The sequence below is a fragment of the Schistocerca nitens genome, chromosome 4 (assembly GCF_023898315.1).
Source record: "Schistocerca nitens isolate TAMUIC-IGC-003100 chromosome 4, iqSchNite1.1, whole genome shotgun sequence".
Classification (NCBI taxonomy): Eukaryota; Metazoa; Arthropoda; class Insecta; order Orthoptera; family Acrididae; genus Schistocerca; species Schistocerca nitens.
In genome coordinates this window covers 376,864,596-376,936,684 of record NC_064617.1, presented here as the reverse complement: position 1 = coordinate 376,936,684, position 72,089 = coordinate 376,864,596, and the positions used below count along the sequence as shown (strand labels likewise).

Genomic DNA, 72,089 nt, shown 5'->3' with positions numbered 1-72,089 from the left:
TAGCATAAAAACGCAGTAAGCAGTCACGATCAGAATCAGCTGAGGTACCTTGGTAAATAAATGTTTGCTTTGGTAAGATAAGTAAGGTTGTAAATGGCATTAATTTAGTTGACGCAGGATCAACTACAGTGGAAGTTGGTGGTAACTGAGTGCAGGCAGTAAGGCCTGTGGCTGATGTTTTTTTGGGAGGTGATGTACACGAGGATGTATGATACCAGTTGTAAGGTTCTGGTTAATTGCGTACAAGCAATGGAGCCTGTGTCACGTATTTTAGATGATGATATTTCTGTTGTACGGGATGTAGCAAAATATTATGTTTTACTATAGTAGTAGACGTTGTGAAGGAAACGCTGAAGGCCCATAATGTGAATTATGTTGCTACTGATGTGAATGAAGAGGTTGTGCAGGGACACTTATTTATTAATGATCATCAGCAGTTGAGTGTTGATAATGACATATGTGACGAGAATATAAATTTAAATTTTTTGGGGGGAGAACATGGATATATGATGGGTAAAGATTATATAGGAGGTAGTATATGTGATGCTAGTGAGGTTAATGATAACGTTGATAATACTGTAAATAGCGAGGAGAATGACGAGATTCAAATTTTCTTGGTTGTTAATGGTCAACATCAGATGTCCATGAGTAGCAATGACTTGAGCAGGGGTTTTGTGGAAGTGATGAAAGCAAAGGTGGCAGTAAAGGAAGGAGTAATGGAAAGTGATCAGTAATGTGTATTTGTCTATATAATAAATTGTTAATTTATTTTAGTGTTTGAACTTTATTATTTAAGTCTATATAAATGCAAATTGTTACTGAAGCAGTGAAGGATTGAATTCGGTGTAGGAACATGCAAGCAGGAGATGCATATTGTCGGTGTGGTAGTAATTTCAGATACAGATGTTAAGTGCATGATTTCCTTGTGATTAGGTTAATATTTTTGGGGTCATTTTAATGTGGGCGCGAGTACAAGTGATGTTTAGTATCTTTTTAGGGGGACATTTAAATGTGGGTTGTTGTCAGATTTAAGAATTTTGGAAGAGCTAAATGTACTGTATCCTGTTATGTGCAATTCTGTCCAACTTGTGGACAACAGTAAATTGTTAATAACACGTACCTGAGAGTTAGTTTTGTTGTTCAGTGGACTGCAACAGCTGTGATTACATTAAAGTATTGGAGTATAAAGTATGAAAAATTTACATTTGTTCATCTGTTCCTGCAAGGTGTGTTAGCTGTAGTTGATTTTAAATGGTATTGATTTTGTGTTGATTACTCACCAAAAGCTTTGGTACCTGTGGATCAGGTGGTAGCAGATAGGTAATGAGCTGATATTGACGTATGTGAGGAAGATTGAAGTTCTGACATGTGAGTAGCATAAGATATTGGTGTAGATTTGTTTATTCGTAGACTTATTGTTGTATGATATTTTATTCATTGGGTGTTGATTAAATTTCAGTGCAGTTTCATTTAATGTTTTTTCATTTATTGTGTTGAATTTGTGGTTAATGAAGAGGTTGTTATCATTTCTCTGGTTTTAAAATTTCTAATTAGTTTGTCTTAGCGATACGTGTTCAAGATACCAATTATATATATCTACATTTTCTGAAAGTTACTTACATCACATCTTGATTTCATTTTGTCTGGCGAAGCTTTATCTTCATGCTACATATTTCCAATGACTTGGTCCTTGTGTATTTGAATGGCACTAGCTGTTGCTACCGAAACGAGAAGCCTGTACCAGAGGGTACATATTTTTTTGTTCTTAGGACTTTTGTGTATTTGGGACTTTTTCCCTCTGGAGTTATAGGTGGAAAGTTTTCAGTACTATCTTTGTCGTATATAAATGAGTGATCGTGTTGTTTATTAATATTATGAGGAAGGGAATGTTTCAAATGACACAAAGATCAACATTTTTATGTGTGATATTGTATGTTATCACGAATAACTGTTTGTATTGTATTGTCATTTGTTTGAGATACGCCTCGGGTGGCGTGTGGCAGTCGGAGTTCGACAACAGAAGCTTGTACATCACAACAAGTATGCTATTGTTTACAGATGTGCACTTGCTTTTTGGTTTATAAAGCAACATTCAGATATTTAAATTCGTTGTAGTGTGGTGATTAGGGTAGGAAACATGCTGCCGCATATGAAGTTTTCCAATGAAATTTTGTGACTGGGTGTAAGAATATTTGTGGAGCATGAAATGAGTTAGTTGATACTGTGTTTGGTGCAACTTGTGAAATCAGCCATTAGGTTCATAGTGTAGTAGGTAGGGGCTGTAGTGAGGTAGCATTCAGATATGGCTGTATGGCAGTGCTTTTAAAAACAGATGCTACTGAACACGCATTGTGTTTGACAGCTGAGGGGGCCTATTGACCGCACTAGGCTGGACCCAGAGGCAGCCCGAGTGAGGGTTGCTGCATTCGCTAGGAGGTGGCAACGAGACTTGAGTCACTCAACTCAGCAGATGGCAGATTTCAGACTCTTTGGCAGGCGGAAGCTAAAGTATGAGAAATATCATGGCTGCAGGAAGGCAGCAGGTAAACTGGTGCTTTGACATGGTGGATGGAAATACCCAATGCACCTGGCCGTTGGAGAGGTGATTGCTCTGGCTTCAGTGTGTACAAAGCAGACCAAAATTCAGTAAAACCCAATCCAAAACAGCTATAAAATAAACAAGCTCATCTGAAAGAATGGAAAAATAAAATGAGTGCGTAAATGTGCCCTTAATTCGACAAGTAGTTTTAAATTACTGATTATCGAAGTTTTGTAAGTAAAATAATTTTTAAAAATTTCATATCTCTTCAACGCCTCGGGAGATTTTGATAAACTATGTGTCAGTGTATAGAGATTGAGAAACTGCATCAGAACGTAGTAATAGAATTTTTACATACTATACAATATGAGCTATAATACTGAATATGTATTACGACGTATAAAAAGCTCGTATTCACACTGAATAAATATTAATTGAAAAATATAGCGGCAGAATTGTAATTTAGATTAAGGTACCTATCTGTAAGTGTATTTATTTCTTCATATTCGTAATTTTTCAGCAGAAAAATATATTAAACTAACTAATGCACTGTCGAAAACTGTAATTATTGTCTAAATGAAGAGGGTCGGCAAAAAACTAAAGACACCAGCAGAAACTTGATTTTTTTGTATACATTAAATACAACATTAAAGTATATTAACATGCCTAGGAAAAAAATGTATGAGAATTTCGAAACAGACAAACTGAGTGCATAAATAATCAGTGGCCATCTTGCTCAGGTAGTTGATTTGGAGACTTGAGGTAGGGCAGACGTATGTACCGGTGATCGACACGTGAGTTATGACGTTGATATATTTCTAAGTACGAATTCGGGTACTTGTGAACGTCTTGCACGTCGGTAGCGAAAGCCTGGAAGTTGTACGGGGAAAAGTTCAGGAACCTGTTATATATCCTCGAATTAGCTAGTGTTTGGATCTATGATACTTTTGGTAGTTGATTGGAACTACTTTTTATCACTGTGTATTCAATACCGTCTGCATTTTTTATGAGTTACTGTAGCGACGAATGTGTTGATTGGCCCCTATACAATAACCCAGAACATATGTTTTTTCGTACGTCGCAATAGACAGGGTAGGCCTTGTACTCACCGAAGAACCTCTTCGATAGTAACGTGGCTTTCCACAGCGTTTTGAGCATTTGGGATTTAGGATCACATCTTAAGCTAGGTTTCCAGAACGAATGGAATCAAAAGGCAACCGTCACCTTTAATATCCGCTTAGCTTTCAATGTTCTTCTTCGAAACCGATTTTCTCAAACTTCGCGGGACTGTTTGAACCAAAGCGCTTTAGCAATACAATGAATTTCATACAGGATTTTTTTAACGTAAATATCTGTTTCATTAATGCGTTGTCTCCATATGTAACCTATTCATTTGTTTTCTCATTGTATTGTATGGAATATTTTCTGTGTTGATACAAAATTGGAAATTAACGGTAAAATTTTTGTACTGAATATTGTCTATATTCGAGTAAATTTCTTTCGTGCTTCTATGTTACGTATGATGCACAAACATCTACTCAGTATTTAATGTAACGCGATGGCCCAATTGGCCTCACATATAAATGGCACCTGCAGGATTTTGCTTGAGTGAAGAACTCCTTTGTTAAATCAAAAGACTGTATATGGATAGCAGTGCTGGGGTGTGAAAGCGAGAGTGAAACAGCGCGTCCTCATTTCGAAAACTATAATCCAGTTGTCGGAACTCTGAAGTCAAGACTTAATACGAACCTAGAACTATACTGAAAGATATGAAAGAGAAGAGCTGGGATGCGTTTAATTGAACACAGTCGATTTGGAGACTGCGTACATGCGAGTCACTGTGATGAATCGTTAATCAAATGCTGGATTGTTTCCGTATTAAAGGAGACCGACATAGGTGATTTAGATTGCGGACCTGGGCCTGTGTGAGAGGAAGAAAACCAGTTAGTAGGAGCACCAGGTGAAAAGTGTGCATTTTGATATAGCTGAACTGAACCGTGTCCACCTATAAAATGTGACCATCAGAACTGAGGTGTAGGAGAACGGAAAACGCAAACGTTTAGCCATTATGAACACGGTAACAGCACACCAACTTTATAAACTGTAATGCTTGTGACGGCACGTCACATAAATATTGACAATTTTGTCGGTTGTAAGCAGTGAACAATATTGCGAAGTGTTAAGGGAGAACTAAAAATTATTTGTAAACACTTAACGTATTTTATGAACATTAGTATAAAAGATACAGTTAATGTTCTTGAAAAAAAAACTGATATGCAGCGATAATTTAAAAGTAGTATCTTTTTTTAAAACATCTCTATGAAAATAAAAAAGGATCGCTAAGAGACGTGATTGTAGGGCCAAGGAGGACGGACGTACTTTATGGTACACACGCTGTTTCGTTTCGCGATACAGAAGGCAGCCATTGAGCGGCTACACATATTTTATGTAAGTTATTCTGTATTCTGCTAAAATAAACTAATTGTTGTTACCACAAAATGAATTTGTTTGTAATAGTTGTCACCTCAAATGGTCGCAGTTGCTAATTATTTTTAATAAGTATTTTTTTCAGTAATTTGCGCTCCGGGAAAGTCATCTTCCGATGCCGCCTCTGGTCGGCCATTACGCGCCGAAGTATTAATTTATTTTTCAAAATGTTAACAGCAACTGTAAATGCGAGATATTTCGTTGTAAGAACCTTTCTAAATTGCAACAGATAATTAATTTAACGTTAAAGTTCATTTTTTAAATTATACAGATTCCATGAGCTCAGTAAGTTTTATCTTACCCGCTCCACGGCAACAATCGAAATTCTCTCGAGCCTTGCTTTGCAATCAACAAATAGAAATTAACAAAATTACATTCAGTTCAGTTAACGGCAACTATATTTTAGTCATCACGTTCAAAATCTAAAGTTGATACATGAATACTTATGCACGTAAGTAAAAATGATAAGAAAATATCCCTGAGAGAAAGCACCATGCTCTAAAAAAACCACTCAGCTGATAAATTAAAAATAAAATATAAATATATAATTTTTTAAATATACAGGGTGTTTCAAAATGAACATCCCGGTTTTAAGTCGTTTTAGCATTTATTACGTTCAACTTACAATTGTAAATAATACACCAAATGAAAGAGCAACTCAGTTTTGTTTGTATATCTGTGCGCAATGAGAAGAGTATGGAATGACAGAGTGAGACTGAAGAACGTGTTGAACGAGTGCGAGTCTTTCACGCTTAGCTCCAATAAATATCCCCGCGGAAAGTTTATGTGCCTTTCTTTTTCGGTGGATCAACTGTGACTGATGTTTCTTATCTTGATATGCTACAGCTATGGCCCGTGCCTCAATGGAAAGAAGCAGAACAACACATTTTTATTTGGGAGCAAGACGGTGCGCCGCCCCGCCTCACTGGCATAACTCAGTACGCGACTGGTTAAACAACGTTGTATCCGACCGGTGGATTAGGCGCAAGGGGCCGGTTGACACAGCATTTTATGCATGACCTCCACGTTCACACACGATATGACGCGATCCTGTGTATGTGCCTCAGATACCAGCTGATGTATCTGACTTTAGAAACAGTGTTATTGCAACAGTTACTCCTGACACATTGATCAAGGTTTCGGAACAACTCGCCTATCGACCAGATGTGTGATCGTTGTTCACACTGATTAACTGTAAGAAAAACTGTTTGTGTTTCTCTTTCATTTGGTGTATTATTTAAAATTGTAAGGGGAATGTAATATGTGCTACAAAGCCTACAAACCCGTATATTCATTTTGAAACACCCTGTATATAACGTAACAGGCTCATTCCCGAGATCTACTGTTATTAGTGGAAACCTTGAATAATCGTGCTAAGGCTCATTCGCGGGATTTACTGTTACTAGTGGAAATCTTGAATAATCGTGCACGCTCCGCAATAATGTACTTAACGTGTGTGTACATTTGGTCAGGTATACAGTGTTTCACTTAACGTTTTAGCCTATAAATCCCATCTTGACGTTTCCCATGACTGCAGGAAACTTAAATATGCTCGGAGGAGACTCAGTGTCACCTTTTACGTCACTAATTTATCGTGAACTGATTTTTAACAAGTAATTAAATTTAATACAGCAAGAAGCAGTGCGCCATTGCTGTTGACTGTTGTAAAGTTGATGCATTAAGTTGTTCTGAAAGCGGTGATGATATTCAAAATAATAAAAGTGGATTAAAAGCTGTGAGCTATCTGGGGAAGTTAGCCTTGCATTACTGAGCAACTGTTTCACCAGGTATCCAGTCTAGCTTACCAAATTCCCAACCAGAATAACATTAATTATAATCTTTTAATAGTCATCTTACGACAACCGGTGATATATATATAAAGAGAATTTAAATAAAAAGAAATAAATCAGTTAATATTTGGACATTTATTTTAACATTGATCATTGTTCTGTTAAAATTTCAGCATATTAAACCTGATTCATAACTAAGCTGGTGCCTTATTTAGGATTGTGAAAATGTGAGTTTGTAATCTTACGGAACACATCAAATATGGAGCCAAGATTGGGAGACTGCATACTACACTGCATTAATAAAATAACACACGAAGAACGTTGAAACATATGCAAGAGGAAATTAACCACAACCAACCGATTCAATTTTCACCCAAAGAAGCTACGTTCGTAGCGCAATCCTGTCCGTCATGAAATTACCACACACTGGTATACTAAATTCATACTAACTCGCTGTGAAATCTTCGCGAAAAGAATAGCTGAGGGCTACTTTGATGCTTACACCACATGATTCACGTGGTCAACTTGGTTTACACAAACAGTGTAACTCCACAATAATTTTGATAATTAAAATAAATTACATCGAAACGCAATTTACAAAAGAAAAACCTCGAACTGGTTACTATCGTCTTACTATTAACCTGATGGGTCAAACAATTGTATAAGCATGTGGTACTGGTCTCACAAAGTACACCCCACGTGGGTTGAACATAACGAAAAGTTGCCTATATTGAAAAATATTGTAAAGACGAGACGTTATAATCTCACGCACATTCGCATTTAAGATTGATGATCTTAGTTAGAGTTACGGATCATCAACACGTGGTTCCACTTTACTCACAAAGCAGTGACAAAGCAACTACTGGAAGATATTCTGAACTTCACACTCGAATTACACTGCATTGCAATTTAAGATAACATAAGATATTTTAGATCCAAACCTGAAATAAAGGTGATTAAATTTTCATTTAGGCTGAACTTAAGAAATCCATTGTCCTACGGACTTCGCAGAGACGCACTTAGTAGGAGATCTTACCACTTCAGACGCTCGCCGCGGACAGACTGGCGTGGGCCCCTACCGAGGGTGCCTCACAGATACAAACGGAAGTGACCAGAGAGGCAGCTTCCTATACCAACATGACAAGGGACGGACAGGACCATACTAAGAATAGAAACCTCTTTTCTTTCAGAGAGCGTAGCTACCTGTTCCGACGTTGTTCCTACTGTTCTCTAGCAGACAGGCTTGTCTGCTATCATCAAGCATGCAACTAGTAATACATTTGCTCATTCATCCTTTCACACAGAAGGGAAGGGGGATGACAGTATCTTATCATATACAGTATATAAAAGAAAGCGGATGTCGGTTCCGTATGAGACTGTGTGACATGAATTACATATAAACTTGTGTTTTAAAGTGTAGTAGTGTGACAGATCGTTCTTGATTATGTGTAAAAGTAACACGTTCCACTGCTCAGTCTCCTCCCAGATAGAGTCAGAAACACCACAGTAAATTTAGAAGTGGGATGTATGCCGTAAATGACAACAGATTTATGAAATTAACATGAAAGGAATCCAACAGAGGCCTTTCACTGTCATCTTTCCCGGTCCAGCAAGAAGCAGATATTTTGCAGCATCAGCGAGCAGACGCCCAGTACAGATGCATGTGAGGCATGTTTTTGCGGTTCAGTACTTCTGCGGAGTCAGCGGTGTTAAAATATCTCAGGGACTAGCAAATTGCGCAATGCTCAGCCTATTAGGTTTAAAACCGAAGTTTTAACAGCCAGTGAACGCATTTATAAACGAAGAATTAATTAAAAATCTTCAGTCAGCTAGAAGGCTGTAATCTTTCGTACATCAGACAATCTTATAAAGTTGAACACAGCAAATTAATTCAATTTCATTATGTCAGGTCGTGCATCAGTAGCATGTGCATTACTTTACAGTTCGAGCTCTTGTTGAGGTTTTCTAATGAGAAGTTCCTTAAATTAACCGATTTCTCGCAGTCGCTTATTCGGCTCAGATACAATATGATGAAAGAGAGCAGCAACAGATTATGGGATTTGAAATACAGTAATTTCAGAGTAATGCTTTGCTGCTTCACTTGCATGAATAATGTATACTACTATACTCTTATTACTACTAATTTCCATGTTTTATCATCTAATTTTTCACTTGCATGAGTAATAGATGATTTATACCACTATATTGTAATTACTATTACTTTTCGTGTTTTGTCAACTGAGTGAGAGCAAATTTTTACCCATGCTTGCGTCAATATTTTGCCTAAAGAGTAATTGGAACAAAGACTAAGAATTTAGTGTGGTTCCAGTTTTTGATTTTTGTAATAAAATTATATGACAGGCGAATAGTGCCCAAGATAAAACGTGCATTAATATCGGAAATATCGCGTCCTAACGGTTTGATTGCCAAAGACATCTTGCCGTAGTAGCCTTCCCAGTTCTTAGCGAACGAAACCACAAATTAGCTAAAGGATAAAAGATTTGATCAGTATGCATTTCTTCCACTGTAAAAGAAATCACTTTAACTCAGCAACAGGAGATTCATGTTACTGATAAAGTTGTAATTTTTCCTCCTATCTACGTAATTATGTAGCTCTCAATTCGTTCGAGCAATCAATCATTAATGATAGGAAACACAGTCATAGCTCAGTCACTCAAAATGATTCTGAAATTTTACTTGTTAGAATGAAATCAGGCGATGATTCTTCTTCTCTGCAGGCTCGTGCTTTGCGGCAGCCTGCTAATCTGTACAAATAAAATGCCTCGTAATTTTGGGAGCGTTGTATAATCAGTCGGGAAACCTCATATCAAGCGGATATTTGGATTTGATGAAGTTTAACCTTCCGAAGAAGTAATGGAGCTCTTGGATTATTAAATGCAGGTTCGTATCCAGTCTTTCGGAAGTTCCCTTCTGATTAACAACTACGCAATATATCGATAAATATCATTAATTCTCAAATTTCAAATACACACCTTTTATTTGAAGGAGCAATCTATATATATTCTATTTTTAATCGTACAGTTCGTATCAGTTATATTCTGTGATAAATCTCAATAATCAGATTACAGTTCTTCCAAACCAAGCTCAGGCTAATCGGCACGAAGACAATCTCGGAAGCTCCCTTTCCTTTTTTTTTTTTTTTTTTTAACAACGACCAGAGAGAGTAGTACAAAGAATACTTATGCGCTCATGGCATAGCTATTGTATGAACTACTTTTCGCATGGATTCTGCGAGTATGAAGATAGAAAATTAGTAAACGTCATTCAAGGGTAGAATTGTATCTGAATAATTCATCGAATATAAAGAGATATTACAAAGTTTTCACTAAAAATCATTACTTCTATGAAACTGATTATTCAGCGTTTTCAAGTATCTGTATAGGATGAGCTGTATAAACTGTTTGAGCTGAAATAATGTTTTGATCATTTGAGAAATTTGTAATATTCTTTCATTTAGAGAAATTGTGACCATACGTTATGAATCACACCCATCGTATTTCGACCGAGCGAGGTGGCGCAGTGGTTAGCACACTGGACTCGCATTCGGGAGGACAACGGTGCAATCCCGCGTCCGGCCATCCTGATTTAGGTTTTTCCGTGATTTCCCTAAATCGCTCCAGGCAAATGCCGGGATGGTACCTTTGAAAGGGCACGTCAGACTTCCTTCCCCATCCTACCCTAATCCGATGAGACCGATGACCTCGCTGTTTGGTCTCTTCCCCCAAACCACCACACCCATCGTATTTCGGCATCATCATTAATGACCGAGGTACAGGCATTAGCTTTGTTCTTTAAACAGAACTGTGATGTTTTCTTGCGCCGTCGCAGATGTATGTGACAAAATTAGTGATATGATTGTTTTATAGATCTGAAACGATGTTATGGAATAAAACTTTTGGAGATTTTTGAGCTGTTGTTGCGTTTGTTTGACTGACTCGCCGCCTGGAAGTTGACACCTCTCTCCACGGAAACTAGCGCCAACTAGCGAATTTTTACTAGAGACTCTATACTTTCTTGCCAGGCGTTCGAAAGAGTTATTTCGCCGCATTTATCAAATATAGATTTCCTATTCTGGCCCAAAAAGGCGATAGATCAAAGAAAAATCAAAGTTTAAGCCTTTACTCCGTGCTGACTGAAGTTGACAAACGCGTAAGTCTTTGTTTAATGAGTCCCTGGTCACTGTTTGTCTAGGTGAAAAGAAATTACAAATAGCTTTGACGAGTCGAAAGTTGTTAGAGGTGTAAAGTTAGACGTTTCACCCTGTGTAGAGATGGGGTACCACTAAATCTGGACATGCTTAAACCTCGCAAGAAACTCAACTTGTCGAAATATGTTTTTCAAGGGTTGGTAAACAAAGGAGAGAATGTTTTTGTATACTGTGAAAACTTGTGAAGCATCTGCGTTCGTTCAGAATGGAGAACCTATCCATACTTTTTTAAAACGATATCCCTGTGTCCTCGAAAATTAGACTACATTGATAAGACTCTTGATACTGGTTACGGGAAAAGTTTTCTAGGAACAGGTTGTAGTTATTCTAAGCTGGAAAGCATCCGAGACATGCGCTATGGGATTCAAATCGGGAGAGCGATCAGGCCACGCCATAAATCCAGTATTTTCCGTCTCCAAGAAAACATGAACCACCCGTGCTCTATCGTGCATTTCGTTTATCAGTGCCAGGTATGGGCCCACGGCACCTTGCGCAAACCCCACATAATATCCCAAGATCTCGTCAGTATACCCGATAGCAGTTAAACCTTGCCGATTCAACTGTACATGTTCATGAAGAACTGTTCGAGTACTAAACATAATCCCTGCTCACACCATTATGGAACCTCGTCGACATCGGTCTCTTTCCACAATGTTTGGATCCTGAAATTGTGTTCCACGTTCTCTCCAGATGCGAATCCGTCGAGAATCACTCTCCAGACCAAACCGGGTCTCATTTGTGGAAAGAACATTGGCCCACTCTTCGACCGTCCAGATGGCATGTTGACGATTCCACTATGGACGTTCACTTCCGTGAAGGCGCATCAGAGGTAGACACACAGCAGGTCTCCGGCAATAAAGGCCACTCTGAATAAGCCTTCTGTACACCATTTGCCTCGATACAACTCGTACACTGGATGCTGCAAGGTCGGATGCAAGTTGCCATGCAGTACTAAAGCGGTACCGTCGTCCCATTACATCCAAATAATGCCCCTCTCTTTCTGATGTCACACGTGGTCTCTGCTTTGATCTTCGGGATACGGTTTCACTCTCTCTGAACTGTCGTCATACCCGAGAAACAACAGGACAATTCACGTTAAGCTATCGGACCACATCAACTGTCCTCCTTTCATTCTTCCTATGCCCCTCCATCGCAGAGAGTCTGGTAGGAGTCTTTACTGTGCCACACAGCACCATCTACGACTGTGTACACAGCGATTATGGATTTGGATTACCCGGCAAACACTACTTCGTTCTATAGGTGGCCCTACTTCATCAATGGCGTGGTTCTTCGTTGATCGGAATGCTATCTTCCGTTCAGAACACGATTGTACGGACATATGTTGACAGTCTGTATGATTATAACGTGAATTAGACACATGGCGAGGAAGTAGTGGTTTGTCGCTTTAATTATAGGCCCAGTGTAATTGCTTCAATACAGTTACGTAGAGTAGAGCAGTGCAGACTAAACGAAGCCCTGACTTGAAGGAATAAGATTATTAAGAAGCGAAAGAGGGGATCGTTCAGTCTCTATCCGCCAAAAACACACGTTTGCATCCCCCGGCGAAGTGCTAGATTAAAACATGATATTGAAAGGTTGCATTAAAGATTTGTGCTAAGTGATGGAATAGAGTTGAAAGTGGGCGAAAATCATTTCTTTAACTGTTTTGAAAATATGTTGCCTGTTGAGTAACGAGCTGCCGCACAGTATTTCAAACACAAGGGATTGAGGCAGTGGCGTTGTAACACCAATATCGATATTCTCTATACTTATATAACTTCTTTGTCTGCCTTTAGTTTATGTGACATCCGTATAACCACGTTTCACTCTCTCTGAACTGTCGTCATACCCGAGAAACAACAGAACAATTCACGTTAAGCTATCGGACCACATCAACTGTCCTCCTTTCATTCTTCATATGCCCCTCCATCGCAGAGAGTCTGGTAGGAGTCTTTACTGTGCCACACAGCACCATCTACGACTGTGTACACAGCGATTATGGATTTGGATTACCCGGCAAACACTACTTCGTTCTATAGGTTCTATATAACACATATGTAAATGTTTGTTCGTTATTTATGTCTATTTATATCAATATAATTAATCTATGGCTGTCAGTTGAAAAATAATCTTCTGTAAAGAATGGAAATGTTAAAACTTTACTTCTAATACTAGTTCATCCATAGGGTACTTCGGTTTGTAATCATGTAAAACATGGAGGGAAGCCCCTCTGCAACGTAACACATACGCCGGGAATACAAAAGGTGGATTTTGGGGGGCGAACTGAAAATCTGCTTTGTGGCACAAGTTAGTCGGTGGCTAGCAGGCAAAGCGTTCATATCTTGAGTGCGGAACGAGTCAAGAAGAGCAACAAGATTAGCATATAATGTAGCCTGAGATGTAGAAGTAATTCGGCTTATAATTCATGGCAAACTTTCGTTAACTCTGTACTAAGAAGTTCCGATTCTAAGAAGAGAATTTTGAGGGGTTGTTACACAACAAGAGACATGGATACTTTTGCCGCCTTGTTTGATAACGCATAACTGCATGGACCAGTAATTTGGTTCCTTATACAAATAACAATGCTCCTTTGTTTAATCTTTGTGTCGAAGACCCATATTTAATCCCTACTCAATTACCGAAGATGGGTCCTTTTTCAAGTGCTGCAGTGTTTCCGAGTATCTTATTTTATTGAACTGAAAAGCAATTATTTTCAATAACAAAGCTTAATAAACTTTGTGGAGTACAAAATTTCATAGTTATTTATTGAGCTTTGTTTCTGAAGTAATACAAATGTTTTTGCAGAAGGTTCGTTAAAGTTTCACTAAAGTGTAACTGCCAAGAAATGATCTAAAGTGCTTTGCTTCAGTTTCATTCTTACTGAAATATCAGTACAGTATCAAATTTACCTGCATAGGACTGTCATCAGTCAGAGTAGTTACCATCTAGTAAACTTGTTGGAGCAGCTTAGGATATAAGCAATGCACACGTTTGTAATAATACGTATACATCACGTGTTTGCAGTTAACAGTGTTTTTCATACTGTGTTGTAACAAAACTACTCAACCTTGATCTTAAGTCACTAATAGATTGGTTTCTGGCCCCCCATACAAACTGTTGAGCCACCTTTGCTTTCCACATTACAGTTACTGTACTAATGAAGTGCAGCTACCAATTCTGTAACATTCGTGTGATATAATAAGTAACTGGCTATCACTATACAAACTACTATAGATTCAGGGACGACACGTTTTACGTGTGCTCTATTTACTATACAAAAGTAAATGCTTTCTGATAAAACAACGAGTAATCTGAGAAAGGACATAAAGATTTGAATACCAATTCAGTGACAGTATTTCTCCAATAATTAAGCTGATAAAAGAACCTCATGTCCAAGTCAGTAATGCTCCACCATTAATAACAATTTACCTCGAATGATCATTAGCTTTCTGCTTTAATATACAGATAGTAAGTGCGACTGAGAGCCAGTCGTCACCAAAACGTTTTCATACACCTCCTGTGTCATCCATGCCAAACAACTTGTGTATTACTTGCTAAAGTGTAGTACTGTCTTGCGTCCTATGAGCTGAAACAGAATTCCAGTATCAAGTAAAGTAAATACTAATGCTTAACTTCCTTTATGAACAGAATAGTATTTGGTACAACCTTGCCTAATAACAGAATGTCAAATCAAACATCTTTGAGCCGTATAAATTTTCCAAATTTTTATTTTAGTGTGCTACCAGTTTTGACGATATATTATGCTATCTTCAGGTCCCTGTGTACAACAACAATGGTAACAATATGAGATACACAATAAAAGCAGCTGGTGCAGGTCTTATACACACCTCTTCTTTGAGATTTATAAGAGCGCTGGAGAGCTAGAGAGCGCTGGATAGCTAGTTGGACACACTGATGGACAAGACCTGGCAAATTAGAATGAATGAGTCGTTGGTAGCATGCAGCTACATAGAAAGATCTGGAACCGATTGAACTGCATCTTCCGCAGCTCGTGGTCGTGCGGTAGCGTTCTCGCTTCCCGCGTCCGGGTTCCCGCGTTCGATTCCCGGCGGGGTCAGGGATTTTCTCTGCCTCGTGATGACTGGGTGTTGAGTGATGTCCTTAGGTTAGTTAGGTTTAAGTAGTTCTAAGTTCTAGGGGACTTATGACCACAGCAGGTAAGTCACATAGTACTCAGAGCCATACTACAACCGGTGATGCTACATGTAATGAACTACCGGTCGCAGGTTCGAATCCTGCCTCGGGCATGGATGTGTGTGATGTCCTTAGGTTAGTTAGGTTTAAGTAGTTCTAAGTTCTATGGGACTGATGACCATAGATGTTAAGTCCCATAGTGCTCAGAACCATTTGAACTGCATCAGAACGAGGAAAGCACGATGCAAAACATCCTTTTTATAATGCACGGTCCTGGAGTGTGGTTATGGTGCAATGGAGTAAACATTAGACAATATTATTCGTGAATGCCCAATAATAAGATCTGAAGGAAACCATAACATTATAAAGCTCTCTCAAAATACTACTGCGTGGTTAATTTCCCTGCCCGTGACATTAATAACGTCTCTAAATGTCAACTTCCTGTTATTTTACACACGTTCCTTAATGTTTAATATGTTTATTTTATGTCTTAATTTTCTGTTTTAGGTATATCACTTAATTCTATGATTTTGCAATGCGTTAAATAAATAAAAACAATAAGAATAAAATAAGTAAGTATTACTTTTCTAATTTAATGGTTTGGTAGACCTCATGAGCACACTAATATTGGATGACTCGGCTATGGTTATTGCCTGACTTTAGAAAGGAATTAAGGGAAGAAGAGTGAGATTGTTGTGTTCTGTGAGGGTGTTAAACAGAGGTTCTGGCTGGGCAGGTATGCTACTGAGTTTGCCATCGCAGCTATACCTCTTGTTGTCAGTTATGTGTAGGGTACACACTGATCAGCCAGAACATTATGACCACCTACCTAGTAGCAGATATTCCTATCTTTGACACGGATAACAGCGGTGACTCATCGTGACATGGAAGCAATGAGGCGTTTGTTGGTCGTTGGAGGGAGTTGGCACCACATCTGCACACAAAAGTCACACATCCCAGATGTGTTCGATCGGGTTTAGATCTGGCGAGTTGGGGGGCCAGTATATCAATTGGAACTCGCCATTGTGTTCCTCGAACCCCTCTGTCACCTCCTGGTCTTGTGACATGGCGCATTATCTTGTTGAAAAATGCCACTGCCGTCGGGAAACATGATCGTCATGAAGGGGTGTACGTGGTCTGCAAGCAGTGTACGATAGTCCTTGGCAGTCATGGTGCCTTGCATGAGCTCCACTGGACCCTTGGATCCCACGTGACAGCACAGGTGTGAAGTAGCTGTTTCCCTGGAAGACGACGGATTCGCGCCCTGCCCTCGGCATGATGAAGAAGGTATTAGGATTCATCAGACCATGCAACGCTCTGACATTGCGCCAAAGATGGCCACCTGCCCATTTTAGTCATAGTTGCCGATGTCGTGATGTTAACATAGGCACTTGCATGGGTCGTCGGCTGCGGAGGTCGATTGCTAGGAATGTTCGATGCACTGTGTGTTCAGACACACTTGTACTCTGTCAAGCATTGAAGTCTGAAGTACGTTCCGTCACAGTTCGCCGACTGTTTTACCAGTCTGCCCAGCCTGCGACGTCCGACATCTGTAGTGACGGGTGGCTGCCCATCCCCCACGACGTCTGGACGCGGTTTCACCTTCTTCGTTGATCCATTATGGATCGTGGGACGACGGCTGGCATGAACTTCTTGATGCAATAATTTAGCAACTGCCGTATGTATTTTAGAACCAGACGATTGATTCACGGATCCAGTTATATGGCTCCTTCCGTGTATAGCGATCTTACGACTATGACGAGTGGGGCCTGAAGATGACATCAATGTAATGCCGAAAGTGGTAGCACATAGAAGTTCATAAAATAAAATAAATTTCTACAATACATACGGCTGTTGGTAAATTATTGCATCAAGTGGTTTCACCTTGGTTTCGCCACGTGTTGAAGACACGTACCGCAGCACCCCTCGAACGCCCGACAACTTTTGCAGTTTCCGAAATGCCGAGCCTCCGAGCCATCAAAATCTGCCCTCGATGAAACTCAAATAGACTGCGCCCCTTACCAATTCTACACACGGACATCACCCTCACTATACTAAATGTACCGTGCGTGTGTCTGCCTAGCAATCATTCCTCGCCAAGTGACACTACTATCGCCTGGGCGGATTTATATCGATAGTAGGTCAGTGCTGATAATGTTCTGGCTGATCAGTGTATGGTAATGAGCAAATGTGCGGCAGAATCGCTGAGGATGAAGATATGGGCCTGCTGCTGTGAAATACGTGTATAAACGATGGTTTCTTTACAGGGAAGGAGAAGATGTGGTGGAAAATGATATTACAATGTTGCTACATCATAATTTGAAGACTCGGAAAGGACGAGGCAGAGAAAGTGTAGAGTATTCTAAATTAGGATGTCAAACTTGTTGAAGAGGAAGTTCATCTGGCTGTGGGAAAGCAGAGCTTAAACATTGAGTTGGAAAATCTTGACTCGGCCTTGTGAATAATTCATTGGATGTTTTGTGCCAAGGTGCTGACGTAAATGCAAGTTCTGAACTGTAAGGATTTAATGAGAAGAATTATTTGGTTTAATAATGTAAACAGGACGGTTAGGGTCGAACAGTTTCTGTTTGGCTGACTGATGTTTAGTTCTGCTTACTGAGGAATACTAAGGATGGGACTACTATTACATGCGGCTGGGCAATCTACCTTTGGGCTATGCCTGAAAGTATGTTTGGCTGTACAGTGAGCAGATGTTACGAAGGTGTAATGTGTGTGAATGTTCAAATGTGTGTGAATTCCTTAGGGACCAAACTGCTGTCATCGGTCCCTAGACGTACACACTACTTAAACTAACTTATGCTGAGAACAACACACACATCATGCCCGAGGCAGGACTCGAACCACCGACGGGAGGAGCCGCGCGACTATGAAGGTGTCCACAACCGTGGGTTACGTAGTGATAATCTTTGAGTTGGGGCTGACAGTGGGAAGAATGTGGAAAAAGGAAAGGATTGGGTTTAGTGTCTCATTAATGATGAGATCTATGGAGATAGAGCACGGATAGAGAAAGAAATCGGGCCTGACCTTTACAAAGCAATAATCTCAGCATTCCTTCTGATCGATTTAAGAAAACCACAGTAAACCTGTATTAGGAAAGCTGGACGAGGATATGAACTCCACTTTTCGTAAAGGCGAATTCACTATCTTAACCACTGTGAGTCCTCGTTCGACTGCGGAAACTATATGGATCTACTTTGTATCTGTGTTGGGAGACCATAAGGCGATCCGAATACTTGGACGATAGTGGGACCAGCTTTAATATGAAGTTATTTTTAGAGCAGTTCTTAGCGTAATTGTGTCTAATATACAGGCATCATGTGTTTTGGGTATGCAGAGGACTGATTGTGTGTGTGTGTGTGTGTGTGTGTGTGCGTGCGCGTGTGTTGTGTGCAGCTCGTTACACGCTGTCGGGTTTATTGCCCGCCGTAGCGCAGGCGATGCTTGATGGCTCAGCTGTCAATACAAGCGGCTGGCGGCTGCTGAAGCGGCGGTTCTTCCCTCGGTCGCGTCACCGCCAGCCGCGCGCTGATTGGCTCGTTTCGGCGCGCCGTCGTTATCTCGGCTGCTGTCGTCACGGCTGCCCGCGTGTTGCTAAACGCGTCGCGTCCGCCCGCCACGGCGCAGAGTCCGCGTGTGTGCGCTGCGGACAGCGACAGCTGACGAAGGCGTCCCGCCGTCAGCGTTTAAAAATAACGCGGCCGCTCTGTGTGTGCACGCTGGAAGTGACGTCTCAGGAAGCTGCCGTAATCGCCCCCGTTACCTCCTAACAGCTTCACTGACTCAGCAAATAATGTAGCTCCACTAGTCATGATTCATCGCGTTCATGACAGTATCAGTAAATGAATCAGAAGAGCTCAGGCCAGAGAAATGGTTCAAATGGCTCTAACAAGGGAACCTCCCCATCGCACCCCCCTCAGATTTAGTTATAAGTTAGCACAGTGGATAGGCCTTGAAAAACTCAACACAGATCAATCGAGAAAACAGGAAGAAGTTGTGTGGAACTATGAAAAAATAAGCAAAAATATACAATCTGAGTAGTCTATCCACAACATAGGAAACATCAAAAACAATCCTTCAGCAGCGCCGTGGTCCTGTGGTTAGCGTGAGCACCTGCGGAACGACAGGTCCTAGGTTCAAATCTTGCTTTGAGGGAAAATTTTACTTTATTTATTTTCACAAAGTTATGATCTGTATGTTCGTTCATTGACGTCTCTGTTCACTGTAATAAGTTTAATGTCTGTGTTTTGCGACCGAACCGCAAAACCGTGCGTTTAGTAGACGAAAGGACGTGCCTCTCCAATGGGAACCGAAAACATTTGATCGCAAGGTCATAGGTCAACCGATTCCTCCACAGGAAAACACGTCTGATATATTCTATACGACACTGGTGACAGCATGTGCGTCACATGACAGGAATATGTTGTCGACCCACCTAACTTGTACACTTGGCGAATGGGTAAAAAGATTCTTCTACCTTGCCCGATTTAGGTTTTCTTGTGGATGTGATAATCACTCCCAAAAAAGTGATGAAAACATACGAGTTTGTCACATAAACTGCGACAAATGAATGCAACCGTTTCACAGTCGCTCAGTTTTCCTTGTGCTCTGTCAAAACATATGTTTTTAACGTTTTCAAAATTTCCGTGCGTAGACCGTCAAATCCTGCATATGTCCAAGCAAATCTGAACATGTCCTGGAATTTTGGAGAGCTAAGCTGATTATATAAAAAATTAAACTTTTCGCTCGAGGGAAGTCTTGAACCAAGGACCTCTCATCCTGCAGCCGCTCACGCTAACCACGGGACCATGGCGCTCCGGAGATTATACAATCCTAGATGTTGCCTATCTTGGACATGGACTACTCAGTTTGTATATTTTGGTTATTTGTTTCATAGTTCCACACAACTTCTTCCTGTTTTCTCGATTGACCTGTGTTCAGTTTTTCAAGGCCTATCCACCGTGCCAACTTATAACTAAATGTGAGGGGGGTGCGATGGGGAGGTTCCCTTGTAAGCACTATGGGATTTAACATCTGAGGGTATCACTCCCCTAGACTTAGAACTACTTAAACCTAACTAACCTAAGGACATCACACACATCCATGCCCAAGGCAGTATTCGAACCTGCGACCGTAGCCGCAGCGCGGTTCCGGACTGAAGGGCCTAGAACCGCTCGGCCACAGCGGCCGGCTCAGGCCAGAAACCGTTTATACAGGGTGATCAAAAAGTCAGTATAAATTTTAAAACTTAATAAACCACGGAATAATGTAGATAGAGAGGTAAAAATTGACACACATGCTTGGAATGACATGGGGTTTTATTAGAACAAAAAAAACAAAGTTCACAAAATGTCCGACAGATGGCGCTGGACAGCAAAACGTCAGTAACTGCTACCGTGACGGGTGAGAGATACGCCGATATGTTACAGAATCGCATCATCCCCAGTTGGCTGATAAACGCCTGCTGGAACGTACGATGTTTATGCAGGATGGAGCTCCACCCCATATTGCTAGGCCAGTGAAAGATCTCTTGCGCGCGTCGTTTGGTGATGATCGTGTGCTCAGCCGCCACTTTCGTCATGCTTGGCCTCCCAGGTCCCCAGACCTCAGTCCGTGCGATTATTGGCTTTGGAGTTACCTGAAGTCGCAAGTGTATCGTGATCGACCGACATCTCTAGGGATGCTGAAAGACAACATCCGACGCCAATGCCTCACCATGACTCCGGACATGCTTTACAGTGCTGTTCACAACATTATTCCTCGACTACAGCTATTGTTGAGGAATGATGGTGGACATATTGAACATTTCCTGTAAAGAATATCATCTTTGCTTTGTCTTACTTTGTTATGCTAATTGTTACTATTCTGATCAGATGAAGCGCCATCTGTCGGACATTGTTTGAACTTTTGTATTTTTTGGTTCTAATAAAATCCCATGTCATTCCAAGCATGTGTGTCAATTTGCACCTCTCTATCTACATTATTCCGTGATTTATGAAGTTTTCAAATTTATACTGACTTTTTGATCACCCTGTATATACACGACCGGGAAAAAAATCGTAACACCAGCAAATAATTAATGTAGAATTAATTAACATTAATGATCACAGACTACTCTGCCATACAAGCCAATGCCAATGTTAACATGCTGGTACATAAATAACAGGTGCAAACGTGCATGCATTGTGTTGTAAAGGTGCCGGATGTTAAACTTCCTGGCTCAGATGGTAGAGCACTTGCCCGCGAAAGGCAAAGGTCCCGAGTTCGAGTCTTGGTCGGGCACACAGTTTTAATCTGCCAGGAAGTTTCATATCAGCGCACACTCCGCTGCAGAGTGAAAATCTCATTCTGGAAAGTGCCGGATGTTAGTTTGCGGGATGGAGTTCCATGCCCTGTTGCACTCGGTCAGTCCATACAGGGACGATTCATGCTGTTTGTGGATGTCGCTCGAGTTGTCGTCCGATAACGCCCCACATGTGTTCGACTGGAAACAGATCTGGTGATCGAGCAGGCCAAGGCAACGTGTCGACACTCTGTAGAGCATATTGGGTTACAACACCGGTATGTGGGGGAGCATTATCCCGCTGCGAACGCGGTTCATGAATGGTAGCACAACAGGTCGAATCACCAGAATAGTATCCCAGATCGTAACCCCAGGTGTAGGTCCAGTGCGTCTAGCACACAGACAGTTTAGTTGCAGGCCCTGACCTTCTAACCAACACACGCCATCACTGGCACCGAGGTAGAACCAGCTTTAATCAGGAAACGCAACAGACCTCCACCATGTCCTCCACCAATGAGCTCTCGCTTGACACCACTAAAGTCGCTAATGGCGGTGGTTTACGGCGCTACAGGGCGTTTGGCTCGGTGCTGTCCTTGAAGTAACCGATTTGTCACAGTTCGTTGTGTCATTGTGGTGGCAACTGCTGCTCAGATTACTGCTGTGGATGCAGTACGATCTGCCAGAGCGATCGCTACATTTCTCTAATTCTCTCTGCAGTATCGCAGAAGAAAAATTCAGATCCTCGTAGCCCTATTACACGACCTCGTTCAAACTCAGTGAGCTGTTCTTAATGGCTTCTTAGTCGCCTAAAAGGCATTTTTCACTAGTATCAACTCACCACTTACGATTTCAAAGGTAACTAACGCGTGAAATCTGAACAGACATCATCTTTTAGATACAGAAACACGCCTACCAACCATCATTTGTGTCGCACAACGCCTCCGTGGTGTTGAGATTCTTTTGCGTCAGTGTATATCATATGTAATTCACAATTCAGATTGGTAGTTTAAATAATCAGAGCGACGTAAGAGGAAAAAAAATAAGGACATGAATTTTAAGTCATTAGATACGCCGGCCGGAGTGGCCGAGCGGTTCTAGGCGCTACAGTCTGGAACCGCGCGACCGCTACGGTCGCAGGTTCGCATCCTGCATCGGGTATGGATGTTTGTGATGTCGTTAGGTTAGTCAGGTTTAAGTAGTTCTAAGTTCTAGGGGACTGATGACCTCAGATGTTGAGTCTCAGTGCTCAGAGCCATTTGAACCATTTTTTTTCATTAGATACGTTATTTCTGTATAATATACTACCAACTGTAGGGTTGTAACAAAAAATATTCGACATGCTTCAGCAAAATTCAATGAGGTATTTAAATAGCACCAACTATTTTTCAACATGAACACGAATAATTCGGTAATACGCACACACGAGTTTTTCTCGCCGCCCAACTTCAGCAGTTTGCGGTCACTGCGATTAAACGCACCCTCAAAAGAAATGTAACTGCCAGTAAGAAATGATTACACGTGCAAGAAAAGCAGTTCTGGCAGGTTGTAGGCTTGTTAGTGTACTAAATTAATATATCTCACTGGGACGTATCTTCATTCAAACTGTTACTACTTACTGTCTTCCATAGTAGATGCACAGGACGCTCATCCTTGAAAGTTTGCAACATCATCGCAAAATCAACCTGTATATTGTACAATTGACTTACCAGTTGTATTTCCATTAAAGGAATGAATGAAGTGCGTCGACGGGCCTTGTGAAGAATGATATACGACCCATCGGCTTTGAAAAATGAAGTCACAAGTTGCTACAGACGATGCATTGCAAAGACATAGGTGACTGTTGAGAAACAAACGAATGTAGTAGAGAGAAAACAGGTAGTGGACATATGCCAAATATATCCATATTTCGAATGTAATTTTACACATATCGCTTTTTCCGTAGTAGAAAGCCTAGTACCCTATTCCTCAGTTGATCTATATAGGGCAAATGAATGATACGATTGTACGAGTGGCGTTCAGAAAGTAAGCTCCGATCGGTCGCGAAATGGAAACGACTATGAAAATCCGATAAAGCTTTGCACAGATGTGTTGGGTAGTGTCTCTAGTATAACCCCAGTTAGCATCACGTCGCTCTTCTCATTTCTGAGCTCGCAGTGAGTGCGTAAAGATGTCTAGAAAATAGTGTCTGCCGCCAAGTACGAGGGCCTGGTGAGAAATTTCGCCTGAAGCTATGCAGCTAACATTACATAACTGTCGTGCTGTTTCTTCTTCAAGACAATTCTCAGCCGCATTCTGCAGGGGCAATGAAGATGCTCCTGCATCGTTTTCAAATGGAAATGTGAGATTACCCACAATACAGTCCGCAATTGTCTCCCCCTGAGTTTCATCTCTAGTCACATGAACCGCTGTCTTTGAAGACAACATTTTGACACAGACAACGAGGTGTAGGCCAGCGTGGAGAATTGGCGGAAAGCACTGGCGGCTGCCTTCTATGATGAGGCTATTGAAAAGTTGGTACAACGCTATGACAAAAGTCTAAGTCAGAACGGCGACTACGTAGAGAAGTAGCTGAAAGGTGTAGCTAATTGTTACAAGTAAAACATTTCTGTTGTTCACTGTGGTTTCAATTTGGCAATCAATCGGAGCTTACTTTCTGAACAGGCCTCGTAGTACTAGCGAAAAAAACCCTGTTTGACATATATAGATTATATCCTGTACTTCAGTTGACCTACTATCAAATGAAGCACAGGATACAAATTTTACATCTGTCGGTTTTTTCACTTCGCTAGTACTACACTCATGCTCATAAATTAAGGATAATTGCAGAATATAAGGCCACACAATGTAGCACTACACAAAACTGGCGCTAATAGCATAGGCACGTAGGGAACACACACGACACAGATCTATAAGTCCACGGTATTGGTGATAAGTTGAGAAAACCGTCCCGAAACACATGTGCTACAAAACGCCACAGTTTCCTGCGCATGTACCCCGACATAAATATGGGATATGATCACCATGCACACGTACTCAGGCCGCACAACGGAGTGGCATACTCCGGATCAGGTGTTCGAGCAGCTGCTGGGGCATAGCCTCCCATTCTTGCACCAGTGCCAGTCGGAACTCCTGAAGTGCTCTAGGGGTTTGAAGACGTGCAGCGATACCTCGACCGAGGACATCCCAGACGTGCTCGATGGTGTTTAGATCTGGAGAACAGGCAGGCCACTCCATTCGCCTGATACCTTCTGTTTCAAGATACTCTTCCACGAAGGCAGCTCGGTGGGGCGTGCGTTATCATCCATCAGGAGGAAGGTGGGATCCACTGCACCCCTGGAAAGGCGAACATACTGGTGCAAAATAACCTCCCGATACACTTGACCTGTTACAGCAGGGGTGTACGTGCACCAATCATAATCCTACCCCACACCATCAAACCACGACCTCTATACAGGTCCCTTTCAAGGACATTAAGAGGTTGGTATCTCGTTCCTGGTTCACGCCAGATGAAAACCCGGCGAGAATTTCTGTTCAGACTACACCTGAACTCGTCCTGAACATAATCTTGGACCACTGTTCCAATGACTATGTACTGTGTTCTGGACACCAGGCTTTACGGGCTCTCCTGTAACCAGGGGTCAGTGGAATGCACCTTGCAGGTCTCCGGGCGAATAAACCATGTCTGTTCAGTCGTCTGTAGACTGTGTGTCTGGAGACAACTGTTCCAGTGGCTGCGGTAAGGTCCCAAGCAAGGCTACCTGCAGTACTCCGTGGCCGTCTGCGGGCACTCATGGTGAGATATCGGTCTTCTTGTGGTGTTGTACACTGTGGACGTCCCGTACTGTAGCGCCTGGACACGTTTCCTGTCTGCTGGAATCGTTGCCATAACCTTGAGATCACACTTTTGGCACACGGAGGGCCCGTGCTACGACCTGCTGTGTTTGACCAGCCTCCAGTCGCCCTAGTATTCTACCCCTCATAACGTCATCAATATGTTTTCTTTGAGCCATTTGCAACACACAGTTACCATTAGCATGTCTGAAAACGTCTGCACACTTACTCGCTGCACCGTACTCTGACATGCACCACCACACCTCTGCTTATGTGGACTGCTGCCAGAGCCATCGTGCGACGACCGCAAGTAAAATGCACCGCGTGGTCATACCCCGAGGTGCCGCAAACCACTCACCAGAGCGTTGTTTCAGCATTATTCTTAAATTATGAGCATCAGTGTAGTATCAACTGAAGAAAAGGATACTAGTTCTAGCGAAGGTGAAAAAAGCGACAAATGTAAAATCAAACGTAAAATTTGTATCCTGTACATCAGTTGACGTATATTGGTTAACTGAAGGATAGTATACTAGAGCTAGCGAAAGCATAAAAAGAGAGCGACAGATTTAACATACTACTTCAGTTAACTTATACAGCTCAACTTAAGTACAGGATACACATTTCACGTATGTCAGTTTTTTCACCTACGCCAGGACTACTGTCAACTACTTAACCTATTTAGGTCAACTGAATGATAGGATGCTAACTAGTATTAGCGAAGGTGAAAAACGCGATATACGTAAAATGTCTATCCAGTGCTTCAGTTAACAAATATAAGTCATCTGAAGAATAGGATACTAGTACTAGTGAAGATGAAAAAAATGGCAAACGTAAAATTGGTATTCTGTACGTTAATTGACCTCTAGAGGTCAACTGAAGAATAGGATACAACTTTCGTAGTTCCACTGGAATACAAGATGCCAATGTTAATGTCTGCCGCTTTTTTTGCTTTCGCCAGTGCTAATATCCTATTCTGCCGTTGACCTATATAGTACAGGATATGAATCAACTGCAGAGGAAACAGCAATTGGAACTTCGCTCTATCAGACAAAGGTACAATTCAAAATGTGTACACAAATCATCTAAAATTGCCACAAACTACGAAAAGCATACACAATATCTATCACTTCATAATCCATTCATTTATTTTTATTTACGATTGTGACGCTTTGCCACAGAAAATAACCGATTTATTGTGTACGACTCAAAAACAAACCACTAATATCTGTAATTAATATATGACGTCAATTTTCAAAGACGATGAGTTGTATCCCATTTTCAGTTGACCCGTGTACTGGTACTAGTTACTGTCTTCCATAAAAGATACATACAATGACCATCCCTGAAAGTTTGTAACATCATCACAAAATCACCCTGTATATTGTATAGATGACTTACCAGTCGTATTTCCACGGACGGAATGAAATGAGTACGTCGACGGGCGTTGTGCACACGCCTAACGATACTGATAGTCTCGTTGAATTGTTGCGCAGCAACGGTTGCATACCTACAACAACGGAAGTTAGTGAAGTTGACAGAATGTGTGCAGGATGCCTACTGGACGTAACTGGTTAGTGGAAGGCGTCGAACGTCACAGAAGAGGAAACATTAGATATCGACGAGTGTACACCACATGGAGCGGAATCGTTCGTTTGAGATGAATTACATGGACAAGAGTCAACGTCCTCGATACCGTCGCCAGAAGAGTCCTCAAACGATGGAAATTATGAAATACCACGAAAAGAGAAAAGGGTAGTGTTTTACACAAGAAACGTAACATCGATATGGGGCCTAGTGAAGCAGGGGATACAACCCGTCGGTTTTGACCAATGACGTCAAACATTACTCATAGATAATAATGTCTACACTTTCACCCCTAGATAATAAAACAGTTTAGTGTTCCCGATAAGCGCTACGATTGTACATTAAAATAATTGAATGTGATTTTAAAAGAGATCGCTACATATTGCTCAAAATATTCTTCGTGTGCATTTAATATTCTTGGTGTGCATTTATTTAAATAATTGATTGTTTGCAATTCATTCGGTACTTAATTTCATTCTTAGTGATATTGAGGTAATTTGGACTATTAGTTTCTTATTTTAGGACAATTTTTAGTATCTCATTTTCGTTTGTAGGTATGGATTTATCTGTTCCGATGAACCTGGATGATTTGAAAGAGGCTATGGGCGTAGACATGTTGGCCACGATTTGTTTTTTACAAATGTGTGGTCTCATTGCCGAGTGTGTTCGATGTCGTGAGTGTAGCGAACATATGCGCCTCACAAGTGTATCTCGTTGCCGTACCCACGACTTATTTGTATGGCGTTGCAGCAAAGATCAGTTTTGGCGGTCCATTAGACGAGGGACGTGCTTCTAAAAATGTAAGCTCGCCTTGAGAGACTTTCAGTCGATACTATTAGCATCGAAGGAAAAAAAAAAAAAAAGCTGTACCTCACAGTGAAGTAAGGGATACAAATTGTATATGTGTCGTCTTATTGCCTCTTCGCGTAGTTCAAATGAGACATAGGTTGCAAATGGAACGTACGTCCATTTCCACGTTTTTTTTAGCAGTGTACATATATATAGGTCAACGGAAGTATGGGATACAAATATTATGTACGTAGCTCTTTATGCCATCAGTAGTGCTACTGTCTACGTAAGATCAGACTATTAGTGGTAGCGGAGGCGAACGAAACAACACCTGTAAAATTTGTATCCCGTGCTTCAGTTGACCTATATAGTTCAACTGAACAACAGGATATTAATGCTAACGAAAACGAAGAAATCGACGAACGCTAAACTTGTATCCCGTACAGCAGTTAACCAATACAGTTCGAATGAGGTTCGAGAGACAACCCATATATATATATATATATATATGTGACGTGAAGTATTCTATGCTACCAATATTTCCATCCATTTTTTTCCTCCTCATTTTCCACAGAAATAATGCGATACAAACACGCGATATCCTTAACGTGAAAATACTACTTGCCTTGATATATGTCAACTATATTTTTCGTCTCTCGTATTCGTTTGTTTCTGAACAGTCTTGTCAGCTCTTTCATCTGTGTAATAAATACTCTCTGGCCAATTCTGACGTCATTGGTCAAAGCCGATAGGTTGTATCCCCTGCTTCACTACAACCTCGATCTGCGCAAATATTGGCTTAACGTGAAAAAGCAGCCGAAACCAACCCAAAGATTTGCACATCGCACGTCTGCAATGAAGAACAGATTTCGTACTAGGTGTCCTACACAATGTATACTGTATCAGTGGAAAAGGCGGTGGGAAAGTGGAGAGTTAATGTATCTGAAGAGAAGTGCAGACATATTACAGTGCATGTGATAGAACCTTCAAACAGCGTCACTAGGAGGACCGACGTGTTCACAAATTTGACCTCAAATTGTGGCAAAACGAAAGCAAGATAAATTTTCAAACCTTTGACATAAGTGGCAGTTGTGCCTTGCGCTGGAGGCATAAAAACAGTAAGCCGTAATGTCAAATCTTTTGTTAGAGTGAAAACGTACCAGAATAGAAACGACATACAGAAATGGTAGAGAACTGGAAACAAGCAACTCGTGCTCTCATGACAGCTTATAGGGATACAAACATCTACAACAATGACGAAAGTGCATTGAACAAGATGACAGTGGGCCGCACTCTTTCTTGCAGCTAGAGATTTTACAGATATTGTTGGGATTGTAGTCCGTGAACGCGACAACCCACACGTACACAATTGTTCCACTGCTTTCCAGACAAGCAGACTTACTCCAAAGCTGTTTGTAGTCCTTCAAGATACTCTTTCTCAGAGTCTCATATAAGTCAGGCCATGTTGGCAGCACCCAATTTAATCGCCCACTCTCATTCCTCCGGCAAAATGTCCAATGAACGGTTCGGGACGTTTCTACAAACAGCGGCAGTGGAACGAATCAGTGGAGGGAAAACTCTGCTAATACGAGTTCCTTAGATGCCACACAAAGACACGTACAAAATAACCTACCAGAAGACAAAACCACAATTCACGTAATTCCAGCAAACACAACCACTAATTGTCAGTAGATTGATCTTAATATTTTCAGAATTTACAAGCGTATTACATGTAAAATCTCCGCTTCTGCTCAATATTCTTTGAAAAAGATTATCCTGCAACAACGGAATAATCTTTTTAAGGTGCAGTCGCTCATATACAATCAGTTGTATTCTCCACGTTTCTTTAATTCTCACCTTCGCGGCTGGGTAATGGCTAAACTCTTTGATGAACCCAGACTCTTTGAAACTTCGACACAGTTCTGTTCGGTGTCAGATACAAGCTATCATTCATCTATGTGCTTGATATACGCAGGTAATTTCTTCACACATTTCTATGTACCCAACCATCATTGTGAAATCTTTATTCCTGAATGAACGACATTTAGCAGGTATGGTGGTGTTCCTAGTGATTCCTGAACGTTATGTGCTTGTTATTATTCTTATTACGTTATTTATTGTTAGTATTATTATTTTTATAATGCATACTATTACTACTGTTGTTATTATTATTGTTAACTCTTCGTAACGTGTGATGCAAGTGTTCCTTTATTCCTCTGTTCCCACTGTTTACTTATTATGTAAAACTACACATGTACTCTATAGGTTTGCCATTTCCAAATAACGAAGCCAACAGTACATTGCTATAAACTCTGAACAGTCGTTTTACATGTCAGGTAACTGTTGTGCCATATAATAGTTTCACATATACTACTATACCAAAACTGGCATGGCCAGTGGTCGAACCAGACACCCTTGGTACAAGGAACACTACTGAATTCGCCGTGGGAGCTCCATACGAAACATGTTCACAGTTATGCTTTTCCTGTGCTCCATAAGTCTGGTGCTACTTATTACACTTCACGCACGTACTTCTGGACGACAGCACATAGCACAAACTGTATCAGAGTTTTCGTATATATTCTGTCGACACATAACATTTGGTGTAGACCTGACTGACATCTGGAGATTCGGGTGTTAGATGTCTGTGAAAACGTTGAAGATAATAATCGCCGATGTAAAAGGCGAGAAAGTGATTAAATAACTGACAACTGGCGAATTACTTTCAGGGAGTTATCGATGGTATTGATGCATCATTCGCCTTAAGTCAAGTAATTTACTTGGATGTTTCAGGGGATACAGCAGGAAGCAACAAAATTTACTCGAAAATAGTTGAATTTCGATAGAAAGAAATGGCAAATGATCATTGCTCAGATGTTGATGAACGAAGGTCACTACGAACCAGAACTACTCCCCTTAGTCAGATTCGATTATGAAACGTGAACTGAACGTAAGGGTCGAAGCAAGACCTGTCGCTAGCTTCCTAAAGAAGCAACCATGAAAAAAACTCACTACTCGTAAACTGTTCAAATAATGCATAGCACAGCCTTCAGACCCACTCGCAAGATAATTCAACAGACACGCAAACAACTTGTAAAAAGAGGCTCCGATGCACCGTCGCCTGTCCACTGGACCGCCCAGGACGCTACCGCACACTCTCCCAGGAGTCGGAATGCACCAGCGCCCCCCCCCCCCCCCCTCCACATGAAGTGAAGACCTGGCTGTCAGCTGCCGAGCCATGCACAGGTGTCTGCTTGGGTCCCACAAGCATGAGGTGGCGGCATCCCTTTCATACTTGACACCTGAGAAATTCCTGTCGAAATACATGTTCACCTAGGCACTAGTGCTGATGCGATGACAAATAGCTGTGGTACTGGTCCAGTGCTGAGAGAGATGTCTACCTAAATAAGCGCCAACTCCTCTCTGGGCTGCTGGCGTGTAAACCCCCCCCCCCCCCCCACCTGTGGATACTGACATCACAGGTCACGCTATAGAAATATGTTCCAGAATAACATCGACTGCTTTCTGCCTACCGATCCTAACAGGACAAGCGAGCTGTGTCTAGCCCTGCACACATGCTTACCTGCCCAGAGTGGATGACGCATCACTGAAAAATGTTCATACTACTGTCAACATACATCTCAGAAACGTTAAACGTTCTCACGGCTAAAAGCCTTCATCATGTCTGTACGCACTTGCGAAAACACCGTTAATCATAAAAGCATTCTTGTTATTTGGAAAGACAACACAGACGGGGGGAAATCAGAACAATCATGCAAACAGAATTCGAAGCACTGTCTTACACAAGAGAAAAATGGTGGGAATTTTCGGTATCCTACAGCTACAGGTCTGGAGATGTCCTAATGTCACAGTGGCAGATGAGTGACGGCATCCCCACCAGAGGTGGATGGTCTGCTTCAACTTGTCTTTGAACACTTTATTTCTCAGAACTTTCTGTAGATACCTTGCCTCCATCTTGTTCAAATCAGTTTGTAGATGCTCCTACATCCCAGCACAAAGGATGTCTTGTGAATGAATGGAGCATTATGATTGACTCTTATTGAATTTACCCACCGAATTACAGATACCGCCAGTGTGGAAGCACTGTCCATCTTTTTTTCCGTTCTGCAGACGAGACTTTCAGTGGCAAAAACTATTTTGCACAGATCACCATATTGCACCAATTAAACCCTGCAAAATAGCCTACCAGCAAATGCAGAAACACTCTTACTCAATGACACTGCTCTGCCACTGAGGACAGGAACTTGAATATTAGAGCATGAAACCGATCTCTATTCCAGCAATATATTACTGTGTACTGTGTTGATATAGTAAACAAACAATTCGTATCCTGCGCCATACAAAATCGCCCCTTTTACATAATTCGCATCAAACATTCATACATATATCACGAAGACAGACAGCATAAGCACATGCACCATAGGAATACTCCTCGCTGCACTAGATATTTCCCAAGAGTTCGGGCGGTCATCCAGCCCCGACGCATCACCAGAGCCCCCTCAGCGGACTGAAGTCACTCTCAGAACTGTTCTACAAATTCGGCGTCAGCCCCCTTGGCCCAAAATCGTTACTGCTTGCTTTCTTGCTTGCGTTTCTACACCCATCTCCAGACTCTGGGGATTACAAGAACACATGTATTTTCACATGGTTTACCAGAATAATATACGATTTACGCTATACATCTTGATATCAAACACATAGCAGTATCCTACCGATTGCTCGAGCAACATAATTCCAAAGATATAGACTGGGAATTATTTCTCTACAAAACCAAAACTTTAGTGAGGTGGAGTGTGCTGTAAATCACTGAGTAACTAGAAACTTATCATGTCTGCAAAGACCTTTATGTGAAAACTCGAAAAAAAAAAGAGGAAACTGATATTTCCACTCGTGAATACTGATGTCAGTGATATAAGAGATTCCAAATCATCCCTATAATTTACAAAGTCAACTAAGGTGTTTCTCATGTCTAGAGAACCAGCAAACGTGTCTTCCACCTGTCTTTCACCTGCTATATGCACACACAACTAAATAAAGGCGTGAAATGTGCAGAAGCCATCAACCAAACAATTTACATGGGAGGGAATAATGGTCCAGTGCAAACACAAGTCCATACTGAATCTTTTCAAATTTCCGCGGGATCACGAAAGCTCGCTATTCAGCTGTACAGAGGATGACATGGTTAAGTCAGCTACATTACTACACCCCAACAGGCCTCTCCATTTGGACAGCTCCACAGGTCACCGGCGCTGCACGCCAAGCATGCATAGACAGAATCGTCCTAGGAAAAAAACATGCCTAATATATATTTTATCCCTGCACTTAATTAAATATTATAGTCCCAGTCTCAAATGGACGACATTTGACAATGAGCGAAGTATCGGAAATACACCCTGCTGATGGCTGTGACTTTGAAAATAGAAATATCAGTACCATTCTTATGACTTGACATACTCTTCACTTTGCTATCACGGTATTCCACGTCAAATCCATACCTTCTTTGCAACTGGACATAGTCATTTCTTTTGCAATTGTCGGAACACATAAACATACTTTATAAGTCTGATGTTCAAGGCGAACCTATCAATAAATGATTACCGGCGATACGATATAATAGTGACCGTAAATCAACGATGTTTGGACATGTCTTATGTTTTTCTTGCGAGTGCTTCCACTGTGTCTTATAAAGAGAGGCATAAACGTCTTACAAACCGCCAGATGTTAAAAAACAAAACCATATTACCATCACAAACGGTCTTGGGTCTACAGGTGCACACAAGTATCCATGTTAAAAGCTATAATGGCTTCATAAATCTATGTATGGCATTACCTCTTAATGAAATGGTTTTTTCCAGTCAAATACCGTGACACTGATTATAGACGGTGATTGCCGGAGTCTATAGTATCAGGCCAGTAGCGTGGTTACAATCTCGTAATAAAATTACGGAATTTTGTAAGTGATTGGGCTAAGGAATGTGGTATGAAACCGGTATTTGCAACTCCCCCAGGCCGCCGCTACTATATATTTCTCCAGTATTTGTAACACATTCTGTCTCGATGCCATGTGAGAGGTTCTGTGATATATCAACTGGGTTATAGGTGATGATTGATTGAGAAGAACCACAAACAATAATAGATGGTGTGCTGATTGAGGTCGTAAGAAATGTACACTAGCTTTTCAGATCTCTAGTGCTACGTGTTCAGTAGAAATGATGTCTATGATTTGGAATCATGTCTTACCCATTCAACCACATACCTGCATCAGATCCTATGGAGTAGTCCTTTAATGATTACAGCCACTAGTGAATCATATTTCTGGCACTCTCATATCTCGAAACTAGTCACCTTTCTCCAACCTATCTGCTACAGTAAAATTCCAACATGGTTTTAGGTAGTCCCTATGCATCTTGCAACTGCCCCTCAGACTCTGCATTACCATACCTGCAGTTTTGTGCATGCGATCGTTCCAATGTAAGTTGGAACTGAGTAGAAGTCGGAAAAAGCTATATCTACCACCATCTGCAACCCATGTAGAAACAGGCTAATCTGAGTTACCGTTTTTTTGACAATTCGATGGAAACAGGAACTGGGGGATGGACGAGGATTTTGCCAATGCACTGTAGTGCGTCCCAAACTACACACAAGTACCACAGATCTGCGTCCCTCAGGGCCTATTTACATCTGTCACCCCAATATGCTATCTTCATTATTCTGTACCATCCAACAGAGAAAAATTACGAACTATAGAAGCTCCACTATATTCATCCGATAGAGAGCTGGATAAGATTTTTACATCACCTCTCTCCTTCCATATATCAAAAATAAATACCATCTGGGTGTCGGCATTGAAACACATGTGATGATCCTATTAAATATACAGCTATTGATCTATTGCACGGACCAGTATAAAGGTGCATTGCCTGTACTCTAGGAGGAGGACCGTATCCCAGAAACTATACTATAAGTCGAAGAGACCATCCCTGTGACCCGTGTCGTTGTTTGAAACATTGCATTTTCCTGCTGTAACACGCTTTGTACACTGCCATACATTTTGCTTTTTCCACGACTACTTCGAGGTTTGTGTCAGGTTCTAAACTGACATTAACACGTTTTGATCCATTGCTTCTCACAGAAAACTAGATGTCGCACGGTATAAGTCATGTTTTTACTGCTGCTACCATATCACACCATACACACTGGATGATTTTCAATAAGAGGCAGTTACAACATATGGAAACTGGAAAAGTTTGGCGGCGTTGTGGAGAGTTTCCAAACTGCTATCTAAAGGTGACTGACGACCGCTACATTTAAACTCATCTGTCACAGTGATGGAATAGCTGATGGCTCTGCGTTCCATTTCGAGTGATTTCTCATACTGTAGTCGTGTACTCGATCACTGTTTCGGTGCTAGCCATCCCCAGAAGCTGTTGCCTCTCCATCAAAACTCTTTCTCCAAGTCAAACAAGCGATGTCAGTCAATCATTATGTGGTAACCAACAGCGTACCAGTGGATGGATTGGATGGAAAGGACACCATCAATGTAGTGTAATAATAAGCATCACAGTTGATAGTGCAAACAACTTTAGCAGTTTGCAGTAATTTCAACACTGACCAATGACGTGACAGCATGTTTCCCAATTTCAGTATCATAGCTAAACAGATCCTTCTCTACTATGCGAGTATCATTGCGAATGTAGATAGATGCTGTGCAGTATTTCCATTCATTGTTAATTCTCGAACATACACTTCATCGAAGTATACCAGACAGCGCTCTACATATTAGGGATGGAACTTAAACAGTGGCAACTATTTATTCACAACCGATACAAAAGAGTTACATGTTTGCACCTGTTACTGTCCTTCAAAGTAGTTCAAAAATGTTTCAAATGGCTCTGAGCACTATGGGACTTAACGTCTATGGTCATCAGTCCCCTAGAACTTAGAACTACTTAAACCTAACTAACCTAAGGACGTCACACAACACCCAGTCATCACGAGGTAGAGAAAATGCCTGACCCCGGCGGGAATCGAACCCGGGAACCCGCGTGCAACGCTACCGCACGAACACTAGCTGCGGATTGCAAAATAGTCACCAGCGTTGTGTAGAACCCGTTGCCAGCGATGTGGAAGGCATAGTACACTGTTAGCGGAGCCTGTTCTGTTGATGGTGCGAATGGAGCGGTCCACTGCCTGTCGAATCTCTGGAACAGTTCTGAAGCGAATGGCACGAAGTGGTTCTTTCATCTTCGAAATCAAATCAAAGTCACAAGGACTTTAGTCTGGAGAGTATGGTGAATGGTACAGTACTTCTCAGTCCCATCGACCGAACAGAGAGCCACAGCTTGCCATGTATGCGCCCGCACATTGTCGTGCATAATGATGGGTGGGTTGCGCAGAAGGCGTCGCCACTTCTTTCGCAAAGCTGGTCGCAGGTGATGCTTCAAAAAGGAACAGTTATACTGTGCATTGAGGGTCTGCCGTGGAGGAACGTAATGCGTTAGGATAACACCATCACAGTCGTAGACGATAATCACCATAACTTTCACCATACTGGGACTCTGACACACTTTCGACTTTCGTGGCGACCGATAATGCTTTGCGAAAGAAGCAAACTGTAAAATGAAAAACTGTAAAATGAAAAAACTACGTCCTTAAAATATAGATTCTGTGTGAAACGTGCACAATGTAGCTTTCCAGAGATGTGTAGGGTCCACTGTTCACATCCGATCATGGTTCAGAAGTTAAACTATGCTCACATCAGTCCTATATAAAATGATCGTTAGTAACGATGAATACCTCTTACAAGGAAACAGATAAACGCATAGCAGCGGTGTCCGATATGTGAAATTACACGTCATGCAGCCATCCGTCAAGCAGATGTATACACGGGGATTGCAGTTCCTCACAACACCTATCACTAACTTAGAATCATCTTAGTTATGAAACTGAAGTCTCAATTTTATACCGAAGATGCGACAAGGGAATGGAGTACATCGCATAAATCGTTTAGAAAAAACTTAACATCCCCATCTGACGGATCACCATTAACCCTGCAACCCTGTAACATCTGGTTTTAAACGCTCGTTGCTAACACCCCTCTTTTAGGCGATTGCGAACTTGTGTTAGTAACACATGTCAATTCAGGAGCTGTGATTCCAAAGCAAAACTCTCCCAGTGAACACTTGTTCATCAATTGTTCCCGATAAAAAATGGTAGCTGCCGACAGTACGTGTTGAAAACACGTTTTATTCATCCAACAGTCTTACATAAAGAGGTGTATAGCCATAAGTTTCGAAAAACTATTTCAACAAAGAGGAGTATTTCAACAAATAAGAAGTTACGTCTTCCTTTTTCATCAAATAAATTAATACAATTCTTATGCTTATTATCCTTTTTAATTTGGCATCACATTACTTCTGTCACAGAGAGTGCATACTAGGACGCTAGCAGCAGCAATGACTATTGTACGCTAAAATCAGCCTTGTTAGTTGCACGTACAGTCTTTTTATTTTTTTTTCAAATAAAACGACAACAAAATCGATAAAATAATAAAAAACAAGAAATACGAAAGGAAGAAACGTGAATCAAAACAATTCTTCATAGCAGGCAGTACACACTTTTGTACTGTACTCACCGCAAATTTCAGTTGAGCATTTGCTGCAACACTGGGTAGTCATTCGTTTCTTTTAATAGTGGCAAAAGCGGCATGTTTTCCGAGACGTCTTCTCAGTAATGCTGTCAGAGGGATGCGTAGAAAGATTTTGGTCTACTTGAGCCAGTTCGGTTTCATTTTCGAGACCATTCTCTACAGGTAACCTCAATTCCTTGGGAATATTGCTAATAGTCAGCCTGTGTCTCAACCAGTCTTGCACAAGCAGAGAATGCAAGGCTGTGGCAAACTCAAAACGAGGCACTGGTCTTTTTGGGAGTACTTGATTTTGTTGACTTCTTGTCAGATTTAAAGCATAGATTAGGTAGAAATTCATCAGCGTCAGATTGACAATATTGTAAACGAAACTTAATGGCCATCTATTCGATTTTCTTTACTGCAACTCCTTGCTCTGCATATCTGATTCACGGTGTCTACCCCGCCCTTTGTTACATTGTATGTCATTATTATCTCTTGCTTTTTGTATGGTTGGTTGATTGAGCCTTCTGGGAGCATCGTAGAAACAAGTATGAACCAATTGTCCATCGTTATGTTACGATTCGTCCCTGAAAAGTTTCAGTCAGTTTGTCATCATATTGATCTGCTACAGATGTTCCACTTGGGACAAAACCTTTTCCAGCGTAGGACTCGGCATCAGTCATATATAATATGCTGCCGTCACACGTCATAATGATTTCCAGCCCATATTTCCCTGATTTACTTGGAATAGACATTTTGAAACCACATCTCCCTCTAAAAGTTGCAAGCTGCTCGTGGATAGTTAGATATGAGATGACTCTGTAATTTTCTCTGCAGTGATTCAAAAATTCTTCCTTATTGCGGTGACTGGTGCGAGTTTTGTTTGTTCAATTCTCTCTGCACGATTAGACTTATAATCGAATTGTAGACATTCCAGGAGAAATCTAAAGCGAATAAGTGACCTGGGAGCACGGAATGGTGTGCTAAAATATTTGTTGTCAAATAACATATCAGCATTCAAACGGTTACTCTTTAGAGCAGCTGAAAGGATCAGCAACGCAAACAAAGCCTGCAACTCTTCAAATGTATTTTTCAAACTGAGGATTTTCTTTTTTATAGTTCACCCTGGCCCTCTCTATTTGTTCATTTGCATGAAGAACAATTTTGTCCTTGATGGAACGTGAAAAGAACAGGGCAAAGCATGCCTTTGGATCATAGGAGTAGCTGGTAATGGTCGTTGGGCCAGGCTTTATGTGATCAATGTTTCTGGCAGCAGCCCTGATCGAACGAGTCGTAATCGTCGTCTATGTGTATCCATTTGTCCTAAACAGTTGTTCTTCCTCACAAGTGACGATTACATCTGATGAGGCGGGATGGGATGCCTCTGGTACTATTTATGCTTCAGTCTGAACTTCTTGGCCGAATCTGCTAGGACAATCTCCTTTTCTTGCCTATTCTGTTGTGGTACATCTGACTGATCCGAAGGAGTTGACGATTGGGGTGCTTCGAGTCTGCTCCTTTTTTTAGACTTAGACTTTATTTATTATTTTTTTTTCTTAGAGCGTTTTCGTCTCTCTTCACAGAGGGCGAAGCTTTGAGTGAGTGCATGAACAGCATTTTACTACTGCCCGCCCTGAACTGATGTTTTCGTCTTCATCAACAGATCGAAAGTTATCTTCAGTCTCGTATGAAGCATCACTGTCTGTATTGGCCTCTTCCTGTTCACTGAGTTTTGCCAGTATTATCTGAGCGAGTCTATCAACATCGTCAGGATCAATTCGTCGGTCACGATTTTCATCCCCCATTTCAAATGTTTTTTGGCTGAAGATGGAAACAAAATGTCAGCGTTTCTATCCGTATTGGGGTGGAAAATGGATATACTGTTTGTGGAAATGCAAAGCTTCAGGTTTTTTGAGAGGAACGGAGGGGGGAGGGTATTGTTTTACGTGGAGTATATACTATATTTGTATTTTTCTTGAATAAATGCTCGAAAACATATGGTCTAACAGTGCCAACAGATGCAAAGTGACCTGAATTTATTGGAACAGCGGCTGTTCCCCTGATTTGGCAGAGACGGAACTAAGGCATACGAACAGGAAACTATAACATTTTTTTCGACCAATAAACCCCACTTACTACACCGAACATGTACAGAAAAAGGTGGAAAAACAGAATGTAAACAATATTGGCAAGACAATAAAGGATGGTGAATAAACGCTTACGTGTACTTTTTGCTAACACCAGATACAATGACGGGTACAAAATTACGTCGGATAATAACAACAACCTATTTGACGGATAGACTGTAACGTATCGTTCAGCTGGGACTCTCTACGAGGTAGAGCAACAACCATCGGGCATCACTGCCAGACACAGAATGAGTAGGGGAAGGATGACATGGAGGAGGAGCACCCGGTAACTTTCCAAAACGTCACAGCTCACTGACAATTTTGACTGGTGCTAATCAGTGGATGTTAACAGTGCCACATGTCCTACTTCATGAGATTGTGAAAATTAATTAATTCCAGGACACCTGGACAAAGTCAGATTATTGAGAACTGCACTTCACCACATTTAGTCACCTTTCTGACCAAATAATGGACGATAAAAATTGCACTCATCATAGGTTTCGAACTCAGTGCCCACGAGTCCTACGCTGCCTCACGAGCGCGGTAGCGGCCTCGTCTGCACAGGAGGGTAAGCGATCTAGCCATCAACCCACGAGATGAATTTTCTGTAACGTATACTACGAGGTACAGTCAGTGTAACCCCAGTGTTTCAGCTGAGATCTGAAGCGTAAGTCACTTGCAAATTTTAACTGAAGTTCTAAAACATTTATTTTTACAAATACTTAAGTGTTGTCTGAGTACTCCTTGTTGATTTTATTGCACTGAAAAAGCCTGCAGCATTTGACTTTCTATCACACAAAATCACACACTTGTGTACGGTTTTTGAAACACTACACATAAACGAACTGTTAAGAGGACCGAATTTTAAAGTCTAAAAAATTATAGTATCCCCATAGCTTGTAAATTTTCGCACAAAATTAAATTCTATGTTTTAAACTTCCACAAAAAAAATTGCACTCAATAAATACAGAAAAAATATGCAAAATTAACAGTCTGTTCTAGAACTTACATTTCACTTTACTACCACTCCGAACGTATTTGATTTTAACTAAAACTTCAAGTATTTTTTTTGGAGATACAGAATGGTGCCCCTCGCTGTGATCCTGAAGTTGTTCCTCTGAATGATCCTGTTGTTCGCTAGTAGAATTAATCACTAGCTAGTAGAATTAATCACTGGCTATTGCAGAATCGTTGTCTTTTCGATCTGTTTCTTTATCTGTATCGTTGACATTTTTCTCCACCCACCGACTAACAGTTTCATCAAACTCAGTGTCGCTAAAACTGACGGATTCCTGCGAACACATCTTGTGCTATACTGTAGAAAGCAGGTACGTAGTTCACGAGGCGCCGTCTTGGAAACCCCAATGGGTGTTAGCATCACTTGTCAATAACAAACAAAGAAGATAATAACACAACCGACAGTAAAAAGTTGTAGGATTGGCGGCTTAGGAGGGTGTGAGGGATATAGAAGCATTCTGCCAGAAATGACCTTGAAGAGCGAGTTCGAAAATTTTCGCACAGTCCGAGAGACCACATCTCGTAAGGCAAGGGCTGGAGATAAGGAATTATTACATCTTGTTGGTAGCAATACGGAATGGATTCAATAGAGTTTTCACTTGCAGAAACAATTAGAAACGCACAATACAGTGCTGATGTAATAACTACACGTTTAAATTTTTGTAAATAAACAGACAAGATGTTTTTATTGCTGTGTGTTACTTCACGCGAGAAATATCCTCTTCTTCGAATCACTTCCATCCTGGGAAACTTACTTCACAGCTTCACTGTATGACGGTCAAGACTTCCCCACAGTTTGTTATTTCATCGCTCCGTATCACGTACGTGAGTCATTGCCTCCATTTAAATACTGGATATGCGTTTGGCAATCAAATCCTCATTCGGCCATCCTCATTAACGTTTTTTTGTAGCTTCCTAAAACTACATCATGTGAATGCAGGAATTCTTCCTGCTGCGCCAACTTTATTGACCCGACTGTTGACGGCACGTTTCTCCTCTCATCCGTTGTCATTCATTGTGTAATTCTAGTCGCCAGCTCAATTTGTCGCAAGTGCTGCATGTGGTTGAGAGTGAATCGTATTTTTTGTTTCCGTGTTAGCTGCGCTGCTGTAGTCCACTGCTGACTAGAAATAAATAAGTAGTTTAAGAAAAGTTACTGGTGATAGAGTTTCTACATGTGGCCACTCCTTACTTTATTGTGGTTCCACCTAATGTCAACTTGGTAGAGAAGGAATATCATGTTTAATGTGATTTTCAGACCACAATGTCATTATACCTTCTTCACTTATCGTTGCCAGAAGAGAATAGAATCTACCTCTCCTTATCAAAAAACATCGGCAGAAGTTGGAATCGAACCTAGACCAACAGCATATGAACCCATCATCAGTCCAACAGACCACCACACCCACTTCTCTACGGCTCATTTCTTTATCATAACACCGTTGCGGCACACAAGATGAGAATTCCGACACACAGGCTCCCTGTAGTGGTTTGCAGGATGTTCAGTACATTCATTTACTTGGTTGACCGAATCGCCATGAACTAGCTGCCTTGGCTACCCAGTGCATACATTCGACTCTATTTTGTAATCACCGAAATAAAATCACGTAACTGCCACCTACACAGAACTGCCAACAGTGTAGGATGCAGAAATTTAAATAGGAAGTGTTCCTTTCGATTTGAGCTACTCTATTGCGCTATCTGTTTGTTGAAACCATCGTTCAGTGCAAAATAAAAGCTGTAACTGTCTGTCTCTCAGAAGTCTATATCCGGTCATATGCATTATCTCGCAGCACTGGGGAATGCCGAAGTTCTGGAGGAACTGTTGTTCACTTCCAGAGATGCTGTACTTATGTCACAGCTAGTAGCGTAACGGTAAGCGTCGTGCACTCATGATAAGACGCCGCGTGTTCTATTACGTTCGCTACTACATTTTTTTTAAACGCAATTCTGCTGTCTGCTAAAGTTATAAATTTAATGGAACTTTGAACATAATTCACTTCACTTTTCAACCCAAAATAGTCGCACGTGGAAAAAAGGCTAACTTCTGCGTCATTTTGTTCTTTTCAGGTTTAATAGACGGCCAGGCAGCAGATGCGCTCGAAGCTTTTGTATTATGTATGGGGACAGCGCATCGTGCCAAAGTAATCAGAAAAGTATTTTCTACATTAGCTGTCGTCTGGTAGTGGCATTTTATTCTTCTTCAAACCTTGTTTGACAGCTTTAACTCAGAACAAGTTTTCTTCATGCATGTAATCAATAAACTGCACGTGCACTGTCAGACTGTTATAGATAACATCAGAGAATTCGCATATATCGTTGATGATTAATTTCTCTCTCATGTTTAGCATTGTTTTAACAACACTAAAAGAAACCTTACGAAAACTGTGCACTGTATTGTAAGAAAGGAAATAAAACTACTCACGATAACCTTACGACGAAAGTCTGTTTTAACAAAACTGAGTATCTGTACAAAAGCGTGCCTCTATCTGCACGAATTAGTAAAACACTATTCACTTAGATTTCGATTGGGTCTGTGTTTAAAAGGTATGCTGTGTCATACTCAAAAGGTATGCAAACGTTGCATTTCATTAATAAAGTTACGTATTCCTAGAAACCCTTAAATTTGCTTGTTAGCAGCGGAAAGAGGCGTTGCCTGTTGTGCAGCATTGTAAGTTTTTCACCATTGCACTATGAGCTGAAAGTATTTTCTTGCGATTTGCTAATCAATTTATTTTCTTCATACTTATCACCCTGGCATGGGAGTCTTAAGTGAAGAACATTATTGAATTTCGTATCGTTGACGGTCGATTCGAATTTCTTCGGAGACGCTTGTATTGTATAGCAGCTTGGCAGTCAGAAAGCCGTGATCTACGACCATTAACACAAGTTACTGAGTCGAGCTGCCAAGAGGATTTGATGTGTAAAGGTTTTCTTCTGAATTTGTTACAGAATTTTTTCTGAGAATTCGCAGCTCCATGAAATAATACACAAAAAAAAAGCTCGTGCGTTCTGCCCCTACCACGGTTAGGACTGACCAGTTTCTTAACCGATGGAACACGAGACACGGGCGGTACCACGGCGCTACGGACACACTGCTGCAAACACTCCACTCGCATCATGGTATTGGTCGCTCAGCCTCATAACGCATCGTGAAAGATGTTAAAAGTTGTCACGTATGTGAAGAATAGCATTTTTTAAGCCAAAAAATTGAAATTTCTGTCTCAGTGTCTTAGTTTACGTGAGGATTATATACCACGAGTCATTCAAATGGAAAGGGAATATCAAGTGAATTTAGCGATTCAGTTCAGTACAATACGCGGAAGTAATTGCACTGTCACAGTGTTGCCAAATGTTTGTGACGATGTTGCCAATTCTCAGCTGTGCTAGGAACAGCTGTGTAGCGTTATAGGAGGAGAATCCTGTGCTCGTGTCATAGGAGGATACGGAGAGGAGGCGCGGGGTTTGGTTAATATGCAGCGTTTTCTCCTACCAGTTGTGTCAAACATTTAGGTGTGTAATCTTCCATCACGATTACAGTTTCCCACAAAATATATACGAATAAAACACTTACCTTCTTACTTTGTTACAAAAGATTATTTCAGTACAATAAAAAGTCTTTGGAAATCAACTTTGCCAACCTGTCACGAAAAGTAAGATAACAAACACTTTGCACCTCGAAATCGATTGCATCTATGTGCAGTCTTGTGATCATACAAGTAGAATTTCATGAATTGCACGAGAATGTAGAAAAATGTTGGTGCGAATGGAAGCTGTAAGAAACACAGTTACCTAATTATTCTGTACCACGTAATAATCAATTCATTTGCTAATTCAGAAGAGAAGAAACTAAAAATTATGGCCATTAAGACAGAAACTAAAGTGCGGATGCGGGCACTGTGCAGATCTGCGCTTTTTCATCTTCAGATCTATACAAATAATGTATACTAACCAGCGTATTCATTGCTTTCGTAATGTTTCCCTCTTGTTTAGTCTTCTTATGATGAACTTATGATGATATGGATCCACACCCATGAGTCTGATTTTTTCTTTGTATCCTTTCATCTGCTATCTATCACCAGTAACTTTTCTTAAACTAGTTATTTATTTCTAGTGACGAAACAAACACTGTGTATGGTCACAGGACATTTATTCCGTCTATTATTTGAGCTTCTGTATGTCGATAAAATTTGTTCCGAACTAGGAATGCAACTCAGACCGCCCTTAACGCGGAATTTGATCCCTTCGTGACAATACAGCTCGACTACAACTTGTTGTTTGTTCAAAACTGCAGATTCCTTAACATCTCCACATATTGCGCATGAATGGGTTGGAATCCTGGCCCAGCACTAAACTTTTCACTATGTATTCCCAAGCTCTAGCATGAGAACACCTATCTGCTGTCGCTGCTGGTGTAACAAACCCATACTTAACGTTCCTTTTCTCTAGGATATAACAGCGATATGTGCCGGGTTGGAGTCCTCGAAAGGAAAAATTAATGTTTCGTCTCGTCATTTCATTTAATACATCTAGCTACTGCCGAGAAAATCCGATATGTCAAAGTTGATTGTGCTTCAATAACAATCCGATTAGATTCTGGGTTCGAATCCTTGTCCAACACAAAGCTTTATCTCACTGCATTTCAAGTAAGTTACTTGTGAAGTACCAATATTTAACATCTCTCGTAGTTCGTTAACAGGGACAATAGATGCTGGATAGAAATTCGCGTCCGTTAAAAATGTTACATTATGTAATTTAACGCTGATATTTACTAACTGATACTGTCCAAAAATGAGGTCTATCACTCTCTTTATGCCTAGTCAGGAATGACTGTTAATTTCCGTCAGCCACGAAAGCTTAGGCTGCGTGATTGGTTCAAATGGCTCTGAGCACTATGGGACTCAACATCTAAGGTCATCAGTCCCCTAGAGCCTAGAACTACTTAAACCTAACTAACCTAAGGACATCACTCACATCCATGCCCGAGGCAGGATTCGAACCTGCGACCGTAGCAGTCACGCGGTTCCGGACTGAAGTGCCTAGAACCGCACGGCCACCGCGGCCTACCCTGTATGACCTGGGTTTGAATCCATATGCAGAACGAGGCGGTTCGTCGTGGCATTTGAAGTTCATACATAAACTAGCTGCTCGTGAATAACGTAAATTTTTAATGACATTTTGTGTTAAATAACAAGTATGGTATGTTACTTCGAAGAGGAAATCATGAATACGACGAACTTACTACGTGCATTACCTATCTGACGTAATAATGAGAGTGCTAACATTTCAGGTATGTCAGGCCGGCCGGTGTGGCCAAGCGGTTAAAGGCGCTACAGTCTGGAACCGCGTGACCGCTACGGTCGCAGGTTCGAATCCTGCCTCGGGCGTGGATGTGTGTGATGTCCTTAGGTTAGTTAGGTTTAAGTAGTTCTAAGTTCTAGGGGACTGATGACCACAGCAGTTAAGTCCCACAGTGCTCAGAGCCATTTGAACCATTTTGAACCAGGTATGTCAGTTATTGCAATAAATGCGAGCTTACAAGCCTTAAGGACAGTCTTACCCGTGATGAGGTGTTCCCTAACATTTTTAGTATCGTGGTATTACTTTACATCCTGAGTTATTGCGATACAGAGCAGTGTTTTCTAGTGGTGACTTGTTGGAACCATTTTCAATAGTCAAACGACTGTGGCAAGGAGCGATTAGAGGACCTGCTAGACAGCTGCGTTATGTAGGTCGCATGGTGAAATGCAATTCAGGTCGTTCGGATACTTTTGAGCACGACTGTACATAAAATCAGAAGTTAAATATCAAATGTTTTCACCAATAGCGAAATGCTGGAAATTTAATTGACGACAGAATTGTTTTTGCCTGACTGGGATTCGAGCCCAGCATCTAGCACCGTCGTTTTCTAGACAGTAACAGACGATAAATAGCTGTTGTTGGTTCACCAGTAGCGAGATGGGTGCATGTTTAGCTAGACATCAGGCGACGAAAAGTTCTGTGCTGAATGGAATTCAAACCCCGCACACGTGGTCATGAAGAAACGTTAACTATCAAATTCTTTTCCAATAATAGCTAGGAATGCCATGTTTGTACTGTAAATGATGTGATGGAAAATACTCTGCTGGCTAGAAGTTGAATCCACATGTCGTCGTTGGTGATCACAACGAACACAACGTCAAACCCAAATCCGTTTTCACCAGTAGGATGGAGAGGAATGTTTGAACTTGAAAAGATGTAAGGAAACGTTTGATCTTGTAATGTTGTGATAAAACGCTCATCATGTGGCTGTGAGTTGAAACGAACACGCTACAGCTGACAACGTACGAAGAGACGTTGAAAATGCAACTATTTTTCACCAGTAGTTCAGAGTGCACATGCGAGGGCTTGAAATGAAATAACGAATATTTTGTGCTGATCAGGATTCGAAACCAGATAGGTGCCTTTCGAGGACGCCTAGTAGAATTTGCAATCTTCGGGAACATAGTGAAATCGAATTCTAGTCCCAGTCCAGCACCACAATTTTCAACGTCTCAGTTTCAGATAAAGTAAGAGCCTTGTGAACTTACATGGCCATTGGTTCATTAAAATGGAATACGTTTTCTAGTTTACAACGGCTTGCTGGTGACAGAGTCTCTGCCTTACGGGGTTTCTCCATTTGTCACAGCTCAAACGAATGCCCAGTCGGCAGCGAAGGGATATTATCTTTACTGCGGATATTGAACTACGGAGCTTACAGGCGTTCTGCACTTGGCGTTACTAGGGGTGAAGGAGAGCTACTTGTGTGTGTTAAAAATTTACGCCCGACGTGAATCTACACGTTTTACACCTCAATACAAGATTAATCCACCAGACCACAGAACCCCCTGCCAAGCACATAATTATGAATTGCAGAGTATTCATTTAGATGTAGATGAGGATGTCAAGGGACGCGTAACAGGAAGGAGGGGGGGATCTGGGAATGGATTGAAGTGCAGAAGTGCAAAATAGACGCGAGAAATGCTTGCAAAGTATTGCTTATTTAGACGTATGCTACAGTTCGTTTTATCTTAGGACCGAGAGATAAGGAAGGACTGTTCTCAGAACGAAGAATGGGTTACAGGGAAGGGGAGATCAGCGAATACGTTTTCATAGGTGGTGAGAGGAATGATAGAGAGTAAAGACAGCAGCAATTAAAAGAGAAAATGTAGCGTCATTGGAAACCGCTAGATTTGTTTACAAAGTTTTGGGGGAGTGTAATAGAAGGGCACTTGTGGCGATAGTGACAGAGAGAGAGTGTGTGAGAGAGAATAGAAGAGATATTAACAACGAGTAAACATAAATGTTCATATGTGTGTGAAACCTTAAGGGACTTAACTGATAAGGCCATCAGTCCCTAATCTTACACACTACTTAACCTAAATTATCCTAAGGACAAACATACACACCCATGCCCGAGGGAGGTCTCGAACCTCCGCCGGGACCAGCCTCACAGTCCATGACTGCAGCGCCTAAGACCGCTCGGCTACTCCCGCGCGGCGAGTAAACATAATATGAAATCGTTGGCGTATTGTGTGGAGGACGGATGGTGTATTCATGGATGGAGGGGAAAAGAGAGACGTATTTGAAATAACAAAAACTACTGTGACAGAGTCCATCTACGCTGATTAGTTTGTAATGTAGACATGGTATAAATGAAATCAAAATAGAATACTTAACAAACTGTATATTCAAAAGAAACCCACTTGAATTAAAAAGGGCAACTCAAAGGAAAGCTAACCCATATTGTATCTTTTCTGTTGCCACGCGATCTTCCACTAGCTTCCAATGAGGAAAAATGGCCGGCCGAAGCGGCCGAGCGGTTCTAGGCGCTACAGTGTGGAACCGCGCGACAGCTACGGTCGCATGTTCGAATCCTGCCTCGGGCATGGATGTGTGTGATGTCCTTAGGATAGTTAGGTTTAAGTAGTTCTACGTTCTAGGGGACTGATGACCTCAGCAGTTAAGTCCCATAGTGCTCAGAGCCATTTGAATTTTGAGGAAAAATGACGAAAAAGAAGACATAACAAAACATTTCAAGAACTCTAATATTTTATCCAGAATCCTTCATTATTTTGTACTTCTATCACGCGTCTTGGAATAGAATGTATAAGCCGTCGGACGTAACAGCCTGAAGAAGCAACTTCCTCCCAGGCTTCCAGGACGCAGTCCCAAAGATCGTCCGCAGTAGTTGGTTGGTTTCGTGGCCAGTTCTCTGTTAATGTTCTGGCGACCTCAGCCCACATGTTTTCCATGGAGTTCATATCAGTCGCCCGTGGCGACCAGTACATGACGTTGACGCCAGTCGTGGATTTGAGAGAGAGTAAAGACAATACGTGCTGAACAAATGCAGACTTGTGAATGGGAGAATGGTCCTCTTCCAGTGTGACGTCCCCTTCTGCGTACAGCATTCGCACTGACGGAAGCATCACATTTTCCAGTATGTGGGCATACTGCGCGCTGTCCAGAGTTCCTTCTATCCTGTGAAGAATTCCTGCCCCTCTTAGAATTCCAACCCCAGCAGGTAACAGATAGCCGGCCACTTCTTCTCGTCGTGGTTACATATTCGCGTCGATGGCGAGTCCCTTGCGGCCTGTAAACGATTCGTGGACTGTCGTTATTGGTGGAAAACACCTTCTCGTCAGTGAAAATGCCGTTGTCCCACGACGTCCTCAGATGGAGCTCCGCAAATGCTAGCCGGTACAAAACGTTGCCTTCGCTGAGCTCTTGATTCACGGCGGATCGTCGTGCATGCAGTCCAGCGTCCCTCAGCCTTCGGCGAATCGTGTCACTGGAGCCGGGGAAGTTGATCTCCCGCCGCAACTGCTTCGCGTTCAGAAAGGGATTTTCTCTGCTCCTAGACACTAGGTCCTTGTCTTCCTGCTGTCAGATCACTCTCTTCCTGCCTGAGCCAGGAGCCCTGTTGGTGGTGCCTCTTTCAAGGCAGACATCCACCATCTCGTTGCAGTGGTATGTGGTACGCCATACTGCCTGCTAGCTTCTCTGATGGAACAACCTCCTTCCTCAATGAGAGCGACGACTCTACCTCGGCCGGCCGGAGTGGCCGAGCGGTTCTAAGCGCTTCAGTCTGGAACCGCGCGACCGCTACGGTCGCAGGTTCAAATCCTGCCTCAGGCATGGATGTGTGTGATGTCCTTAGGATAGTTAGGTTTAAGTAGTTCTACGTTCTAGGCGACTGATGACCTCAGCAGTTAAGTCCCATAGTGCTCAGAGCCATTTGAATTTTGAGGAAAAATGACGAAAAAGAAGACATAACAAAACATTTCAAGAACTCTAATATTTTATCCAGAATCCTTCATTATTTTGTACTTCTATCACGCGTCTTGGAATAGAATGTATAAGCCGTCGGACGTAACAGCCTGAAGAAGCAACTTCCTCCCAGGCTTCCAGGACGCAGTCCCAAAGATCGTCCGCAGTAGTTGGTTGGTTTCGTGGCCAGTTCTCTGTTAATGTTCTGGCGACCTCAGCCCACATGTTTTCCATGGAGTTCATATCAGTCGCCCGTGGCGACCAGTACATGACGTTGACGCCAGTCGTGGATTTGAGAGAGAGTAAAGACAATACGTGCTGAACAAATGCAGACTTGTGAATGGGAGAATGGTCCTCTTCCAGTGTGACGTCCCCTTCTGCGTACAGCATTCGCACTGACGGAAGCATCACATTTTCCAGTATGTGGGCATACTGCGCGCTGTCCAGAGTTCCTTCTATCCTGTGAAGAATTCCTGCCCCTCTTAGAATTCCAACCCCAGCAGGTAACAGATAGCCGGCCACTTCTTCTCGTCGTGGTTACATATTCGCGTCGATGGCGAGTCCCTTGCGGCCTGTAAACGATTCGTGGACTGTCGTTATTGGTGGAAAACACCTTCTCGTCAGTGAAAATGCCGTTGTCCCACGACGTCCTCAGATGGAGCTCCGCAAATGCTAGCCGGTACAAAACGTTGCCTTCGCTGAGCTCTTGATTCACGGCGGATCGTCGTGCATGCAGTCCAGCGTCCCTCAGCCTTCGGCGAATCGTGTCACTGGAGCCGGGGAAGTTGATCTCCCGCCGCAACTGCTTCGCGTTCAGAAAGGGATTTTCTCTGCTCCTAGACACTAGGTCCTTGTCTTCCTGCTGTCAGATCACTCTCTTCCTGCCTGAGCCAGGAGCCCTGTTGGTGGTGCCTCTTTCAAGGCAGACATCCACCATCTCGTTGCAGTGGTATGTGGTACGCCATACTGCCTGCTAGCTTCTCTGATGGAACAACCTCCTTCCTCAATGAGAGCGACGACTCTACCTCGGCCGGCCGGAGTGGCCGAGCGGTTCTAAGCGCTTCAGTCTGGAACCGCGCGACCGCTACGGTCGCAGGTTCAAATCCTGCCTCAGGCATGGATGTGTGTGATGTCCTTAGGATAGTTAGGTTTAAGTAGTTCTACGTTCTAGGCGACTGATGACCTCAGCAGTTAAGTCCCATAGTGCTCAGAGCCATTTGAATTTTGAGGAAAAATGACGAAAAAGAAGACATAACAAAACATTTCAAGAACTCTAATATTTTATCCAGAATCCTTCATTATTTTGTACTTCTATCACGCGTCTTGGAATAGAATGTATAAGCCGTCGGACGTAACAGCCTGAAGAAGCAACTTCCTCCCAGGCTTCCAGGACGCAGTCCCAAAGATCGTCCGCAGTAGTTGGTTGGTTTCGTGGCCAGTTCTCTGTTAATGTTCTGGCGACCTCAGCCCACATGTTTTCCATGGAGTTCATATCAGTCGCCCGTGGCGACCAGTACATGACGTTGACGCCAGTCGTGGATTTGAGAGAGAGTAAAGACAATACGTGCTGAACAAATGCAGACTTGTGAATGGGAGAATGGTCCTCTTCCAGTGTGACGTCCCCTTCTGCGTACAGCATTCGCACTGACGGAAGCATCACATTTTCCAGTATGTGGGCATACTGCGCGCTGTCCAGAGTTCCTTCTATCCTGTGAAGAATTCCTGCCCCTCTTAGAATTCCAACCCCAGCAGGTAACAGATAGCCGGCCACTTCTTCTCGTCGTGGTTACATATTCGCGTCGATGGCGAGTCCCTTGCGGCCTGTAAACGATTCGTGGACTGTCGTTATTGGTGGAAAACACCTTCTCGTCAGTGAAAATGCCGTTGTCCCACGACGTCCTCAGATGGAGCTCCGCAAATGCTAGCCGGTACAAAACGTTGCCTTCGCTGAGCTCTTGATTCACGGCGGATCGTCGTGCATGCAGTCCAGCGTCCCTCAGCCTTCGGCGAATCGTGTCACTGGAGCCGGGGAAGTTGATCTCCCGCCGCAACTGCTTCGCGTTCAGAAAGGGATTTTCTCTGCTCCTAGACACTAGGTCCTTGTCTTCCTGCTGTCAGATCACTCTCTTCCTGCCTGAGCCAGGAGCCCTGTTGGTGGTGCCTCTTTCAAGGCAGACATCCACCATCTCGTTGCAGTGGTATGTGGTACGCCATACTGCCTGCTAGCTTCTCTGATGGAACAACCTCCTTCCTCAATGAGAGCGACGACTCTACCTCGGCCGGCCGGAGTGGCCGAGCGGTTCTAAGCGCTTCAGTCTGGAACCGCGCGACCGCTACGGTCGCAGGTTCAAATCCTGCCTCAGGCATGGATGTGTGTGATGTCCTTAGGTTAGTTAGGTTTAAGTAGTTCTAAGTTCTAGGGGACTGATGACCTCAGATGATAAGTCCCATAGTGCTCAGAGCCATTTGAACCATTTTTTGACTCTACCTCTAATAGACCTCTCCCAGTGAGCCATTACGACAGACAGCCTGATGTGTATTTCTGCTTGCCGCTCTTATACTGATTCCAGGAGAGGCGGTAAACATATTTACGTCAAACGGAGCGGCAGAGGCAGAGGCAGAGGCATGCGGCGCAGCCGTGCTGGCTCGTCCCGGGCTGTTGGCCCACCAACGCCACCGCCAGATCGCTCACTTCCGTCTCGCTTCGGCCAGCCTGGCTGGCCCGTAGCTCGCGAGCCGCGGCTAGTACAGACCCGGGCCGCATGGCCACGATCATCCCTTGAAGGATCAAAAGTTACACCTAACCTACCCAAGTCTGTAGTACAAACTAACGCAGCTACAGCTATTATGCTGTAACATGTGCAGGCACACCTACAGTTGACGATTTATTCAAATATTTGACGAACAATACTTTCAAAAATACATTCATTTTAAACATAGCTACCACAAAATATTTCACCTAGCTAGCAATAGCATGACACAGGAAACTATACTTTCTTGTAAGCGCTTTGCATTAGATGTAGCCTTAAGAAAACCTGTATTCAACCACGACAACTGAGCGGAATGTAAAAGTAAACAGGTTTGGCGGCAGCTTCTCCAAATAATAGTATATACTTAGTATATAATACACGTTTTGTGCACTTATAACATGTTCTCAGTGTCTCTGAAACAATACGTGCTGCACGACGGAAATTACTTTCTGCTGAGGCACTTCATTTACATCTCAATGATACACGACTACTAGAGAACATTGCTCTTAACGGCAGTCAATCTACTTGTAAATTAACATCATGATATCGCACATATTAAGCAACACGTTACTAGGGATGAGTAAGGCCTTAAGGTTTGCAACTAAACATGCTACTCCTAGCTGCTACTGAATATGAAGTTGATTATTAACGTGTCTTCATAACCATGTGTGCGGCGTTCGACTCTCAGTCAGCATAGACCGTTTTCGTCACTTTATTTCTAGTTAAACGTGTGCACCAATGGTGAACCAACATTGGTCATTTATCGTCTGTTCCTGGTTAGACAACGACGGCGGTAGGCGCCGGGTTCGAATCCCGGTCAGGCAATACAACTTCAGTCGTCATTTAAGGTTCCAACCGCACTACTGGTGACAAACTGTGATATCTACATTCTGATTTTACGTGCTTATTCAACAATCCGATTAGGTGCTGGGTTAGCGTCCTTGTCCCCAGCATTATATGATGGCATTTCAATTTTAAACATGTGCATCCTTTATTCCTTGACAATGTAACACTATACAACGTCTTTCGAGGTTAATTATGAAGAAGGTAATTATCATGTTAGGGTTCCTGCTTTCGTACAAACATTATCGTCGTTTACGTTCAAGTTGAGAATTGCTAACTGATATTGGTGCAAACGTCAATATTTGACGTCTCTTTCTGCCTAGTGATCGAGTCTCGATAAGGCACAAAGCTTTGCTTGGTTAACAATGGCTTTACGTTCTCGGTTTACATCTGGATCCAGAACGAAGACGTTGGTCATGTCATTTAAAGTACAACTTCGTGTACAAGTAACTGTTGATGAGTGATGTGAACATTGATACTACTTGTGATTTGCTGTTAATGTTGGGATTTCCGTAGAGTGGTTGCCGCCGATAATCACGTTTTCTTTTAACTGCTTAGTTGGCTGGCTCTGAGCACTATGGGACTCAACTGCTGAGGTCATTAGTCCCCTAGAACTTAGAACTAGTTAAACCTAACTAACCTAAGGACATCACAAACATCCATGCCCGAGGCAGGATTCGAACCTGCGACCGTAGCGGTCTCGCGGTTCCAGACTGCAGCGCCTTTAACCGCACGGCCACTTCGGCCGGCTACTGCTTAGTAATACATAAAGTTGATGCGAAACAACTCCCCGATGAACGTTGAACGACGTTCAGCATGTTTTGGGTAAACCTTTTAGACAGCAAAGAACTTGTTTCCAATTGCCATACAACTTTATAAATCCATATAATGTCTCAAATATTTAATTGTGCCTAAGGATTACGGAACGATTTATGTGACAAAACTAGTTGTCCCATAACATTTGAAATGTCACTTATTGTAATTAAGTTTAGTTTACAAACGTTAAGGACTGTCTGATCTCTTCTGTACTATCGTGGTTTTACTTTACATCTGGATGGACTGTCATAAAGACTGGTGTTCTCTAGTAGTCTCTAGCGGTACCCATTGTGTATCTTACAACGACTGTACTGTGGAGGGTTGCGACTATGTGCAACACAGAAATGCTTTGTTGGTTTCATACATTCAGGTGCAGCCTACACATTGGAATTCAGGGGTGACCCACTTTTTTTGCTGTCGAGTGTACATCAACTAATGGCACAAATTGCACATCCATCTGTCTGCGCTCCTCCAAAAATTGTAACACAACACACACATACTGACAATGTGTATCTACCAGATGATGGAGGTTTAGACCTTTGAAACGCATTGTGGAAATAAATAAATAGTGCCTGGTAACAGAAAACTTGTTGCTTCGTTTGATATCAATAACAGTCACTGTGAGGCCTTACCTAAAATGTTCGCATTTAAAGAAGTTGGTGTTATGATTAAACATACATGACAAAGGAATGGAGTTAAAAAATTAGACCCTACCATTACACCACACATGCACACTATACAATGTAACTTCTTTAACGGTATTGAGTGCTACACAAAATTCTGAGTTTTGTCCATCTATTAATCTCAAACGAGGACCCACCAGGGTAAACGGCTACAGTGTATGATACCTGGGATCTTAGCCTACCTCACCGCACAGATAGTTTCAAAAAGTCGATTGCACCTCTGGGGACCTCTCCTTGTTAGTAAGCACAAATAAAGTAAAATGGCACACAAAAGAAATGAGAGTAAAATAATAAGCTACAATCAAGTTTCAAAAGAAAAGCACGGGGCGAAAAGTAATTATGGCACAGCTAGACTTAAAATATAGTGGCAATAGTTACGCAGAAATGAAGAGATATTCACAGAATAGACCAGAGAGACGAGCTGCTTCGAACCGCTCTTCGGAATTCAGACCAAAAAGCCAACAGCACTGATGCTACATGATTATTTCTGATACTTCTTTTGCAGTTTCATTCGTTTTGTTCATAAGTTCTTTCCGACACTTGGAATATCCGGTAAAAGTTCCTCATGTTATAGAGGATGACTGCTAAATATTACAACGCACGTACAGCGGATAGAAAGTACAAATATAAATGGAGAAGTATGTATTTAGATGAAGCTAATTACCTTCATTTACGACACATCGTTATAGTGCTGTTTCAATAAATATTGTGTTATTCACCATTACTGCATGTTCTCAAAAAGAAGCTACCTTTTGTTTAAACGTAGGTATGCAATCATTGTCTTTCAGAACGTTCTAACACTGTTTAATCAAGCTGTTAATTTCCGTACTTACGATCTGTTAATTTAAGCAGATACGTATATCGCACAACGTCTTCTGGATACTCACCCGCTTCCATAGCAGTAGTCGGGAACCCACGTCTGTGCGGTGGCGCTCGACTTGGAGGTAGTTTATTCGAACCCTAGTAGTGGAAGAAATGTTCTCTACCAGTGTTTGGTCACCAGTGGGAGGAGAGAAGGGGATCTAAAGTTCCTGGTCACTAGACCTTGTGCCAATGTTCGGGATTAAACTCCAAACATCGCCGGATTATCTCATGAAGTGAGGGCATATCATCCGACTCTTTTTTTTCTTTCTGAACATATTTTGCCAGGACAGAAACCTGTTAAATCTGTTCCTATTCATCCTGCATGGAAGATATTTTTTCAAATCTCAAACGACCTATTGAAACAATTTGTTAATATGTACAGGACATACTGTAAATGAATACGACAACATCTTTTGCTTTTGAAATGCATCCAAAGCAGCTTGATGATATGAGTCAAACAGAATGGCTGAAGAGCTCAGAGCAGAAAATCTGCTCGAACGTAACGAGCTCAGAGTAAATTATGTTCGAGTGAAATGTAAATGAAGTCTCCTTTACCGTTTTATCAGTATCTGTGAGTAGCCCTAACGAAGATGATCAAGTCTTACGAAGGCAATAGAGTAGTTAGAATATTTTCAAACCAGTTTCGACTTTGTATACGCTGAGGCAGAGATATACAATAAAGGATTTTCGCTACACGATGGTTCCTGTCTTTTCCTTAGACAGTACACTTAGTCTATGGGAACTCTATGAACTGTATTCTGTTGCCGACATTGCGTGTCTGACGTTATATGGAATGTGATAGAACATCACGTATGTATCCAGACAAACAACTGGAAAGCTGATGATGATTCGTAACAATCGAAACTTGCAGCGGTAATAAAGATTTTCATTGCAACTGAGGGTGGTAAATATTATTCCATTTGATATTTCTGTACGGTGTATTTATCGTTTAATGAAGACATTCTTTCTCGTCACCTAGACTACCTCTTTCGAAGAAATTTTCATTACATCCGTAAAGATACTGGCGTTTCTCCACTCATTGTGTATCTGTGTATCGTTTCAGATTATTCGTTTTCTTTGTCTGTGTAAAGAATGAAGATTTCAGTCAGAGACAGCTGCATTGTCGTCAGTGTTCGTGCGTAAAGAAGCAGTTAAATATTCGTAGTGAGGATCGTTTCCAATTTAGTTTCGTAACTGCTTTTGGCGACACCTTGATCGAATAAAGCTGAGGCATATTCACCACGTATAAAAAATATTAGTTATAGATAGTCAGGTAGTCAATAAATATACTCTTTAAAATGTAAATAAAGTTTTGGATTGCAGATGTCTTTATTGAAATAATGGACGATGCAAGTATAAAATAATGTAAACAGCTATTTCCTCATTAGTTGTGATGAGTGATGTAATGTTGAAAGACTGACGGCTTCATGGTCTGAGATGGCAGCAATGACATTTGGCACTGGTTGACATAAAAGCTGCTGCAACCTGTAATGGAAACAATACACTGTGATTACTGAACGTCTTGGCACAAGTAATAACAACTGTTACTTGACAAGTAGCTAAAGGAAACTTAAAATTTAAAGTGTGCCTCTATCATATTCCAGTGACGCGTTTGTTGATTCCTTAACTTGCGGATCTAAGTGTTGAATAACAGGAACATAGGAATTCAGGAAGTAAATCGATATAAACAGACAAAGGCATGAATTTTTATCACGTGGTCGTGTGTCATAGGTTCTAGACTCGACAAAACCTGGCATGGAAGTACCTATCATTTAAATTTTACAGACGCGCAGCTTGTATGGCATTCCATAGCAAAGCATAGGTTGGTTCAAATGGCTCTGAGCACTATGGGACTCAACATCTTAGGTCATAAGTCCCCTAGAACTTAGAACTACTTAAACCTAACTAACCTAAGGACATCACACACACCCATGCCCGAGGCAGGATTCGAACCTGCGACCGTAGCAGTCCCGCGGTTCCGGACTGCAGCGCCAGAACCGCTAGACCACCGCGGCCGGCCAAAGCATAGGTACCACGAACGTAATGCGCAACTCTTTAACACATTTTGCTTACTTATTTACAGATTTATTTCACCAGGCAAGGTTCGATGCTACAGACCCTCTTTTACATCTAACCAAATATACTTAGCAACTCGACATGGCGATGTGTGTAGTACATCTTAAGTACACTACTGGTCATTAAAATTGCTACACTACGAAGATGACGTGCTACAGACGCGAAATTTAACCGACAGGAAGAAGATGCTGTGATATGCAAATGATTAGCTTTTCAGAGCATTCACACAAGGTTGGCGCCGATGGCGACACCTACAACGTGCTGACATGAGGAAAGGTTCCAACCGATTATTCATACAAAAACAGCAGTTGACCGGCGTTGCCTGGTGAAACGCTGTTGTGATGCCTCGTGTAAGGAGGAGAAATGCTTACCGTCACGTTTCCGAATGTGATAAAGGTCGGATTGTAGCCTATCGCGTTTGCGGTTTTTTCGTATCGCGACATTGCTGCTCGCGTTGGTCGAGATCAAATGACTGTTAGCAGAATATAGAATCGGTGGGTTCAGGAGGGTAATAAGGAACGCCGTGCTGGATCCCAACGGCCTCGTATCACTAGCAGTCGAGATGACAGGCATCTTATCCGCATGGCTGTAACGGATCGTGCAACCACGTCTCGATCCCTGAGTCAACAGATGAGGACGTTTGCAAGACAAAAACCATCTGCTCGAACAGTTCGACGACGTTTGCAGCTGCATGGACTATCAGCTCGGAGACCATGGCCGCGGTTACCCTTGACGCTGCATCACAGACAGGAGCGCCTGCGATGGTGTACTCAACGGCGAACCTGGGTGCACGAATGGCAAAACGTCATTTTTTCGGATGAATCCAGGTTCTGTTTACAGCATCATGATAGTCGCATTCGTGTTTGGCGACATCGCGGTGAACGCACATTGGAAGCGTGTATTCGTCATCGGCATACTGACGTATCACCCGGCGTGATGGTATGGGGTGCCAATGGTTACAGGTCTCGGTCACCTCTTGTTCGCATTGACGGTACTTTGAACAGTGGACGTTACATTTCAGATGTGTTACGACCCTGTGGCTCTACCCTTCATTCTATCCCTGCGAAACCCTACATTTCAACAGGATAAGCGCCTTTCTGGATACAGAAAATGTTCGACTGCTGCCCTGGCCAGTACATTCTCCAGATTTCTCACCAACTGAAAACGTCTGGTCAATGGTGGCCGAGCCGGCCGCGGTGGTCTAGCGGTTCCAGGCGCTCAGTCCGGAACCGCGCGAGCGCTACGGTCGCAGGTTCGAATCCTGCCTCGGGCATGGATGTGTGTGATGTCCTTAGGTTAGTTAGGTTTAAGTAGTTCTAAGTTCTAGGGGACTAATGACCACAGATGTTAAGTCCCATAGTGCTCAGAGCCAATGGTGGCCGAGCAACTGGCTCGTCACAATACGCCAGTCACTATTATTGATGAACTGTGGTATCGTGTTGAAGCTGCATGGGCAGCTGTACCTGTACACGCCATCCAAGCTCTGTTTGACTCAATGCCCAGGCGTATCCAGGCCGTTATTACGGCCAGAGGGGGTTGCTCTGTGTACTGATTTCTGAGGATATGCACCCAAATTGCGTGAAAATGTAATAACATGTCAGTTCTAGTATAATATATTTGTCCAATGAATACCCGTTTATCATCTGCATTTCTTCTTGGTGTAGCAATTTTAATCGCCAGTAGTGTATAAAGGTTCAAGAGTTTAAAAAAAATCCTTGGCATTACTTTTCAGAACGCGCTCATATTAAGCAATTGCCGATTGTGAGTAATTACATATAACGGAATAATGTGACAGCTGTAATGAAGGCATTAAATGTACGTAAAAAGAAGACTGGTCAGAGGAAGACCGAGAAACAGTAGTGTAACGTCAGCAGATGACATGGAAGGAGGAAAGCTTCCCCGATGGGTAGCGTACTGTGGATGGAAATCTGAAGTTCCCAGCTGCATTGCAACGTTGTAAAAGTCCTACACGTTTTGATGAGAGTCGTACCTAAGTTCTTTCGGCAAAATGATAGGTATTACGGTCTTCGAAACGTTGCGGAATTTTAATACAGTCGAACGGTTGGGAACCTGAGAGCTCTTAAGCAACGTAACTTGGGTAAATTTGTCGTCTCTCACGTGTGCGCTCTAAAATCTGCTCAAGCAAGCTGAAGAATTAAAAATAATCGAAAGGTTCATCTGAAAGAAGGTGCGAAGGAAGACTAGAACTTGCACTTACCGTAGACATGAAGATGATTAAGGCGGATCATTAAGCAGGACACAAACTACAGTGGAAACTGGTCACGATCTTTCAAAAGTTTTTTTTCAACATTTTGTTGACAAAGGACTAAAATCATTTTTAACGTTTCATGAAGCGTTTATTTACAGGTCTACTACAGCTGCAGTACGTATGTTTGGCGACTGTTTTCGGACCAGTTGGTTCACTGTGAAGCCTGGCCTACTGAGGAAACACTGAAAGTGCCTGATCTTAATAACAAACATCAGAATGGCAATACATGCTTTATAAAATTTTCGCAGATGCCTGTCACAGTCAACATGTGCCTACTTAGCAAATTAGAATCAAACGTTCCAAATGTAATTATCGCCTGTAATTGTTTAAACAATTCTTGAAATACTTCATCCAGTGTGACCAGAATCAAACTCCAGTCCAATATCTTAGTCTCAGTGCTACCTCGTTGGTGTGTTGATCACAAGTTCCTAATTCAGTTAAACATAAATAACCAACGAACACCTAAGGTTGGAAAACTGCGAGAAGAAAGCTATCCTGTTGAAAATTCCTGGCAGACTAAACCTGTATGCCGGAACAGCACTCGTGACCTTATCGGTTGGACCCTATATTCACAGAAGCTTGTTCAATGGATTATAAATGCATTCCCCGACCGTAATGTCGAACGAGTTAGTTGAAACTCATTATGCCTGTTGACATCGAAAAATATGATAACGTACTGATCATTTTACGGACAGTCTTTTGCGTTAGTCTTTGCTACCAGTAATTCTTTTTCACGCATTGTGATTTACACTGAACTGCAGTCAAACACACCCTACAAACGCGCATTATACACATTTAAAAAATTGTATGGAGCAGTTGTCGAGCAGATATAATGATTTCGATTTGAGCTTGAAGTTTATTTTGTTATGTATTACATTTTTACAAATAATGTAGTCCAAATCGCAATAAATGGCAATTATTGCAACTATTTTCGATGATCTTGTCGTTAGATAATCGTCGTTTCGAGAAAAATTGTACTTTACGTCTTCACAAAGCTGTATCAGTTGTTCTCGCCTTCCGACGTCACACAGACAACTGCTGAAGTGCAGTGGACACAACCTCAAGATGTGAAGTAAGATTTCTCTCATGTAGACGAATGATCGAAATCGGTTTAAACTGTATTATTTCCTCATAGATTTGAAAGTGTAATAGGAAGTACTGAAGGCAAACGGACCTGATTGTTGTCCACAGCAACACAGTTCGGCACCACGGACTTCCGTTTGCCCGCTCTCAGCCGCCACGCATGCGTAATCCTCATCCCCTCCATGATTCACTATTTCTATACTAAGATGGTATCTGTTCTTTCGGACATATCCGAAAGAACAGATACCATCGGTGACCATGCAGTTCGCTAGAATGAAATTACAATGAAATGAACACCTTTAGCTGTTTACAGGCGTTGACACACGTCAACGGGGACAGATGAAAATGTGTGCCCCGACCGGGACTCGAACCCGGGATCTCCTGCTTACGTGGCAAACGCTCTATCCATCTGAGCCACCGAGGACCCAGAAGATAACGCGACTGCAGGGATTTATCTCTGGCTCGCCTCCCGCGAAACCCACATTCTCAATGTATTGTCCCGCACTACATTCGTAGTGCCCCCGCCCATTATACTCATTACTCGCGGCGCGTTGCCCATTCCCGTAAGAGTTCGGGCACTATTTGTGCATTCGCACAGAAGAAGAAGATGGTCAAGTGGCCGGAGAGCCTTAACTATATATATATTAAGATGGTATCTGTTCTTTCGGACATGTCCGAAAGAACAGATACCATCGGTGACCATGCAGCTCGTTAGAATGAAATTACAATGAAATGAACACCCTTAGCTGCTTACGTTGAGAATGTGGGTTCCGCGGGAGGCGTGCCAGAGATAAATCCCTGCAGTTGCGCTATCCTCTGTGTCCTCGGTGGCTCAGATGGATAGAGCGTCTGTCATGTAAGCAGGAGATCCCAGGTTCGAGTCCCGGTCGGGGCACACATTTTCATCTGTCCCCGTTGACGTGTGTCAACGCCTGTAAGCAGCTAAGGGTGTTAATTTCATTCACTATTTCTCCGCGTCTATGCACGAAAGCGCCGTCCTACGTGAAGCGGCTGTAGAAGATTGGAAAACCGTGGCCTGGTCAGTTGAGTCTTGATTTCAGTTGGTAAGAGCTGATGGTGTGGGTTGTGTTTACATTGAATGGACTGTGTCCTATGGTCCAACCGAACCGATCATTGACTGGAAATGGTTATGTTCTGCTACATTTGCAATCATTAATGTATTTAATGTTACCAAAAAATGAGGGAATTTTTATGGATGACAATGCGCCATGTTACTGGGCCATAATTTCTCGCGATTGGCCGGAAGAACAGTTTGAGCAAATGGTTTGGCCACACTTTCGTAATTATGGACGGCTATAGAGGCAGAGAATGGCTGCACTAATCCTGGCGAAAGGAGGTCCGACACGCTGTTAAGAGGTATCCCATGAATTTTTTTTTCTCGGTGAAATATGGTAAGGGCGACAGTTGATGCGCTCTGCCTACACAGGAATGTGTACAGAATTTGCACTCACCTTAATCGTCTGACGAGTTTGAACTATCGTCGCTGCTGTCGTCGCTGGAGGCGACCGCGCCGCCTACCAGTAGCAGGAAGGCGAGGAACAGCAGGCCGAGGTAGTGAGCGCTGAAGTACTTCATGGTGCTGTGGTATGCCGGCCGCTGTCATGTGTCGTCTTATATACTGTAGGCCCCGGTAACACGGCGTAGTCTCGTGATAACGGTAGCGCCAGCAAGGCGTCCTCAGGTCAAGGGGGAGGCGATAACGCATTTAGCGGCCAAGTGGTTTTATTCTTACGTCGCTAACTTGCTGACCTGGAGTTCGTCTGTTTACTGCTGTTGTAGTCTTCAGTCCGAAGACTATATCCTCTCTACTTCGACCGTCATCAGTTATTTTGCTACCTAAATAACAAAACTCATCTACTACTTCAAATGTCTCGTTTCCTAATCTAATTTTCCCGGAATCTCCTGATTTAATTCTACTACATTACATTACTCTTGTCTCGCTTTTGTTGATGTTCATCTTATATCCTCCTTTCAAGACACGTCCAGTCCGCTCTACTGCTCTTCTAATTCCTTTGCTCTCTCTGACGGAATTACAACGTCATCGGCAAACCCCAAAGTTTTTTTTCTTCTTCTTGGACTTTAATTGGCCGGCCGGTGTGGCCGAGCGGTTCTGGGCGCTACAGTCTGGAGCCGCGTGACCGCTACGGTCGCAGGTTCGAATCCTGCCTCGGGCATGGATATGTGTGATGTCCTTAGGTTAGTTACGTTTAAGTAGTTCTAAGTTCTAGGGGATGATGACCTCAGAAGTTAAGTCCCATAGTGCTCAGAACCATTTGAATCATTTGAACCATTTTTGGACTTTAATTCCTACTCCAAATTTTTCTTTGGTTTCTTTAATTGCTTGTTCAACGCACAGATTGAATAATATCAGGGATAGGCTACAGCCCTGTCTCACTCCCTTCCCAACCCTGCTTCCTTTTCATGCCCCTCGACTCTTGTAACTGCCGTCTGATTTCTGTGCAAATTGTAAATAGCCTTTCGCTCACCGTACTTTACCTCTGCTATCTTCTGAATTTCGAAGAGAGTATTCCAGTCAACTCTGTCAAAAACTTTCTCCAGTTCTAAAAAATGTTATAAACGTAGGTTTGCCTTTCCTTAACCTATTTTTTAAGCCAAGTCGTAGGATCAGTATTGCCTCGCGTAATCCTACATTTGTCCAGTATCCAAACTAATCGTGCTCGAGATCAGCTTCTGTCAGTTTTTCTACTCTTCCGTAAAGAATACGCGTCAGTATTTTGTAACCATGACATATTAAATTTATAGTTCGGTAATTTTCACACCTGTCAGCAATTGGTTTGTTTGTAATTGTAATTATTACATTTGTAAGTAGGCTATTTAGGTTTTTATGTTTGTGACGCGAATAAATGTGTGCATTTATCAGTATTGGCCACTTCCCAAAACAATTTGTAAAATTTTTTAGAGGGAGCAAGTATGTTGTTTATGTTTTTATATTGGTGACGCCACGTAGCACTCTGTATTAAAATCGCTGACTGCGCTGTGTGCAGTCTGTGGCTGCTTGGACTCATTGTTGGAATATTCGCTTGTGTAGTGTTGGGCAGTTGGATGTGAACAGCCCGCAGCGATGGGCAGTTGGAGGTGAGCCGTCAGCAGTGATGGATGTGGGGAGAGAGATGCCAGAGTTCTGAGATGTTAATATGAGCGGACGATCTGGACGTGTGTCCGTCAGAAAAAGGAAATTTGTCAAAATCGATTTCAAGAATTTATATATATGACTTTTGAACACTATTAAGGTAAATACATTGTTTGTTCTCTATCAAAATCTTTCATTTGCTAAGTATATGCCTATCAGTGTCCGCAGCTCGTGGTCTCGCGGTAGCGTTCTCGCTTCCCGAGCACGTGGTCCCGGGTTCGATTCCCGGCGGGTTCAGGGATTTTTCATGCCTCGAGATGATTGGGTGTCATTGTGTCGTCTTCATCATCATCATCATCATTCATCCCCATTACGGTCGGAGGAAGGCAATGGCAAATCACCTCCAATAGGACTTTGCCCAGTAAGGCGGCGCGGGTCTCCCGCGTCGCTCCCCTACAGTCTGTAAAGAAGTATGGGGCTCCTCATCATCATCATGCCTATCAGTAGTTAGTGCCTTTAGTAGTTTGAATCTTTTATTTAGCTGGCAGTATTGGCGCCCGCTGTATTGAAGTAGTTCAAGTAACGAAGATTTTGGTGAGGTAAGTGATTCATGAAGGATAGGTTATTGTTAGTCAGGGCTATTCTTTTGTAGGGATTATTGAAAGTCAGATTGCATTGCGTTGAAGTATTGTGTGCCAGTTCAGAAATGAGCAGAATAAGTAAAGAGAAAACTGTCTGAGTACGTTCAGTTACTCAGCTGTTTCAGTATCAAATAACGTAGAAGTTTACCAGCACAGTCATTCTTTACATTCAAATGGGAAGTTTCACATTCTCATTGAAGTCTGAGGGTATTTCTTCCCTCTCATACATCTTGCACACCAGATGGAAGAAATGAAATGATCGTATGGCACTGTTGGCCGGGAGGCCCCATGCGGGGAAGTTCGGCCGCCGTATTCCAAGATCTTTTTGTCGACGCCATTGCGGCGACTTGCGTGCGTCAATGATGATGATGAACACACAACACCCAGTCATCATGAGGCAGAGAAAATCCCTGACCCCGCCGGGAATCGAACCCGGGTTATGTCATGACTGGCTCTCCCAAGGCTGTCAGTAGCTCTGACGGAATATCGTTTATTCTTAGGACCGAGTTTCGACTTATATCTTTCAGAGCTCTGCCACATTCTCCCCACAGTATCATATCTTCCATTTCATCTTCATCTACGTCCACTTCCCATTCTATAATATTGCCTTCAAGTTCATCTCCCTTGTATACACCCTCTATATACTCCTTTCACCTTTCAGCTATCCCTTCTTTGCTTAGGATTGGTTTTTCATCTAAGACCTTGATAGTCATACAGTTGTTTCTCTTTTCTCCAAAGGTTTCTTTAATTTTCCTGTAGGCTGTATCTGCCTTTCCTCTAGCGACAAATGCTTCTAAATACTTAAATTTGTCCTTTAGCCATTTCAGCTTAGCTCTTTATACCCTTTCTGTCAATCTGATTTTCTAAACGTTTGTTTTCCCTTTCGCCTGCTTCATTATGCCTTTAAAATTATTACAAAACATTCTGTAAACAAGCGCTTCAATTTCCCGGTGTTATTTACATTCAAGACGGAGAGCAACGGTATTACTACAAAAATGGTTCAAATGGCTCTGAGCACTATGTGACTTAACTTCTGAGGTCATCAGTCGTCTAGAACTCAGAACTAATTAAACCTAACTAACCTAAGGACATCACACTCATCCATGCCCGAGGCAGGATTCGAACCTGCGACAGTAGCGTTCGCTCGGTTCCAGACTGCAGCGCCTAGAACCGCACGGCCACTCCGGCAGGCGTATTACCACATATTCATTACAGTATCACCTCGTAAAAATCTTATAGCCCTATTAAAGATACTCAAAATTCACCCTTTGAACAACGAAAAATTTGTTTTTCTGTCATCAAAATCATTATTGATTTAAAGTGTCGTGGCTCGTAGCATCTTTATCTGACGTCCGCTTACATCTGGAAGTTTTGTCTGCTTGCACGAATTCAAATTATTCCAGCATTTGGCAAGGACGTTTTTGACCTAATTAACAAAATATAGCGTCACTAGCGTCTGTTTACGTTCTCTTGGCTAAAAGTGTATCTGAAAAGCGTGCAAGCAAATAATACTTTCAGATGTAAGCAGAAATCGAACAAAAATGCCGCCACTGACGATGTTTCAAATTAATAAAATGTAATGTTAAAGGAGATATAAATTCTCATGTTTTCCCAAGAGTGTAACAGCCAACAAGTGCGAGAATTATCGCACAATCAGCTCAACAGCCCTTACATCCTAAAAAAATTTGCATCACTTCGGTTCCGAGAGTTCCGGAATCTGTGTAAGAGGTCCGAGCAGATGTAATTTCGATGTATTGGTCATGCGCTGCCTGCAATAGGCAAGGTACAAGAGAATCTCTGACCAGAGAGCGGTGTTGACTGCAGTAGGAACTGTGTAGCTGTAGCAGTAAGTTGTTGCTAGTCTGGAGTCTGCTCTGGTCTGGTCTGGTGTATCGTGTTGGGTGGCCCGGTCGCGGTGCAGCGATGCCGGAGCCTGAGCTTTATTGTATAAGGTAAAAAGCAGCCTCGCGCATATGTAGTAATGTTATTTCAACTCCCATGTAAATGTTTTAAAAACGTAATAATAATAATCTTTCTCATATAAAGTAATTTTAACAACCATTCATTTCAATTTAAAGAATTTACTAATTTCTCCAATCCATGAGCATCCTGATTATTGCAAAAGAAAAATCAGTTGTTTCCCTTTCATAAATGACAAATCTATCGGCCAGCATTGCAAATTTATTGTAAGAGCAGATATATATGCGTTATCCGGCGACTTCATTGAGGTAAGAATTTTTCTCTTTTTTATTCAGAATGATCTTTCAGGGCCATGACGCAGCACTGCTGACGTCCAAAATTTACCAGGTTAAATTCAAAGTCAATTATTGAAAAATTATAAGTGAACGACAATTTAATTGAGAGGTTAGTTACATTGTATTATTACCAGGTTACTGACTTTATTTTTTGTTGGAAGGTGACACTGAATGTGAACGACATAATTATAATTTTTACTGTTGAGAGGTTTAGGAATTTTTCTGTTTTGAGGTTACACTAAACGTAAATATTATTAATGTTAATATGTTTCTGTTTTGAGCTTTCTCTTAAATGACAAAGAATTTTGTGGGTAGATTAAATGTGAATGAATTTTGTGGCGAGGTTAAACGTTAAAATATTTTGTGGGGAGGTTACACTTGGCGACAACCGGCCAGGATCGTATTTGCTTTGTGATTTTATGAGAAGTAGTCATATATCTGCTCTTATTTACACAAATGTAGTTTGCATCTGGCGCAACGCATTTACTAATTTGTCACTCTTTCTTTCACAGATCATCGGCAATTTATTGCTCTTTGTTGTAATTGTGTTTGTTCCATTTTTGCTTTGTCTTTGTTTCATTTTGTGCTTAATTTTGAATTGTGAAAAATGCCGCGAAAAACTGTTAACAGTACATCGCGATGTGCAATGAGTGAAATAGCCGACTGGAATAATTTGACCGATAATACTTGCGACACTCAGCCTAATAATGATAATCCCCTAATTACAGATAATCAGTGTGTGGCGATCACTAGTAATGTTTTTGATCCTAATGATGAACAAACAAATTCAATTATGTCCACAGTAAATGTAACAATTGATGACGCGGCACGTTCCGTTACAAAGAACGCTGTCCAGTTTGACACACCTGACTTGCGAAATTTACGCAGTGAACAGATAAATGTTTCTAACGGAGATGAACAATGTAGCCAGAATACGTCAGATTTATTTGATTCCGATTTAGTGACCAATAGTGCACATCCGATTAGCAAACCTTTTCAAGAATCAGAAAATGACCAAATGGTTACACAAAACGTGACAAATATAGATATACCAACACACGGCATAGAAAATAGAGTCGCTAATTTTGGCTGGGATCAAGTTATGGCATTATTACTTCAACTGAATGAAAAACAAGACAACAACTTCAAACAACTTAATGAAAATCTCAAACAACAAATTAATGAAAGTTTCAAACAGGGGAATGAAATACTAGATAACCATTTCAAACAACTTAATGAAAAATACGACAACCATTTCAAACAACTTACTGAATGTTTCAAACAGTCGAATGAAAAACACGACAACCTTAGCGAACAGAACAAACAACTTAGTGAACAGATTACAGCCGTTACCGTGCAACGTCATGATACTAAAGAACAATTACGTGAGGAAATTAAGGCTTGTGCTAGGAACAGTAGTGAAGAAATTAGATCTGTTGCACAAGAATTAACCAATACACATGTAGCCACAACGAAATTACTTACAGATGAAAGTAGTGCAGTCGCTAAACAATGTTCTGAAAAAGCAACACAGTTAAGCGACGAGTTTAAATTAATTTCAGCAGAACTTTCACACACGCTGGATGCGGAAGTCGATAAGAAATTTGAACAACAGAACAGCCAAATTGACGAACGTTTTAAAGTGAGAGAAATGAAAAATGTTTCAGTCACTAACACGTCACAGCATACGCCACATTCCGAACATTTGTCACACTCACACAGCCAGTGTAACTTACGTAATTTAGCGAGCGTACGTGTCTCAGATTCAGAACAGTCACAGACAAACAGATTGTTACACAAACCTGAATCTGCTCAGTCATGTAGAGACGATAATTTTGATAATAAGCTCTTACTATCCGTGAGAAAATGAAAGGTATTTAATAATGAGAGAACACAGATTCACGCTTTGGACTGGATACAACAATTTTCTTTCGCATTTCCACCAGCTTGGCCTGTAATGCAGAAACTAGCTTTGGACACAAGCAATACTTTTGACACACAGAATCTTGTTCACGAAAATGTTATTACTTTTGACGACATCCGAGACACTCTTCTGCAGGAAAAACCAGTTATTCAAAAAACCATTTCACACCCTGTCATTGAAGTGAAGATTGGATCATCCAAATTTTCGGCAGTAATCGTTTCTGGATCCCCTATGTCAGTTATAAAAGGAGAAGTATCTGGTAAAGGAGTAGATGTAAAGTTACAGACACACTTATCATTTTGTATTGCAGGTCATACGTTTCACTCAAATTTTTGGATTGTTCCCTAATTGACAACAGACGTTATTTTAGGTACGAATTTTCTGGTACAACATGACACAATTATTGACTTTCAAAATTCGTATTTAATGTTAAAGGATGAAAATGTACAACTGGCATTAGAATTTCAGCACTCTTTATCTGCAGAAGAACAAACAATTAATCGGACAGAGGTCATTTCTGCATCACGTAACATAGACTGTCATTCCACATTGCTCACAGATACGTACGTACACAACTATAATACACCAGACGAAGCCGACTATGACGTTATGCAAATGATTTCTGATAAATTAAAACAAAGCAGTGCAAATACAGATGACGAACGTACTCAACTACGCAATATTCTTTTACAGCAAGCTCCAGTTTTTGACAACGTCCCTGGTACTATGTCCGGTTTTATGTATGAGTTTCGAGTTAAACAGCACGACACGTTTAAAGCCAAACATTATCCCATTCCGTATATTCACAGAGAATAAGTTAAGAAAGAATTGCAAGCTATGCTTGACCAAGGAATTATTGAACCGGCATTTAGTCCGTACATAAACCCGCTCCATATTGTTAAGAAAAAGGATGGTTCACTTCGCCTCGTACTTGATTCGCGTCACATCAATGACATTATTATTAATGAAACAGATCGCCCTCAAACACTAGAAGAACTTTTACAGAAATTTCATGGTACTGCTATTTATTCCACTTTAGATTTGAAATCGGGATTTTGGCAAATTCAGCTCCATCCGAACTGCAGAAAGTACACAGCTTTTCTCTGTTTTGGTGACTGTTACCAGTTTTGTAAATTACCGTTCGGTTTAACTATTTCTTCAGCAGCATTTATTCGCGGTTTGAATACTACCGACAGAACTAAAAGACAGAATCACAACGTATGCAGACGACATTCTTATTGCAGAAGCTAACTGGTCTGAACACAATTTGATTCTTGAACAACTGTTACAAACTTTTAGTGCACAAGGACTCACAGTTAATCTTAGCAAATCACACTTTGGCAAAACTTCCATAAAATTTCTTGGACATGTAATTTCAGCAGAAGGCATTGCGCCTGACCCGGAAAAACTTCAAGCTTTACGTGACATTACTGTGCCTACGACGAAGAAACAACTATGCAGCCTTTTGGGTTTCATTAACTTTTTTCGTAAATTTATTCATTACTCTGCTTTAGACACCCCTAGATTATGTCAATTGACGGTTAAAAACACTATTTGGTCCTGGGATAGCCAAGCGTAGTCTGAATTTGTCAATCTGAAACAAGCATTGTTGAATGCACCACTTTTATCACAGCCAGATCTTACTAGAAATTTTTCCATAGCCACCGACAGTTCTAACACCGCTTTAGGCGTACACATTTTTCAGGAAATTGAAGAAGATGGTTCTACAGTAATTAAAAACATCGCCTTTGCGAGTCGCATTCTGTCATCTGCTGAACGCAATTATTCTGTTACAGAACTTGAAACATTATGTGTTGTATGGGCATTTACGAGATTTAGGCATTTTCTTTATGGAAGACACACTACCGTTTACACAAATCATAGAGCTATCCAGTTTTTACTTTCAGCAAAATTTACACATGACAGGTTAAGCAGATGGAAACTTTATTTACAGGTATTTAATTTTACAATTGTTCACATTCCAGGTACACAAAATGTTGTAGCAGACGCACTATCCCGTTCTCTCAGCAACAATCAGCAAGACATTGCAACCAACTTCTGCCAAGCAAATTTTAGCGTCATGTATATTCAACAAGTTGCATTTGAAAATTTCATTTCGGCGTCATTACGAGATATAGCACAAGAGCAGAGTAAAGACAACGTATGGAAAGAAATTAAACACCTTTGGCAAGATAGGAATAATGTTACCATCAGAAACCATTACACTGTACGCAATAATATTCTGTTTCGCCGCTCTGACCCTGACAGCAACAATTGGTTACTACGCATTCCTGACGAGCTTGTTAACAAATTAATTTGGTATACTCATTTAAGTTACGCACATTATGGAGCCAGAAAATGTTTTCTTATACTGAGACAGAACTGTTATTTTGCCAACATGGAGAAACGTATTCGACGAATTTTAGCGTCATGTAAAATCTGCCAGAAAGCTAAGTCAGACACGACTTCACATATTCCTCTGTTACATCCCATTGTACCTGTTAAATTGAGACACATGGCCGCTGTAGACATTTTTGGTCCGATTCCCAGAACTAATAGAGGTTTTTGTTACATCTTTGTCGCTGTTGAACTCACTTCGAAATTTGTCACCTTCACACCGTTACGCAAAGCTACTGCTAAAACTATTTCGAATGCATTTGTAAAACATTTTCTATTTCATGTAGGGCATGTATTGAAAGTAATTTCCGACAATGGACCACAGTTTCGATTTGCGTTATGGACACGTATGTTACGAGCAAGAAACATTTCTCCGATCTATATATCCAGGTATCACGCTTCTTCGAACCCTTGTGAACGACTAATGAAAGAAATTGGTGAACTATGTAGAATATACTGCCATAAAAAACATATTGATTGGGATACACACATACTGTCATTCCAGGATGTAATTAACTCAATACCAAATGAATCTACTATGCTATCTCCGACTGTTATATTGAAAAATGTTGAACCACCTAACAAAATT

At 41.7% G+C, this 72,089-nt stretch overlaps 1 long non-coding RNA gene and 1 other non-coding gene across 2 annotated transcripts; both read right to left on the bottom strand.

Annotated features, from left to right (window-relative positions):
- Positions 1 to 57,048: 57,048 nt before the first annotated feature.
- LOC126253023 (uncharacterized) lies at positions 57,049 to 62,905 on the bottom strand. The gene is made up of 2 exons (XR_007545884.1): positions 62,644 to 62,905; positions 57,049 to 57,228 (listed from the first exon to the last, which is right to left on the bottom strand). It is a non-coding gene; the product is annotated as an uncharacterized LOC126253023 (long non-coding RNA).
- Trnat-cgu (transfer RNA threonine (anticodon CGU)) lies at positions 61,522 to 61,595 on the bottom strand. Its single transcript has one exon. It is a non-coding gene; the product is annotated as a tRNA-Thr (tRNA).
- Positions 62,906 to 72,089: the final 9,184 nt, after the last annotated feature.